Raw genomic sequence first — 66798 nt, forward strand, 5'->3', positions numbered from 1 at the left:
GTAACATCAGTATTCAGAAGACACAAAGGTACTAATCAGAAGAACAGCATGACCTGGCTGCAGACTAGAAGAAGCAAGCCATGTTCACCCTACCTTCAAGGGATTCTCCACCACAAACTAGTAATGAAGTACAAGTGCCAAATTCACTAAGTGCCTGAAAGCACTAGTCTCAGTGTACACTCCCTGCTAATGGAAGATGCAGCCTTGCTTTTAATGACCAATCTCTTTGTTATCTTTCTTTTTGCAGTTTCCCTGTATGTGATGGTGAAGGCCTAAGGTTGTGTCTAGACTTACCTGTACTCCTGAGCCTGAATCTCTGATCATCAAACAGCCTAAAACCTGTCAAGTCCTTGTGCCCTGAAGCAGTTATGAAGGTCTGGGACCCACTGCAGTGTACCATGGTATCCACCTAGCCTGTGCATCCAGGTTTTCCCCCTGTGCAGTAGGGGACAGTGGCAGCGGCAGGGAAGGGCTGGAGGCAGGATGAATACCCAGGGTTCTGTGACATGGAGTTGGAGCTTTGGGAGTTTGCATCCAGACTGAGGAATTCAGGAGAATTCCTGGCTCTGATTATATCACTGTTGCTGAAGCACCTTAGTGATGCAGGTGCTAATATAGCTGGAGGAATCCATTCTGATGCTTTGAGTAAAGGTGATGTCAACATGTATAACCTGCCAGCAGGAAATTTCAGCAGTGAAAACTGGCTTGTCCTGAAGCAGAGGCTTTCCTACTGAATATAATGAAGAGGGACTGTAACATATAACAAAAAAACGAAAAGTGGGCTTATTAAATGCACTGCTATATAAGGAGCAGAAGCTGAGAGGACTTGTAATTTAAAATGCCACACTGTTTTTACCAGCCACTGGCCAGACATCCATGAATGATATGTCTAAATTCTACCTCTTAGTCTCTGTAAATTTGGAGATCTTTTGCTTTGACTCTGTGTCCATCAATTTCCCACTAATTTCTCAAAATTCAGCCCAGGGCCATCAGTACATTTTCTCCCAGACAGTATAGCTATTTATGCCATCTCATTGCCACAGTGTCTAAGTGCCTACCAGAATTTATGAAAACAATATACTTTGTCTCAGAAAAGTTCTCTTCCAAGGTGAGAAAATGCAGAGGCTCTCAGTTGCTCTGTTTTCTCAGAAAGTTTGCTCTGCTTTTAACATTTAACATTATATATTCAAAAGACAATGCACCAAAATCCAGGCAGAAGACTCTTACTTGTTTAATTAGTTAGAGCAACATGAGATGAAAGAAGTAATGGGGCCATAAAAAACAGAAACAGAATCCTAATATGATTAGAGGTGAGGTTTCCAGATTAAAAAAAAAAAAAAAAAAAGTAGTCAAATTTTATGCAATCAAAGAGGCTTTATTAGGATTATGTCTACTATTCTGGTCATAATTGTTGAGGATAGATATGTTTAGACAAATTCAGGTGTATAAAAGATCAGCATCAAATGCGTATCCCAATATGTGAGGATGCTGGTGTGCTTGACAAGCATCAACACTGCAAACAGAAAAGCAGAAAGAGGAATATAGCATATGTTTAAATGCATCATGGTGTAAACATTTTGGAAGCAGAAGCTACTGAGATGAGAAAAATGAACATTTGAAACAGACTTTTTGTGGGAGAGAGGAAGGAAAGACTACCTACCTGACTTTGGGTTTGGCCAGACTTTTGTATGACCTGCTCTAGACAGAGACAGATTGATTCATTAGAGAAATACACAATGTCTCCACGATGACAAAAACAGATTCAATGACACGGATGTTTGCTTTGTTATATATCAACAGCAGCCTTTTGAGGACTTTGTGCTCTCAGACACGTCCATGGACCTTCATGCGGCTCTAGGGCACAAACCATCTACCCTCAGTTGAAAGCAATACAGTTCTGTTCCAAACTCTCTCACTAAAAAAAGAAAAAAAAAAAATTATTCCTTAGCACCACAGGAGGGAGATAGGGACAAGAGGAATCCCAGGAATAAGTGTTACATATTGTGGACATTTGGCGTTAAGTATATAGATGTAACCATAGCTACCCTTGTGAACAGCCCAAATAAAATCATCTACTTCTGCTTTTGAAATAGCCTCCCCTAACTTTCAGTGGTTCATATGGGGTTTGAAATAATCTCTTAACTATTATTTCTGACAGCCATTGGATAATTATGTGTCTCCCACTATGAAGAGTTCTTGGAGTTTGGTTCATCCTTGAATCAGACAGGTTCTTTTAATCAGAGTGAGAATATGTATTTCTGAGTATTTTCTGGCTATTAATTCAGCCTCATCAGTCTCTCTGTAACTTTTTATTCCAGCTGTTTGGAAAGGCCTCTTTCTTCTTCACTAACCACATCTCTCAAAGAATACAGAATTTCTCCTTGCAAATGATCAACCATATACTGTTGCTTCAGGCAGACCAAGTATCACTGAGGAAAACTGTTTTGAGAGGAAGATACTTATGACACTTTTAATGAGGCAGAGGTTCTTGTCTTCACATATCTTCTAAGTAGAAACACAATAATAAAAGTAAAAATGTAGATACTTTCATTAGACTGCTTCCTTTTGTAGAATGTTAATACTTACACGGCCTCTACAAGAAAAAGATCACATCTGAAAGTACAAGAAAGGGTATTAAACAGCTAGGTAAAGATCTAGAGAACAGACCTTAGATGGAACAAGAAAAAAAGAGAAAATTGGGGTAAGGAGCAATACTTCCTTCCTTTTCTTTTTTTTCTTTTCCCTACAAATTTTCATAATTTTTTAAAGCAAAAGATTAGTTTGATCAAAGCAGACTTCACCAGTGCAAAATAGAATTGAATGTCTAAAATAATCTGGAATTGCAGTTCCAGATACAGAACCTAATCGCAGTTACGATCTTTGTAACTACAGGGATGAAATGAGACCCAAATGTCATATACAGTAAAATATCCTAGATATTAAACATATTAGGTATGGCTGACCACCATCAAAAGGAATATGTGTACTAGCTAACTACTTAGGACTAGCACCCTCAGAAACAAATCCAGTTCAAGTTCTGAAGTATATTGGTTGATTTCTCACCTTCAGAAAATAATTAAAAGGAAATGAAAAAAAAAAAAAAAAGCACAGAGACAAATAAATCAGGGCTACTGCCCTCTCTTCTTCCTCTTTCACTCCTTTTCCTTCTCTCCTCCTACCAGAACCATCCTGAACTTCAGAAATATAAATGTAGCATTCTGATAACCATATAAAAAGCCCTAAAGATGACGGCTCAATCCCTGACACTGTGACATCCCTTGCACCTCTGGCATTTCTTCTCCCAGCCATCCCAGAAAATAGTCAACATCATGGGGGAATTTGGTTGCTGGGTATCACTACTGAAGTTATTAATCTGACAGTCACAAAGTAACATAGGTATCAGGTAAATCAAATGAAAATTTCATACTTCAGATACTGAGAACTGTGATAAACTAGTTTCAGTTAGATATTGTTCTTTCTCTATGTTTTGGGTTTTGTTGTTTGTTTGTTTCAATTTTCCCTTTAACCCAGACTTCCCCGTATGCTGGAATCATGGGCTTTATTTTGCTAGTTCTTCAGGTTTTGGGGCTTTCATCCTAAAAGCTGGACTTCATCTGTCAATTGGCACACAGCTTGGAGAAAGATGGGTGTGCAGGGGACCAGCCTAAAGGCTCCAGGTTAATTCGATGACACTGCTGACTCTGGATGAGCCAGTCCTCTTCCCTCCTGATGAGCCTCTCGGGAGTCTCGGCAGACCGCTCAGTGCCGCTATCTCTCTGGAGGAGCACTGACACATGCCACCGGCGCACAGCACAAACCGCGGCTGGCACAAGGTGTTGCGCATTTTGAGGGGCTCTCGAGGAAACCGCTAACTGGTCTTTCCAGAGTCCATACAGCCTCTGCAGCCACAGGTCCCTTCTGGTAGCTCCACGGAGGCTGCAGAAGTACAATCCAATATTTCCATGGCTTTTGGGAAGCCGAGGGCAGCGAGCCCGCGGCTGCTCTGCCTCGAGGCCTGCGCTCCTCAGCCGGGGGCTGTGCTTCTCAAACAAGGGCACGCTCTCTCCCCAAACAGTCCGGGAGGTAGGAGGGAAAATAGCACCACAGGCGGCTCTCGCTGTGGGTGAGTGGAGCTAATGCGAGGAGCGCTCAGCCATCACCTAGAGAGTCGGCGGCCCCTCACTCAGCAGGAGCCCTCGTCAACCCCCCCCCGACGCACAGTCCCCGGTGCGTGTCACCGCCAGCCCTCGGCCGTCGCACGGGCGGCGTGAGGCGGCGCCCACCACCGGGGCGGGGCGGTGTCCGCCGGGGGACGCCAGAGCCGGGCTAGAGCTGCGGGAGGGAGGGAGCGAGCGAGCGGCCGGTACCCAGAGCAGTGACATGGCTCAGAAGTACGACGTGGTCGTGATCGGGGGGGGCATCTCAGGTGGGTCCGGCGGCACAGGGCGGCGGACGCTGTCAGCCCCTGGGGTACCGAGCCAGGGTGGGGTGGCGGCAGCAGCCGGGGCGCAGCCTGCTTGGGCACCGTCGCCCTGCGCCCCTCGCAGCCGTCGGCCCGCCCGGCCATCCAGACGGGGTAAGCGGCGGTACCGGTGTGGTGGGGGAGAAGCTGCGCTGTCTCTCGCCTCATCCACCTCCTCGGCCCTAAGCGGGAGGTGCGACCGCGTCCCGAGTGCCTCGTAAAGCTGGTGGAGTGGAGTCCCCGTAACTGGGGTTGAATGCCACATGGGGCAGGCAGTATTTTATTGGTTTTGATTTTCTTACACTTCATCTGATATCAATTAATATTAATTTTATTAATTTTTATTTAATCAAGTCTTAATGTTGTTAATTTTATCCCTTATTCTTAATTTGTTATTTCTTAGTAAAGTAAATATATTTTTAAATTAATTTCCATTTATCGATTTTTATTTTATTGATTTTAATATAATTTATTTTAATCTTATTATTTCTTGGGGTTTTTATTATTTTATTCTCTTTGTTTCATTATAGTACTATTTCTTAACAGATTTTTTTAAATCTTTTTTTATAATTTGCATATTTTTGCTATATTATTATCACATTATTATTTTATTGTTTTACAATTATTTAGATATTTTATTAGTTTATTAATATGTCTATTTTAAATTTATTATCATTTATTTACTTTATTTTTTCTGGTTTTTATATATAGAATACATGGACAGCAGGCCTGGAAAGCATCTTGCACTGAGTAGCAATCTGCTGTTCTTAACCTAATCCTGGCTAGAGCACCTCTGTGTCTGCCCAGAGTCAATCTGTCTCATGTTTTGTTCTGAGATACATGTGCCCAATAAACTGTCTATGTGCAACAGTTTGGGGTTTTTTTTTTTTTGTGCCTTTGACATGTCAAGCAGTTGTGTTTTGTTTTTTTTTTTTAGTGTTGGGAGGTATGTAGTGTGATAACTCCTGTGCTGTGTGTTAATCTCAGTGCATCTGAAAGGTCTTTTCCAACATAAATGATTCTATGATCCTGTACTGAGTATGCATGTGGCCACACATCCAAGTAGTATCTCTTGCCAAGCTACAAACAAATTACTCAAGATATGTGACAAAACATTATTTCATTAATCTTTTTTCTTTTTACATGGCTTTTAATTTTCACTACTTATTTCTATATAATTCTAGATGTCTGTTTAACCATTATATTAAAGCGTGCAGCGTACAGTTCAAATGAGATACAAAATGCAGTGAACAAAATCATTGGCATTACTTCCTAAGGATGATCCTCTGATAACAAACTGCTGAATAATTATTGAATTCAAGTATGTTTGTGTGATTAGCAGAAACTAACAATCGCTTTTCTATGAAGCAAGGTTGATTCTGTTATGGCGAATTTTAATTTGTGCTGTGTTTTGCAGCGAAAGTCAAGTATGAAAATTAACCAGTGGTAACTATCTAGCCATGCCTTCTTAGCAAAAACACTTCCAGTGGTATGTTTTTATGCAGAGTAGTGCTACCTTCCCTCTGTTGAATGAGTTGGAGTGAAGGAGTTAGTGTAACAGCTTTTAACATACCCTTATCTTTCATGGTTGCCATGGGAATATTTTCATGGCAGGTCTGCACAGCCCACATGTTTTTCTGAAGCAGCAGTGAGAGCAGAGAAGCAGCTCTATACCACATTACATCATGGGCTTCACTGTTTGCTACCTGCAGGCAGCAGCAAGTGGCAGGGGGAGTGTGAGGAACCAGTTTTCTATTTACTTCCTTTTACACTAAATCCTCACCAAATCACTAGTTTCATGCTGTTGCAACTTTTCTCCTACCTGGAGAAAGCCAGAAGAGGCCCCAGAGACTGGAAAATTTTACGCACATAAAAATTACTGTTGACTAAGCAGCTCTCTTCAGTCACTTTCACTACTCTGTACTGCTCCTGATTCACCTCTGCCTTCTGCCCACATTCTTCCCTGTGAATCATTGACCTTGCAGCCAGGTGCTGAAGCTATAGTTATGTATCTCCTTGCTCAGACTGAAAACTCCTCCTGATGTGCCAAACTGCTGCAGAGATCTCGTCTCCTGTCCACTGGAGAATGAAGTACATGATTTTTAAAATGGGTCGCTCCTCAGAGACCAGGTTGTTATTCCCCCAGATTTGATGATTATTCCTTCAGAAAGTCACTGGTTTTGAGCCTTTTGAGGTGCATCCAACCAAGACTCTACGATTACTGCCTTTAGGTGAGGAAGGCATCAGTCGGTGCACAGCTGTAAAACAGCAGAAAGTGCTCATAGCATTCAGGTGTGCTTGAGTTATCCACTACAGCCATAAGCAAAGCAGATAATTGCAGAAGAAATAAAAGAGTTTCTGTGCTGATGCGAGCAAACGTGTTGCACTCTCTCTGCTATTTCTTATTTATTTATTTAGGTTAATGCAAGCTGTCCCTTTGCTGACCCTCTTGGGCAGCAGTTCTGCCCATCTTTTTACCCAGATTTAATTAGTATGGCCTAAAATTTTAGGAGTAAGAAAACCTGATAATGGAATAGCAGTGCAGAGACCTTCACAACCCTGAGAATCACTGTTCTCTGAAGGGGCTGATGTATCTGAAGATACCACTTCCTTTGCTGAATCATTTCCAATGTCCTTTAATGCAGGTTTGTTGAAAAGCAAAGAATAAAACTAAAGAAGTGGCTAATTTAAGTGTTCTGTAATGAAAATCTTCTCTAATTAGTCTTTATTAATTTCTTTCAAGTAAAAAAAATGGTCTGTGGCTTCTCTGAAGATCTCAGATCATCTCAACAGAGCTGATAACCTCTGAGGAATGGAGAATTTACTGAGGAGTAGATTCTGTTGTATGAGTAAAACATCTGCTGAAGTCCTTGATTTTTTTTTGTGAATGATGTAGATTAAAGAGGAATACTTTAAAAGAAAAAATTCCTAACTTAAAAATGCATGTGTGAAAACACTGTGTAGCATGCCTAGTATTAAAGAGTGTTTAGATCACAAGCATAAAATGTCCTCATGGAGCTGGAACTTGCATTGTGACAGGTCCTTCTGTTTGCTCAGAGCTGACCCTTTTTCTTTGAAGGGCTCCTCAATGAAGTGGGTGGAAACGACTGTGAAAAAACTATGAGGTTATGTCATCAAACTTGCTTATCTTCTCAATTGAGACACCGGTAACAGAAATTTTCTTAAAATCAAATTTTGGAATCTGTTCAGAGGTTTCATTTAAATACTTCCTCCACTTGTTTTCAAAAGTGCCTTCCGGTCCCTGCTTTTGCTATGGGGACCTGTTTCCTTTTTTTGTTGTTAAAGAAGTTACCAGATTTTATCCTAATGTTAACACCACTCCTACCTGAGAAAATGCTGCTCTTAAATTCCTGGTGCACAGATTTTACAGTCAAAGTGAGGTTAACTGATTTTTTTTTTTCCTTAATCTGAAAGGTGAAGCCTTTTCTTAATTATGGTGAACCAAAACCTACTTTAACATTTCAATAGAAATATTTTATCTATATCTAGTATTTAGATACCTGTTCATCTTGAAATACCCCTATACTCTCTACTCTTCTTCTTAAGCCTTGCTTTCTATTTATATGCTAATCTAATACTTTGTGTAATTACAGCAGCTCTCACTGCATCTGTGAGCCAGTTTCAAATTACTTTAAAAGAAAACAAAACAAAACAAAAACCCAAAACAGATCAGCTGCTCTGGGGGCTATTATCTGAAGATTTTCTATTTGTTTTAAAATAGACTGAAACTGAGGGCAAAATTGTTTTTCAAAACAAAACTAGGGGATATTGTAAGAAAAGTATACATGAGACATATAACCTCCCTAGTTACTTGTTTCTCTTTGCTTTCTAATAGTAATTTGCTGTGTCATAATACTCCTAATTTGAAAAGATAGTTTGCTAAACAAGCCACTGTTTTTGGAATCCTATATTAGACACCCACTTGGAGAAGAAAAAACCCCAGACCAAAACAAAATGTGACATGAATGTAATAGCTGTACGTAATGAAGTGGAATGGATCCATCTGTGGGAGTACTATGACCCTCACCATCAATTTCAGCCTCTCTGGGATGCATGCTGGCAAAGGGAATCCATGTCCCCATCAGTTGACGTGATGAAGCTCTTAATTCACGTTCTTGGTCATCTGTATCTGCCATCAGAGGGTACTTCCTTTTGTATTCAATTACTCTCATGGCTACTGCAAAGCAGTCTGAGGCAGTTTGGCAAAGCCAGCTGTTTGACTTCTAGATATTTCCTAAAACCACTTGGCAATTCACAGTGAACAGGACAGAAGGCAACTGCATAATGCTGTGAAATATTTTAGTAGCCTAGTCAGCAGGGACAGTACTTGCAGTTCACTGATTGTGATTCACTCCTAATTGGTCTGAAAGTTGATTTGATAAGAAGCTTTTGAGTCTACCTGCAGGAGCCATCCCATCTCCCAAGGCTCAGAGAAATGCATCATTAAGGAAAGCTTTTACATTAGCTTATTTAACCATTATGAAAAGGTAGTATTAGAGAAAGTTCATTCAGTCTGTTCAACAAAATGTGAAAACCACCCTGGAAAGAGCAGAAAAGGTAAGTTAGGGTGCCAAAACTTTGGGCAAGGGATTCCTTAGTGTTACGGAAATAACTGATGGAGAATCCAAGTTTGTGTGTAGAAGCTGATGTCGGGGTTGCAAACTGCACAGACCACAGGGTTCTATCCTGTATTGCTGAATTGCATAATTAAAAAAAAAATTGTTTTTTACAAACAAGATTAAACACAGGAGAGGCTGAAAGTTCTTTGTAGGGAAGTTCAGTGCATTGTTTACTTGGGAAACCACCTGCAGTGGTGCTTTATTTTGTTGGATTTTTCAGTCTAAACTAGCACTTGATTAGAACCTAATCACACTGCATATGGTGGAAGGTAGTCATCTGCATTAATGTATTGGTTTGGATTACGTGTGTACCTTGAGTAAATCTCCTGATTGATGCTACTTCCTGTGGTGTGCACCAAAGAGCAGGATCAGAGCATATGCATTGGACAACTTTTTGAATAAGACTGGAAGTTAAGACATGCTCTAGGAGCTCACCTTTTGAGCCTGTAAGACTATGCAAGAGGTTGTCTGAAATAAAGCCCCTTTCATGGATGTAGTAGGGATAGTGAGTATTCAGGGTAGAACTGTTACACTTGTCAGTTCTGCTCTTCTGCACTATTTGCTAACACAGACACTGCAAATTTTCTGTCTTGCGATACTTTTAGTTTTGAGGGTGAAAAGTAGTTATGTAGAAAGAGTAAGCATTTCAATTCTGTGCTCTTCTCCCATGAAGATACAGTTCAAAATAATTTACTTGGTCATCCTGACCACAGATACACGCCTGTGTCCTCTACATCTTCTTGCCTACTTTTTTCTTTTTTTTTTATTTTGCTTGTAATATCAAGAGATTGCCAAAAATTTACATTGTGTGCACTTGCTAATTTTGTTTTGCTCATATTACTCCTTGGCAGCATCAAGTACAGGGATAACTTTAAACCATGACAGGCACAATGCAGCACGCTTCCATTGCTGTAGCAAGTGACCAGAAGTGTCAGTCTCCAGCAAATAGGAAAATGTCAGTCACCACAGTGACACAAGTCTGGGTCAAAAGCTGGTGCCCACAGTCCAGAGGCTGTGAGGAGCAGCCCACTGATCTGGCTTCATCCTGGGAGCATTCAAGCTATCCAACAGGATCTCAGGAGTACATAAGGACTTGAGGACAAGTGATGAATGGAGGTGGTCTTATCAAAAGGTGGAGGGCTGTGGCAAAAAGCTAAGCAGGCACGTTTGTACTGCCTAAGTAGCCCACACTGCTCAGGCTGCTTTACACAGCCCTGATAGTCCCAGAGGTAAACTTCCAGCGCTGCTTGTGGTATCATAAACTAATAGTGAGTTTGCTTTATGTTTACGAATCTCACACGGCAGCTAATGACAATAAATAAGGTCTTATGCATAATTTAGTCAATTGAGAAGGCTTTTCTTCTTCTGAAGTTACTGTTCTGTATGTAAACAATCTGGGCGGTGTTGGCACATTTCCCTCTGGCACAGCTTCATTCTTTGTAGCACAAGGGACAACTGTGGCTAAGTAATTCTGTTATTTGAAGATAAAAAGCCATATTCTCAATGCCGTTTCCCAGAAGAGAGTGGCTTGCCTTTGTGTTTTTTCTCAGTTCTACAGCAGCTACTTCACAGAGTGCTCTGATACAATGGTGAAGTTTACCATGGTTATAAAAATTTGCTGAGCAATGCCATAGTGGATTGCAGACCTTCTTTTGGTTTTCCTTTACAGAGAATGTGTTATGATGCTATTAGAGCTCTCAGTTATGTTTCTTAAATCAGTCATCAGCCATAGAATCGCAGAATAGTTTAGGTTAGATGGCACCTTTAAAGATCATATAGTCCAATTCCCTTCTAATGAGCAGGGACATCTTCAACTAGATCAGGTTGCTCAGAGCCCCATCTAGCCTGACCTTGAATGCTTCCAGGGATGGGGCATCTACCACTTCCCTGGGCAACCTGTGCTAGTATTTCACCATCCTCATTGAAAAGAATTTCTTCTTTATAGCAAGTCTAAATCTGTCCTCTTTTACTTTAAAACCATTACCCCTTGTCCAATCATAACATGCCCCACTAAACATTTGTCCTCAAGACCTGGCTGCTATAAGGTCTTCCCAGAGCCTTCTCCAGTCTAAACAACCCAAACTCTTTCAGCCTGTTCTTACAGGTGTTCCACCCCTCTGATAATATTTGTGGCCCTCCTTTGTACGCACTCCAACAGGTCCATGTCTTTCCAATGCTGAGGGCTCCAGAGCTTCAGCTGGGCTTCAATCCCTGAGGAAATTCCATTAACCTCCTTACAGTTTAAATAATTTAATTTTTATGCAACCATTTTTGAACTTAACATAATTTTCTTTCTGGGCTGATAGCTATTTCATCTCTGTAAACTGAAGTTGGATGTAAAGCTTCCTGCTGCCTTGTGAGATGGTTTAAAAAGATGTGATTTTTCATCTGGCTGGCTTTATTTTCTTATGGACTGATTTGTGTCCAAGGTTTATAATTTTGTAATGTTGCATGATCCCCGTTTAAAGTATTTTTGCTGATTTCAGTGGTCAATGAGAGTGTACAACACCATGTTGGTATTTGAAACATTAATTTCTAGCATCCTTTTTAATAACCCACCCATGCACTTGTATTTTGTGCAACCTTTTCTGTCCTGAAAGTTTTTTGTTTGAACAGTTTGATTACCAGTAATGTCAGTGTGGAGTCCCATAGAAACTCTGCTCACTCCACGAATTGTTACTATGACCAGAAGACAAAGTAGTTCAGTCTAGAAAATTTGAGACTTCATGAGCTATTTCTGATAACTGGTGTAAATGGCACAACACATCATAGATGTCCTAATTTTTAACACTGACTTAACACTGAAGAGTCTGGCTATGATTCCTTAGAGCTTCTGGCATCTTGCAGTTACAAGGCTTAGGTTATGGTGATGACCGCTGTTCGACACTTCATGTTTCAGGAGGTTGAAGAATTCCATAAAGTTTTAATTCATTTGAAACCTTTTCGTATTACAAATACTACTTTGTACTATTCAACTTCTTCACATTTTTCAGTTGCTACCGTATAACTCAGTTGGGTGTGAGGGAGAGGGGGTAGAGGAAAGGTGCCTTTGTAGCCTCCTGCCTCCCAGCCAACTCATCTTTATTTTGGCGGTATAATTCATACGTGAAGCGTTGAATGCAGTCTATTTGGTTGACTGCACATGGCAACAGCTGATCAAACAGCCGCTGCATACTGTGCATCATGGTTACCTGGAGAGCTTGCATATAAACCTGCAAGCTGTATAGCTCTTTGTTTGAACATATTAAATACTGGAGCAACACACCTCTTTTGTTCCAATATGAGTTATTTTTCATAAGGTTAGTTTAGCCAGAGTCTGAATCAGTGAGTTATGCTAAATAGTGAGCACAAATGAGGAAAGAGTGTAAATTGCTGTATTTTACACCTTAGATACTTCTCTTTTCCTCACCTTTTTTCTTTTCCCTATGCATTTTATCAGAATGGTATAAATCTAACAGTAGCATTTTTTCTTTCCTTACACTAACCTTTTTATGAGCTGTCTGGCTCAGGCTTTTCCTGCCTGCATTTAGAGATGGAGGGAAGATAGGCACTTGAAAATCTTTTCATTTAGTTGTTCCCTTTTGGGCTTCTCTGGATGACACCTGTGTTCTCAGCCTTTGGTACCTCAGCCATGGAATGGTTCATCGAGAGATGAAGTGGGCTTTCAGCAAAGAGCTGGCTGAAATGAAAGGTGATTATACAGGATGCTGGAAAGTAGTAGCATTCATCTTCATTTTTCAGTTGCTCAAATAGATAAAATGTTCACAAATCCTTGTAAGCTTTACACGCTAATAGTGTCTAGCCTGTGTGTGCATGTGTGTGTACACTTACCTTGTTGTATATGTGTGCTATGATGAAGACAGGAATTTCCAGAGAGTCACTGGGACATGGCCTAATGGGTATTTGGAAGTGACACTGAGATAGGCTCAATATAAATCCCTAATTATTAGGTGTAACTGGGTGAAAATAGTTAGCTGAAGATCAAGGAAAACATGAAATAAAATGGATACACGTGGAATGAGGGCATGGTGCCTCTGCTGATGGCTTTGCTAGCTGCCATGAGAAGTGACTTTCTCTGGATGGATGCCTGTGAGTCACCAGATACTGAGAAATCTGGAAAATTACGTGTTATTCTTCAATGTCAAGATATGAGAATGATAATCTATTTATTTTTTTAAGTTCATGCCTGCTACTTGATCATGTATTTTGAGCATTTACTTTTCTCAGGGGTCTAAAAATAATAATAAAAAAAACTTTGCTTGAGAACAGGCAAAATTTAGCAAAGCAGATAAGCATTTCTCTTTTGAGGCAACTGTTGCATAATTTTGCAAGATTTTCCAGATGTAGCTTTTTTTCCCACACTGCTGTGTATGGAAGGCAAAACTCTTCTTCAGGTTGGTTTTTTATTTATTTTTGTATCTCTTCATAATAGCAATTCCTAAAAGGATACTTTTAGTAAACTATCTGTATAGTGCCTCAACCAGTTCATTGTGCTAAGTTTTGTTTATTCCAATAGTATGGTATGCTTGTTGTAGTGCTACCTTGTCTTTCAGTTCTCTTTATCTCCTTTGTTTCTTCCTTCTGTCATATTTAGAGGCAGCCTAGGTTGTAAATAGCAGAAAGGGATGATCTAAAGCAAAGGAGGAGCGGAGATTGAAAGTGTGGGGATAATACTGGAGTAGAGATTATAACTATAATAGTGCAATTAACTTTAACCTGTTAATATATCATAGAGCCATAACAAAGGACATGCAGAATGTGTTGTTGGGGGTTTTGTGGGGTTGGTTTGTTTGTTTTGGTTTGGTATGGTTTGTCAGGTTTTCTTTTTAAACCTGACTGGAGCCTAGAGACAGACTTCTGACTTTTCTTGTCAAAGTGTGAGATGGGCACTGAATGGGTGTACTGCTCTACGTGTAAAACATGACAAGTCCTTAAAAAGAGCAGAATAAAGAGTTAATGATTGATACTAGAAATACTCATCCTTTGAAATGCTGGAGTGCCCAGTTTTATCAATCTAAAGTTTCACTGGATGCTTCAAGTGTAAAAATGCAATGGAAACTAATGGGAAGCCATGGGCAAGGGCAGAACTGCTGTGGATTCAGCACTTGATCCTGGGTGCCAAAACACTGAAGGTGCTGGGTTTCCATGTGAATGCATGAAGCTGTCTTTATGCTGTGCTTGGCAGGGCTTGAGCTTAAGGTACCACTATTTTGGTGGTCTCACTTATAACTGGCTGTGGTTTATATCGTTGAACCAGGTGTGAAGCCTGGGACAAATGTAGACTTTGTTTGTAATGTTGGTTTTAAGAATTCTGCGTAATAAATGCTGCTCCCTGCACTGTGGATGAATCATCTAGGGGCACTGCCGGAGAGAAGAGTTCACACACAGAAAGCTGGGACTAGAGTTTATGCTCGAGTAAAGTCACTTTAACTCATGGAGACACACACAGTGACCTCAGTGACAAGGTTATAGAATCAGCACCACCACTCAGACAAGAAAATGTATTGCCTTGCCTTGGCTAGACAATGAAATACTAACAGAAATAAATCATATGTGCTCATGTAGTACCATATCCTAGGCAGAAATGTTTTGTCCTTTGTAGAAATACTTTAAGTAAATGTACATTTAAGCAGATACGCAGATGGGTATGTCTTCTTTTGATCCTGGGAACTTCTGAAACTAATTTTATTATTTTATGATTTTTTAAGTTCTCTAATGTTGGAGGTGAGTGATAGTTTGTGTTCATTGCTACACGGCGATACAGCTTAAGAAGAGGGAGTCTCTTCCCCCATGGTCAAAATACATCAAGAAAGAGTTGCTTTGGTAACCTTTCCCTGTACTGTTCAGCGCATGAAAGTGAGACATTGAGAATAACCAAGAGTGACAATTTAGAGACCTAGCTTTACCACGTTTTTAGGTTCTGAACTATATTTTTGTCTTTCTTCCATGAGATTGAGTCAGATATCTGAAGTACCTTTGCAACGGTGGCCCAAATTATTGAAGTTAAAAGATTACCTTCACCCTGAAAGCATATGACTGTAGGTGAAGGGCTAAGTTAATAAAAAATATTGTTGGTTTTTCACTATCTTGTTCCTATAGTCCTTTGTGTTTAAAAAGTATCGTCACCTAGACAATTCTTGGAGTAGTCTTGATGCTGTGTGCCTTGTTTTGCAGAGGACTAAGAAAACAATGAACCAGGAATACTAACTATTGTACATGTTCACTATTTTTGGTAGCAGTGTGCCAGCCTGATGTGAATGGAGTTTCAGGGAGTGTGCAATTAGCTATCTCTGTTGTAGTGCTCCCATTGTAACTCTGAGCATGTCCCTTCAATTTATAAATAAAAACATAAGTTTATAAATTTATTTTTCTCCAGAGCAAAATCCCTTAACCTTTCCATAATGTGAAGTTACGAAAAATGCCTGTACCACTTTAACTCACCCAGACCTGAGCAAATATTGATTTTGCTTTTTTGTTGTTGTTTTCTTTTTTATTTTGTTTACAATCCTCATCTATAATGCCTTACAGGCATTATTGTCTTAAGCCATTATTTCAATAAAAACGACTTAGCTGCCTAATGATGAGTGACAAAGGTAAAGGTGACCAGTGCCAGGTTCAGTCTCTCAGTGGCAGAGCAGTAATCAGATTATGTTCATTAGAGCAACACGAACAAAAGCAATGCTATTAAATTGCAGTTTCTAACACAGTAATGTAATAAAGAAACCATGGAAGACTTGAAGAAGAAAACCCACCCGTGCAAAATAGCAGCTTAGCTGCAACATAGTAACATGCCTTTTCTCGGGTTCTGTCCTCCATCCCTTCAGTATTGCAACAGTAAGCAAACAGTATTACGCTAATGGCATTGAACTAACTGGATGGTTTTGTGATATCTCTTAAAATGAGGTCAGAGAACACTGAGTATAAAGAAAAAGGGGTTTTATTTGAATTTGAAAGTAATTTGGCGTAAGCAACATCAATTAGGATTCTTTTATTAACTTAGCTATTTATTAGATGCTAGGAACTGATCCAGAGAATATTCCTGGCCAAAGGAGTGTTTTTTCTGCTTCCCTCACAGTTTACCTCAACAGCTAGGGGTATATTCCTCTTTATTTCTTCTTATTTCTTTGGGTCAAACAATGCTACTGTGTTGACCACTAACAAAGGGGTTTTCCTCAAAAGTTCTGTAGTGTTAAGACAGATGGGTTTTGTTTCACTAGGAACAGTGCAGCAGTTTGGCCAAGCTCATTTATTTGCTCTATGCATTTTGTATGTATTTCTAAGCATCAGTGGTGGTAGGTAACGGTTACTGTGTGAAGGCATCTAATAATGGGGGAAGTTGTTTCACATGTGATTCCCCAGCAACGCCAGCTTCTGTAACTTTTTGTAGTTTCAGGCCAATTTGCTGTTTTGTTGAGTTTGGTGGGGTTTTTTTCAACATTTCTGCTACTTCAGGCTTTGTGATTTTTGTGAGATTCATCACTTTCTTTAAGAAATTAAATTCCTGATTCGTCTGGTCAAAATGAGACTAAGATCAAGGAGAATCTTGCAATTTCTAAAATAACAGCTTCAAGACGTTAAGGCAAAGGTGGTCTGACTAAAGTTCTTGAGTGCTTGCATTAAGAAATACTTGTTTTAATTTACCTTAGTGACCCTGAACTTAACCGTTACTTGCTTGCATATAATGAATTAGGGTATGTTTCCTTTTTTGTGCTATCAGTCTTGTGAAACATTTTTGCATGCCACAATTTCTCCATTAACCCCAGGGCAGAGGACTGTGCTTGTTCTGCAGCCTAAAGCATATGCCATTTCCAAAGTTCATTTTGTGCCGGATCCTCATGTTGAGCCTTGTGCTATGTTTGTTTACTGTCCTGGACCCCACTGCTGTGGTCAGGCTCAGACTTCAGTGCTGCAGGCTGTTCTACTCACTGCTCAGGGTAGAGAAGCATCTGCTACCTGATGTCTCTGTAGACAGGATTTACATGTGGATGAACAGGTTGAGAGCAAGGAAAAAGTCCTGAAGAAGCTTGTCAGTTTTGGCTTTATTTACAAGGTATAGTACAGCAGCCACTTCTCACGCAGGCATTGCTGACTGCATGGAGGATGACTGGCAGTGCAGCTGCTGCTCTTGCAAATACACTGGGAAAACAAGGTGTTAGCTCCTGCTTGAACACATGATATCAAGAGGGATGCTGTCAGCAGTTAACCGAGCCAGTATAGAGCTTGTTCACACCTGAACATTCAAGTTGTGAAGGCACAACAAAAGTAAAAATCAGTTCTGTACCTCTTTTAAGGGTTGGATGTTTCTAATCTACATGTATAGCCAATGTCTGTATGCAGAGCCCCACTGGAGGGCATCTGTTGCAAACACTAGAACTCCCCTGGGAAGTACTTCGTAAACATCTCTTTAGTGTAAAAATAAATAAATAAACAGGAGGGGAAATAAATACCAGCAAATTTCATACATCTAAGGAAGTCCAGGTGTGAGACATGTAAGTTCTGCAGTAAGACCAGCAAGTTAGCGTGGTATGATGGAGGCCTTTCTGCTTGTTCAACATGAAATTTTAGTTGGGGAGAAAAAAATTTAAGGTTATAAAGTAAATAATTTTTTGACAGCCATCTTGGAAGATGTTAAATGAACGCCAGCAGCTTAAAGGCTCTTTCTTTGCTCCCTACATGTATTAGAATTTAGAATTTGTAGATGATTTTTATGATTTCATATATACGAGAATTTTTCTTTTGTTCTTAAAAGGGAGTTAATAATTATGGGGGAACATGATAAAGTAATGAATAATACAGAGAAATTACATCAGGAACTGTGGGAATTCCAGGTAATTGCCATCCAGAGAATGACAGAAATATCCTTGGAAAAAAACAAACAAAAAAAGCAAACCTAGGTGGAAGAAGACGCAAGTATTGTTTAGAGAAGTATCAGAGATATAACTTCCAATTGTGTCCTTCCTAGAGAAATCTTTGTGGAAATGCTAAGGTTAAAAGGGTATCTCAGTAAATTTGTTGATTCCAGGCAGAATCAGACTGATGTTAAAAAAAACCTCTCAATCAGATTTTAAAAAATCTATTTTAAAATGTTTTTTTTAGGTAGTCAGATGTGTTTGGTTGGGAGGCTTCACTGAAGCAGGGAGTCAGATGAGAAACGTGACTCATCACATTTGTCAGTCCAAATGCGAATTTGAATTCTGCCCTAGCACAGAAATTTAAATTTTTTCTCTTTAAAAAATTATTAAAAAAATATGAATTATTTGTTCTCTTACTCCAAGAAAGCTGTTAATGGTAGGAAGTGATGTTGTAATGAAGCTGTTTAGTCAAATGATACAATTAAGGATGTTTAGCAGGTACAGAGTTACCAAACAAGAAAGAAGTTGGAACTGAAGGTGAACTCATTATTACGTATAGGTAAGATCTGTGTGAATGCAGAATGCTGCATGATGAAAAACTGATTTTCATGGCTTGAACTTGCATTATAAAATTCTGGGGGAGGCAATCTCTCACCAGCATCTCTGAGTGGCTGCGGCTGGGTACTGGGTTGCCATGGTAACAGATGAAGTCTTGCCTGGTTGAACATCCTCTAAGCACAATGGTATTTTCAGCCTAGGGCTTTAAATAAGACTTATCATCTTTGCTTCTTTGTTTGCATGAATTATCTGCACATATATATGTATGTGCCTCTCTGTTGCCCCTTGAAGAAGTCTTCCAGTGGAAACTGGACCCAATTACTGCAAAGTGGTGGCAAAAGTGATTGAGCCCCTATATTTCTGTTTAAAAGGTCTTGGGAAGGAAGTGAAAGTGCCACTTGGTGACAAAACATTATACACGAAATAGGCATCAGTCATGTTTTTTGAATGAACTTTATATTTGAATGTGACTGCTCACTTGTGAGGAATGGGACAATGTTGAAGATAAACCTTTTGGTAGGTGATGCGAAAGAGAGTGAGAGGTAAGCCCGTGGCAGTGCTGAAATGTGAAACTTGTGAAGGGTTAAACCTCTGAAGAGGAGATCTTACATCATGTATGAAAGATTTTTTCAGGCTTTGCTTCTCAGGCTTCGTGCATGCTCTGTGTATGACAATTGTAGTATTAAGTAGAGAGGGGACAGTCTGACCTTTGCCAAAAAAAGAGGTTGTGATTTGTAGGAGTTTCTTGCAGCAGTGTTTCATTTCTGAAAAGCAAACCTCAACCTAGAGCCCCAATATTCATGTGCTAGTATTCATTTCCATTTTAATATGTTTTTGTTACTGTTCCTGATGCCTTATATGTCCTTTTACCACTCGGCTTGAACTTTTCCTCCACAGCATCCAGTCATCTGGCTGTGTTTATCCAATAGCCCATCTGGGGTCTTGAGTCCAGCTCCAGGGAACAGGTACAGGGTGATGTGACAGTACTGTGATTCCAAGTGTGCGAGATACCAAAACTAGCAACATTCCCACCTGTCAATATTGCACTGTAATGTGGTATCTGTGACCACAGTCTTGCCTTATCCTGTACTGTGCATGCTTTGAGACATAATCTGGTCCTTCGCTGTGTCATTTGACCCTATTGGGCCTCTGCCTTCCCTTAATCCACCTTTTTCTCCAGTTACATGTTTGTGATGAAGGAGAGGAGGAGCTAGAGATCGTCTGTATTCCCCATCTTTGTCAGCAATTATCTGTGTAAGTTCTCCAGAAAACTGTGTACAAGAACAGAGCTATCATGTAGGTGAAAGAAGGAGGTGGACCACCAGCCCTTGAAAAGAAGTGGTCAGGTGGCGCTTAGGTTGGGAACCCTCTAGACTGCAACTATGGAATCATGCTCCAGGGACACATCCCTCTGCCTACAGGGATCTGACCTGCTAGAGAATTGGCATAAGGCAACACTTGGTTGGATATTTATGTATTTGCATCAGGAAAGAGTAAACTATTATCCATCTCTAATGGGTGCATCTGCAAATCTTTGGGTGGGGATGGAGGGTGGGGGAAGGTGACACATGCCCCAAAATAAACAGCAGGGAGTAAATAGTGGGTTGATGCAGTAACGTGCATGAAAGATACGTCAGGAAACAAGGAGATGGTATCTGGGCTGACCACTGAGCATCAGCTGTTTTTCAGCTGAGTCTAGAGTTATCCTTTCACAAGCTTCTCTGTTTATTCAGATCCTGGGAATAAACTGCCTTTGTTCCCAGATGTAGTGAAATGTTTATTCATTAGGTTTTAATAAAGAAAGTCAAATTTCATATTCCTTAATCAGTGTTGGTAACTGAATAATAGTAATTGATTAGTCAATATCTGTTAGCATGATAAGCCAATGGAAACCTGAGGTGACAACAGCTTTCAGATTATGTACTCCTTCTGTAATTTGTTAATAACTACTATTGATCCTCTCCCAACTGATGAAATATTTGTCTTTTAAAAAAGAGAAGCTTCTTTCTTTTTTTCTTTTAATTTTCCTTTAAGTGGTAAGCTGTTTTGTTGTCTATTTTTCTTTCAGGAGACAATCTCTTTTTGCAGGTTGTTTGCAGGGATGGTCTGTGTTTGTGTAACATGACTGCTGTATCTTTTTCTTCCTTGATACCTTCAAATATTTGTGAGTGTAGTCAAGGCCATTGATCCAGCCAGATGTTTCTGCAATGCAATTTCCTTAATCAGGAAGTATGGAAGGACCTCTATCAGTGTCATTACTGGTTTTCTCACTAACACTTATGAAAACCCAGGATAAATAAACCCATGAAGCTAGAAATAAAATCAGGACAGTTGACCTTTTAATGGAAACATCTACTAGACCTGGTTCTTCTATTCCCAAGTCACTAGTTGCTACAGAACATCCTGGTCATCACCTTTTGTAGCTCTCATTAATACTCTTTCTCTATCTAGGGCTGCTATTTGTTTTTCATTATCATTTCATTCAGTCCTGCCATGCTAGCTTTGGCCATCTGCTTTTCTTGCCAGCACTTTTGCTATTTCTTCCATGGCTGCCTTAGGCTTGGAACAATCTGCTTGGACAGCTCTTCCTCAAAAACTGCATGTACTAGGACACAGAATGGAAGCTGATCGCCTTCTGATGGTGACTAGGCAAAGAGCCAGAAAGGATAGCTAAGTTATGATATGTGAGTGTGGCTTCTAGCCTGGCTTGTCCTGAACTGTATTCAACACACCCCATCATTCCAAGAGGATGATGCAGCTCCCTAGAGTATAACTCTTGACGTCCCACCAGAAAATCACTCACATGGACAAAGTAAGAATCCCCGTTTATACAAACCTCAGTTTGGGTTTTGAAGTAAAAGGCAGAGATGATCATAAGAAATTGAGAGGTTGCATACTGTGTTCCCTCCATGCTGTGCACCTTTTCTAGTTCCCTTCATTCCAGTAGTGTCTTGACACACTTGCTGCAGTACCTGAGCTAATATTTTCCTCTGCAATTGTGGGGGTCTATGACATCAGAACTAAAATGAGATGTTCCCTCCTACATTCCCATTGTTCCTTCTCTTGGTGTCTCAGCTTCAAGAGTTGCAAGATGGAGATAAATCTGTATGAAGAAAATGGCCAAGGAATGAAATTTTTGAGGCAGACTTACCCATACATAAGTGCCTGTTATGTGTCTTCTGAATCAGACCATGTGCTCTTCTGGAGAAGAAACCTGTGAACTGACTGTGTGGGAACTTTGCTAATGTGCATCAAAATATTCAGAGCTGGAAAGCAAACACATACAGCAAGCTTCAGGAAAACATTTGACATTTAGGACAGTCCTAATAAAACTCCACTTCCTTTTCTTGTTTGAGTTATAAAAGATGATGTGCTGATGTTAGAAAACAGAAATTTAGGAAAGAAAAAAAGGAGCCAAATTTTCACCTGGCTGGAGGACTATCACAAGTGCTGGCGTATGCATCAGAAAAGCTGAGTATGTGGTGTAAAAGGTGCTCAGCACATGTAAAACTTGACCACAATTTTTTTAAATATATGACTTCAGTTCCATTTCCTGATTATTGCTTTGGTTTGGTTTTGTTTGGGGTGTTGGTTTTCTTTGTTTGATTGGGTTTTTTTGTTGTTTTGGTTTTTTGGTGGGTTGGTTTTTGTCTGGGGTTTTTGGTTTTTTTTTTTTGGTTATACCATCTTCATCTCACCCCCTGGCAAAGTGCTTGAATGAAATATTCAGGATTTGGATGGGCAGTTGTGTGAGTTTACATGTAAAGTCACAAAAGCCATGGGGTGCATGTACAGAAGTATCATCTAATTGTTTTTCTTTTATCTTTTAGGTCTCTCAGCAGCCAAACTGCTGACTGAGTCAGGCTTGAATGTGGTGTTGCTGGAAGCCAATGACAGGGTTGGTGGAAGAACTTTCACTGTAAGGGTAACTATCTCCAAACCCATTTATATTACATATGCATACATAAAGGATATATCATATGTACATATAGTATACACATGTATGATGTAGGTATATATATGTATACTATAGTATAGTATATGAGTAGTGTACATAAATGTATTTGTCTTTACAGCTAGAGCACCTACTTGAGGGAAAATTTCTAGAGCACTAGGAGGTGGGAAATTTACTGATGTTGTACCAGCAAGAGTAGGGAAAGACTGGCATGATGGTGGGGACAGAATACTTCCATGTGATCTGCAGGCTCTGGCATCATCAGTTCTTTCCTCTGGGAAAGAGAACATTATTAGCTAAGTTTCAAAATAATTTGCCAGAGAGCAGCACTGGAGAAATCTCTATGAGAGAAACACCCCTAAGGCCAACCACGCCGTGAAGAGCCTTCAGCAAAACTGTAACAAGCAATGCAAGGCATCATGTAGGCTAAAGGAATGGCAAGGGTGGCTGGGAACTAGTACCAGCATGACTTCCTTCACTTCTTTACTTTCTGCCCTAACGTTACCTGGGATACCCCCTTCCTCTCTGCTCGTTAGAATATCTTACCTGTGCTACTTCCTAGTACGGTCTGTTTTGAACTAGTTGTTGCTGTGATGCCTGAGTAGGAACTGCGCAGATTTCTCTGATCCTCTTCTTCTCTCTCTGCCTGTCAGACTCTTTCCTATCATTTTTGTTAAGGCTGTAATGTAATACCAGGCTAACTGAGATGGTTATGATCCTTACCCAAGATTCTCAGTTATTGCCAAATCAGAACTCTACCAAAGGATTAAAGTTTTCCATGGGGAGAGGAATCTTGCTAAAATGCTCTGGTAGTGTTTAATTTAAAGAATTATTTTTTACTGCTTTTTTAGCTTGTGTGCTGTTTACAAAGGGCTTATATATTTTTTTTTCTAATCCTTCCCCCACATTTTTTTTCACCTCTTGTGTGTTGTCTGTGATAAACTAGAATAAGCAAGTTAAATATGTGGACCTTGGAGGAGCTTATGTGGGACCAACACAAAATCGTCTCCTGCGGTTATCTAAAGAATTAGGAATAGAGACGTATAAAGTGAACGAAGTGGAGCACCTGATACATCATGTCAAGGTAAGATGCTCTCAAGCATGCTGCTGAAAACAGGCAACTTGTAGCGATCTCCTTTCTCATTGCTTTTCATCCATGCTACAGTGGAGCATACATATTTAAGTATGCATTGAAAAAATTCTGTACAATGAGGGTGGTAAAATACTCATACAGGTTGCCCAGAGAGGTGGTAGATGCACCATCCCTCGAGACATTCAAAGCCAGGCTGGATGTGGTTCTGGGCTGCCTGATCTAGGTGAAGATGTCTCTGCTTATTGCAAGGGGTTGGACTAGATGACCTCTGAAGATCCCTTCCAACCCAAGCTATTCTATGACTCTATGACTCTATGCTGGTAATGAAGAACTCATACAGATTACTATATGCATGCACATCTATGCATGTACCCTGTAGATACATCCTGTTTGCTGAAGCCTTGGTTCGGGTCTGAGCTCTTATATAAAAGCTTTCAAAAATATTAACTGTTTATGAACGGTACAACTGAGACTCTTCTGTACAGGTCAGCTCTCAAATATACTGCCTGAAGTTTCTGAAAGTCTGTTTCAGAAGTCCCAAAAGTGTCTTTAATCAAGCTGAAAGTTTTGCAGGATGGGCTTCCTAAACCAGTGACAAGTACTATTCTTACTGAAAGAAGCATGAGAGTTTAAGTCTGCTTTTGCTGATGGGGAACATCATGCAGAGTAGGAAAAGGTATTGTGATAGTAATTGCAAAAGACTACCGGAAGCAAGCAGTCTTGTGGGGACAGAGCGAAACAATCTGTTTATGATCTGAAACAGGACAGCTATGGTGGAGCTGTTAAAAAGCCCACTAATTCTCAGCATTAGTACTGTACTTTCTCCAAAAGAGCATCCCTTCTCCTTTTCTGATAGAGAGCAGTGTTGCATTCCCTCAGGAGGGAAACTTTCTAAGTTAGTCCTGAGGAAATTAATATTGAGTTTCCTTCTACTCAGCTCTCGTGAGACCTCACTTGGAGTACTGCGTGCAGTTCTGGTGTCCTCAACATAAAAAGGACATGGAACTGTTGGAACAAATCCATAGGAGGGCCTCGAGGACGATCAGGGGACTGGAGCACCTCCTGTATGAAGATAGGCTGAGAAAGTTGGGGTTGTTCAGCCTGGAGAAGAGAAGGCTGCGTGGAGACCTCCTAGCAGCTTTCCAATAACTGAAAGGGGCCTATAGGGATGCTGGGGAGGGACTCTTCATTAGGGACTGTAGTGATAGGACAAGGGGTAACGGGTTAAAACTTAAGCAGGGGAAGTTTAGATTGGAGATAAGGAAGAAGTTCTTTACTGTAAGAGTGGTGAGGCACTGGAATGGGTTTCCCAGGGAAGCTGTGAATGCTCCATCCCTGGCAGTTTTCAAGGCCAGGTTGGACAGAGCCTTGGGTGATATGGTTTAGTGTGAGGTGTCCCTGCCCATGGCAGGGGGGTTGTAAGTAGATGATCTCAAGGTCCTTTCCAACCCTAACTATTCTATGATTATATGCTTGTGAAAAGCCATTGTGCAATGACTGGCAAAATATTTGCCAGATGGTAGTTGTTGTTTGATCAAAGGTTAAAGAAAACGTAGACAGATTTAAAAATAGCAATAGAGAAAAGATTGCTCTGTCATATGTTTTCCAATATTTTTTCCACTCAAGTGTTATGAAAAAGATGTTCTCAAAGTGGTTTGCTGTGCTGACTGTACACAACTACTTCTGCTGTGGTAGAACTGGTGGTACATCCATGCTGTTCTGTTTTGTATACCTTTGATACCACCCTCAAAGCCAGATATTTTGCTTGTTCACACTATTTAGCCTTCAGAGTCTTCTCAGTAGCAATAGGAGGTCATGCCATGAGGGAAAACCTCAATGGTAGAAGACAGTTGACATGGCCAGTCAGTGTGACCAGCTTTCAGTACAACCTTACTATCCTAGCATGGGGGCAATCCAAAATGCTATCAGAAGTCACTGAAGCCAAAGGTGAAGCTGACGTGTGGGCCTGCCTTATTTTCAGCAGCCAGTCAAGCATGCTGCTTGTTTGGTAAGCCAGACCTCACTTTCTTTTAGGATCTCTAAGAGCCAGCTTATGGGGAAATACTGGTATTACTATGCTGGTTGAAATAGTCTTTTGTTTTGCTGTAGGCATTTACAGTGAGGAAAATGGAGAATGCCACAGGAGTTTGGGTTCTTGCCAAGGGCAATCTGTCTCTCCCTTGACCACAGGTGTCTTATTGAATGAGTTGCCAGAGGTGGGGAGTCGAGGCTCTCAGCTTTCCTCTCTACCCAGCACTGATAGGACTTGCTGGCATTCAGGGTCATATCCCAGGCTGGGAGAGGGGCATGTCTGTATGCTGGGTGTATAAACGGCCTTGAACTGGGACACTAAGGCATTAGGGAATAAGTCCAGGGAATGCAGTAATGTGACTTGTATCCAGAAATCCAGAGGTAGGTGAAACCACTCTGCTCCTGGAGGCATTCTGGCCATCCAAGCCTGAAGATACTGGGTGCTTGCTACTTCGGTTAATGTCTGCATCTGTGAAAGAGATCCCGGGGTAGCTGTGAGGAAGGTTGGGGGCTTGGACTTGCTACAACACTCATAGGCCTGTGGTAAGACCTATTGAGAAATGCTCATAGATATGCCAGAGGAATGGAGCATCTGTAGCAATTTGATACAGGCAAATGGATTGGTCTGAGTGCTGGCAGGCATGTGTGAGATTGGCACTACACGTTACATGGAAAAAGTTGCCCTTGGAGGCTCCTACTCCACCCTGGTCTTGGAGAAGTGTCTACCTCATAGTTAGATCATGTTCCCTGGGGCCATTCCCAATCAAGTGTGGAAAGTCTCCAAGGAGAGAGATGCTGGCTGAGGTGCTCCCAAGGCATGCAAAGAGCCTGCAGGTTGGATTCAGGCAGAGCTTGTAGCCTCAGGCTCCCAGTGTGGCAAACTGCCTGTAGGAGAGCTCCTGAAGAGAGGAGGGAGAGGCGTAAGTGACAGCAGGACTCCCTGGTAACCAAGCAGGCAGTAAAGAAGGGTTATATTCCAGTCAGTAGAATCTCCTTTGACTTTCCTAATTGCATTAATTTTAAAACTTTTACTTCCTTTTTTTTTTTTTTTCTTATCTGTTTCTGCAACTGTGGAAAATAATCAATATAGTCGAAGTTAAAATACAGTATTGGACCATGAGCACTGTGTAGCAGACATATGAATAGTTGTGTGGCCAGTTTAGCATAATAATCTTTTGCCTTTTGTATTTCACATATCTGTAATACATTCCTTACAGGTCTCTCAGCCATGGGGCTTGTCTGTGTTTTACCTGCAAATTGACAATGCTCTTTTGTGCTCCCTGAAATCTAAGTGGTACTCTCAAGTCATAGCTTGCAAACCAGACTAAAATAGGCAAAGGTTTGTTGCCACTGTGTGAGTTTGAATTCACATGCTAACCCAAGCTTTGTGACTATGGCCAAATATAATTAAATTCTGGACCACAAAATTCTCTGAACTCAGAGGCAGTGAAATCTGAAGGTTTTAATTCTTCTCTTGCTATATAAGCAGGCATCACAGTGCATCTTGTAAAATTGGCTGCTGTTTTTACATATACCCAAAGGCAAAATCAAGCCTTTCATAGTTAATTAAATTCATTTTAGAGGCTTTTTAATACAAGTAATATATGCAGCTTCTTTATACTACAAAATGAAAAGAATGCATTTTGCTGATCTCTGGGTGGGTCTCTGCTAATTAGGCTTTACCCACTTGATTGGGTTGTGTGTTTTTTTTTCCCCCCTTTAATCTTTTTTAATGTCAGGTTCTATTTTGAGATTATTTTTGGTCTCACTTATATTGTGTGTGATATCTTCACAGAAACTCAAAATTATATTTCTTACCCTACACTTTTTTTTTTCCTCCACTTATTAAGCAGCCTTTTTCATGGTCTTTGAAAGGAGATCAGTATGTTCTTTTCATTTGTATAAATACTGGTTCATCAGCCTCTAGTGAGAGAATTAGTATAGCTCTGCAAGTAGTATTTGGGTAAATTGCTGTCTGAACGCCATTGCTTTTCAGTAACATAACTGAAGTTAGGTTCATCATCCAGATTTAAGAAGCAAAAGCAGAACTATCTGAAAAGTCATCATCTTATACCAGTGTTTCCATTGGACTGGTAGGTAGAAGTAAAACACTGCTTAAAATAAGGTAACTTTTCCTTAGCTGCCCAAGAGAGGATTCAGGACCCTACCTTAGATAGGTAGATTTCAAATTTTGACTGGTGATGTTTGCTTTCCTCACCAAAACAACAGCTTTTGGTTCAGAAAAACAAGCCACAGTATAGTCTAGGTAATTTAGTCTAAATATAGTCTAGGTAATTTTTACCTATGCCACACAATAGGCCCTGGAAAGAAGTTTTGAAATATGAAAGCAGGTAGATTGTTTTGAGGCTTTAATTATCAACTTTTCTTTCTTTTTTTTTTTTTTTTGTTAATTAAAATTGCAATTCACTTTTGTGCATCCCAATAGCCATGGAAAGTTCCTGCCTTTTAAAACACAAACTTGCCGATGTTAGCCAATGTTATAAAATGTAACACAGATTCCTTTGCTAAGTAAGATAACTGTAGAACTGGTTTACTCTGCAACCCTAAATCTATGTAAACAAACATTTCTTTGTGTGACTGGTTTGCCAAATTCACCTTTTTAGAGCTTGATTCCTTCATATGCATGGAGGGTGATCCACTCTTTGTCCTGCTGTGGTGCAGGGCAAAGAGCTAAACATCCTCTTATCCCATTTTCGATGATGGAGAGCTTGCATGAAAACCCAGAACCATAGACTGCAACAAGAGTCCTCCCTGGCTACATTCAACCAACAAAGCTTGTTTCTCAAAATATAGTAATAAATCTATTGTAGATCCCCCCCACTGCCATCAATCCTCCTTGTAATTTTTCTACAGATGTTTTTCCCACTAGAACTTTCTACGGGGTGATGCCATGATCCATCTTGGAATTTCACCAGATTTCTGGAATTTCTAGCATCATTGCTAGAAAGTGGTAACAACACTTACTCCTTTTAATCTGTGTGTTGTCCTAGTGCAGACTGCAGACAGTGCTAACAGCTGGCTTAGGTAGCCAGCTATGCTCATAATGTTGCATCTGAAACATTCCTCATGTGGTTATAACTGAGATAAGTCCTGCTAGTTTCCTTAGCTCCAAAAGGCACACTTGGCACATCCAGGGGGGTCTTCCAAGTTTAAATGCTGGTTGAAACATGAAGCATTCCCTCCCGAGTCACTAGACAAGCTCTTCATAGTAACTTGCCAGTACCTCATTACCTCAATTAAGTTCCCCTTAGGAGGATGAAGTTCCCTCACACTCATTCATCTCCCAGCAGCACTGGCTGGAGATATCTGAATGCCTGTCATGGCCCCTTCAATTTTAGCACCACTTTCATGCAATTGGCATCTCTGGGAAGAATGTTAATGTGAACCCTGCCTGCAACACATCACTGAAGGTGAATGTTTAGTCTTACACGTGCAGTACTTTTAACTAGGTCCACAAATCTGCACTAATTTTGCCAGGTTACCTACTGATCTACAACAGATCTGCAGAAAAAAATTTTACAGCCCTCTTGGGTGTCATTCATTTTCAGCACTACTATGCTTATTAAAATGCAGTTTGCTGTGGTCTTTCTTGTTCATGAATTAAAAATGTGATGGTCGTGTTGTATTGGGATTTAATTAGCAGCTGGACAAGTGACTGCTGTATCTAAAATTATAAAATTTAGTTGTATTTCTTCAGTGATATCAGTGATACATGCACTGAAGCTAAGCAATATGATTTATTTAAGCTTTTGACCTGCTTCTCTGCAAATCTAAGGGCAGTTATGTCCTGGCATAGTCTGTAGTATAGAGTGTAACAGCTTAAATGGATTTTTGAATGAGTAGATAAAAATGCCTTCATTTTTCTTTGCATATCTTAATTAGAGTGCAGTCAGAGAATGAAAAGTCTGTGAGACTCTTGGTTGCCATCAATTTAAGCAAGGCAAAATGGCATGATATATTTTGTTTTTTTCTCCTTTTTGCTGATAATTTGTAAGCTAGAACTTGGGGAGCTGAAAAGAAGACATCTGAATCTTTAAGAAGCTGGGCATTTGGTGTCTTTAAAAGGAGGCTAAGTAAATTAAAAGATGCTTAAATTGCTACTGGGCCTTGGTAGATTCACAAGACATTGTTGGACTGCACACTCATTTTGACTCTTTCTAGATATGAGGATGCAGGCATTCCTGTCACAAGGTGCTGTATCATTTATCACACTCACTGGTAGCCTCAAAAGTGAGTCTGAGGATTGAATAGTCTGAGGTTGGTGAAAGCATCTTCCAGATTCTCACAAGGGGTCTCCTCCATGCTTTAAATGAAGAGCAGTTATTTGTAGGAGTATAGGAAAGGCTTGTTTCAGTGTTATTGGACGTGCCCTGTAAATAAAGGGCCATTTTCCTTTTTCTGTGCCAGCCACCTAGCAGTAATTACAAGAAGGAGACTCATAATTAGGACTTTTAAAGTAAAAGATTGATAGTATTTGTATTACAGCAGCTTAAAAGAATCAAGATTATGTACAGTAAATCTGGGAAGTGATTTCTGTCAAAGGGGGCTGTAAAACAAGGTCTTGTTGATCAAGAAGATTGACTGGTAAACTGGCAGCTGTGACCTAATGGTAGCATGAAAATGAAAGCAGTAAGAAAAATGAACTGGAAAGAAAGTGTGTTTCTTAATTAAATTTGAATAGAAAGAGGCTTCCTTGGTCTTAACTGTTCCAGACCCCAGGGTCTGTTCCCTAGGAGATAAGGAAGAGGACCAGTGCTTCCACCTAGCTTGTTTAATTCAGGCTGCTGGGAGAAAAGCTTCAATTGCATCTGATTGTAAGAACCAATTATTGTTTCCCTTGAGAAGCTAATTGAGGTCTATAGAAAAAGAGAATTAGAGAAATCGGTATTTCATACAGGAGCAGCTGGTTGAGCATACTGGGTTTCATGCATCTCTAACATTTTATGTAAGGTTTGATTTTTTTTTTAGGTAAGAAATTTAATAACCTGGAGTATCTCAGGAACAAAGCAAGTGAGTCCAACATTATCTTCTGCTTTAAATAGAATGTTTTAGTTATGAGAGAGCTTGTGTACCCTGTCTGCTTGGTTATGTTATAGGCAGATGCTCATTTGATGGCTTTCTCCCAAATGAAACTCTTCTCCTGTTTTTATTTATTTCATTTATTTATTCATATTTGGGAGGAGAAGAAGGTTTGTTTCAAGACTAATTCTAGAAATACTGAAAAGTTTTCTTACCGCTTTTATCCACTTCGTTGGCAGGTTTAATTTAGGTGTTGAAAATACATGCAGGCCCGGTTTCAAAGAGTATTTAGAAAAAAAGTGTCTAAATATGTGCTTCATAAATCACCTGAATGCTTTTTAGTGACCAAAAAAAGAAAACATCCTGCTCTTGCAGGGAGGAGATTTAGTTAACTGTTTTCTTAGCGGATTAGAACAAATAGATATATTCCCTTTCAAATTCAGGGCAGATCCTCAATTTCCCTTTCTAAATCACTTCAGTGTTGTTGGTTTTCTCATTCTTCTTCTTTTTTTTGGGGGGGGGGGTAAGACACATGTTCAAGGGATTGCATGACTGATAGATCAGAGTGAAGATGGGCTTTATTTCTACAATATGGCAGGAACAAGTCATTCCCAATGAGTTTCTTTCCTTTTCAGGATGTATGTTTCAAGCCAATGTGTCTGTCTATGCTACACTTAAAATAGAATTACTTTTGCTGACAAAATTTCATAAAACACTCGCATTCACAGCTGATGATCTCACATCAAATATTGAAAGATATCTAGAGGATATTCTATTGTGTCTTAATATTGTGGGTTTGCACCATTAGTTATCCAGATTTTCTTGTGCTGCATTTATGTTTTCTAACCTATGTATCTTTTTACTTATAGGATATCTGTCAGTATAGTAACCAGCTGAGTGTATGAGCTTCTGAACAGTTTCTCAAAGAAGGAAACTTTAATGAAGCTTGACACTCTTACAGTTTTCTAAGCAGGCTTATGTACCTCTCTTGGCTTGGTCCAGTTAATTGCCATCTTTTATTGAGACTTGTGATTACACAGGAGGCTTAGTCCCAAAACCGTATTTTTTTAGATGCTGTGGATTAAAAAACTCATCCCCCACAAACCAAACCAAAAGCATAGTTTTCCACAAAAGAAGAGAAACTGAATATCAAAGACAGGTACAGAGTTACCAGAGTTACAACCTGAAGTGATGCTTTCCTGTTTCTTGTTTTCCTTCTCACAGTTCTGCATCTTACCATTTCTGCGCTTTAAATAATGACAATACTAGGATTTTTAGTTGAGAGAACAAGGTGTTTGTGATGTACCGTAGTTGTGAATCAGCAGAGGGCACTACGTGTCCTGTGTAACTCTGAATTAACATGCAGAGTGACATCTTGGTGAAGTTAGCGTCAGTTACTGCAATGTTCAGATGATTTAGCTGGGAGAATATCTGTGTTCATTCAGTGATGCAGAGAATGCACCACACCATCTTGTTTCTTCCAATGAAAGCTGACTATATTTATAAGATGTTTATACCACACTATAAAAAATGCATGGATCATTGGCACCAGGGGCTTCAGTTCGCCATTATTGCATCCCACTCAGAGGCTACCTGGCTACATAATGTTTAGGGCACCATGAAGTTGTCTTGTACCTGTAAAAGCAGCCTTTATCCTGAGATCCCACTGTGCATTGAGATACTGATGATGTTTCCTGGCAGAGCTAGCCATTCACTTACTGTCAACCTCACAGGAGGAGGCATGTGGCATCCAGTCCCTGCGCTCTCTGAAGTGCTGGGATTGATATTCAAGGGGCTACTAATATTAAGTTGCTGTGCTGTGGGGCTTTTTTCTCCCTGTAAAAACCCACTTATGTCAGCTATTTGACCTGAGACAGAGCTCATATATGCAGATAGTTTATTTCTATACCACGTATATTGCATGGGTCCAGTGTAACTAAGCCAAATGTCACTTGATCTGAAGCAGATGGATGAGAAAAATCTATTGGGAATTGCAATATTTGTGACAAGCACTGGATTTCTCATTTCCCTGTTTGTTTATTCCTGAGACAGCTGGGGTACATGAGTTTCCTCCTTACAGTTTCAGCTTCTTCACTATGCTTTAGCCCATACTGCAGCAGCAGCCTTTGTAAGCATCAAGTGACCCATAAAACAGCAGGTAGACCTCCAACTGCTGACGCTGGTGTTCTGCTTTTAGAGGCATTGCAAGTGGCATCATGAAACCGTTTCTAATAAAAATATATGCCTATATTAAATCCCACTAAGCCCTAGGAAAAAAATAAAAAAAAAATAATCCTGAGCATTATAGTACTGGTCTTGAAATATGCCAAATGATCAGAAGGTGGGGTTATAATAGCTGGTTTTATACTGCTCTGATTTAAGTATTTGAAAAGGAAATGTTTAGTGGATTTCAGGGCATATTTTTTCATCTGCATCTTGTTTTTGTTTAGAGATGATACAGCACCAGGAAGCAAGGAGAATGCTATTCTTCAGTGTGTTCTTCAGTGATAGGAATAGGCAAATTTGCCTAAATATCACAAAGGTTGTTGTGTTTGCAAAGGTGCAAATTCATCAGAAGTAGAGCTGAAATCTTTCAGTTTGTTGGAAACTAAGAGCTATGTGTAGTCTTTGGTGCTGCTATTTTTGTTTCTTTGTAGAGCCTAGTCTTGCCGTTTCTTCTCAAAATTCTGATTGACAGCTGTTGGAGTTTTGTTTGTGTAGGAAATAAGAATCAGGCCTTAGGTAATGTCATAGGAGCTTTTCAAAGTAACTTTCATAGGAGACTCCTTAACGTTGATTTTTTTTCCATTTTTCCAGGTTGAAGTTTTTTCTTGTGCTTTAAGAGGCTTGTCACCCCAGATTTCTGCGCAAGAGACATACCCAAGATTTCCCTTTCAGCAGTTCAAACACAGTGAAATAGGAGAATAATAAAACAAAGATATGTTTTGTGTGTCTCTTAGCAGTGCACTCATGAGGAAGCACCATGGGGAATGTGTGGGATGTGAGTTAACTCAGAGGGGATAACTCAGTTAGGATTGCCTCTGGCAGAAGCAGGAAGCTCGGAACAAAATCAGTAATTGGAATAACCCATTCTGATGCTGCCCCGGTTTTCTTGAGCACAGCAGTATGCTGTTTCATAAACCTAAATCTAGGAAATACCAGGTACTTAAAAGCAAGCTGATATGCTCTGTCTTCGGAACACCTATGCAGTGCTTAAACTAGTGAAGGCTGTCTCCAGTGTTAAGAAGAAAACATGGTAAAACTTACTTCTTTCTGCCATAATAGTTAGTTATGGAATTTTAATGTGCCCCCAAAAAGCTAAAATGTAATTACCAACATGGTTCAGATGTTACTACCTGGGGCGGGAAAGTAATGAGTCTGGGAGGTTTTGCTCTTCTGTTATAGCCCTTTGTCAGCAGAGTATGAAGGTGTGCCCCAGTTCAAATGTATTTCAGTTTAAGAGACTGCGTATAATACCCAGATGTCCATGTTGGAACCAAATGCTTCTGATGAAACAAACTCATTGAGTTTGTATCCATCTACAGGGATGTTTTCTTGATTGCAGTATTTTCATATAATTCGAATTAGAAGTCCTCAAAGTTATTAGCCAGCATTTTTCAAGGTTGTATCTTGTTTTGTTATTTGTGGACCAAGTTTTAAGTCTTTCAAGGTGCTTTTGTTCCCCTTTTGCCGTCTCTTCTGGTGCTTGCGAACATCTGCAGATTTGAATAATGACCATTCTTTCACATTATTAATAAAGAAGCTAAATCAAAGGTAGCCTGTTGCTTCTTTGTGTAAGTGGTGTTTGGATAGTTCTCCTCAACAGGACACTGTGCTGTTGTTACCTGGTTCTAAATATTAAATCTTGATGCAGTATTTCTTTTGAAGCCAGTGTAAATATTTTTTTTAGTGATGAGTTGGTGTGGGACTGCATCAACTATTTATTAAAATTTAGTGCTTCTACCAATTGATGCTCATGCTGATGCAGTCACCGCTTAAATGCATAACTTTTGAAAATCAGCTGTAGCAAACAATATGGCCTTTATTATTCATCTACTTTATGGAGTCAAGAATGGATTGTGAAAAAATGAGTAACCATGTAATGCTAATGAGCATTTCTTTCTGAATTTTTAAAGCTGTTATGCTGCCATCCATATAGTCAGCCAAGAAAATTCCATGTAAATAAAATATCTCTACAAAATACCTGTTGTCTACCACTCTTGGTTAAGCTAGACTTTCTGAATGTCTAATAGTGGAGATATGGGACATTTGTGTCGGCCACATTATCGCTCTCAGGAATTTATAGCCAGGGGTGTTGGACTGGAAAAATGACTTTTTAGTGGTAAATGCTGAATTTTCTGTAAGGCTGGAGATTTTTATGTTAACCAAAACTATTTTCTTCCAGAAGGTCTCTGAGCTATTATTTTAGTGTATAACAAAACTCATCATAGCTGCTTTTGTCTGATTTTGAAAGGGGAAATAATGAAGCAAAACACTAAATACAATTATCAGCAGTTTTTCAGAAACAGAACAAAAAAGAAAAAAGTTTTTCGTTAGCAAACAGCCAATTTTTCATCTCAGTTGAGCTTTGTTGTTTCATCTCTTTATTTGGGTTTTTTGGCTTTTTTTTTTTTTGTCTGATTTAGTGATTCCACTGAAGGGTGTTAGACTTATTTCCCAAAAATGCCCACTATAAAGCTTTAAAGATACAAAGCAGTATCAGTTCTGCACACAAGTGACTGAATTCTATGATAATTCAATTAACTATGATAATTCCATTTTCTCTCACACTTAAGTTGCACATGCAAAATAACAGGATAGCCAAATGTTTGAGATAGGACAGGACCTCTGGAGGTCACCTTGTCTACCCACCCTGCTCAAGCAGGGCCACCTAGAGCTAGCAGGTGGCTCAGGACCATGTTCAGGCTGCTTTAGAATATCTTTGAGGATGAAGACTCCACAGCATCCTGGGCAGCCTGTGCCAGTGCTTGGTCACCGTCACAGTTGAAAAGCAATTCCTGATATTCAGAAGGAACATCCTGTGTTTCAGTTCCTCTTGTACAATCTGGCAGAAGCTGTAACATGTATTGATTAAATTTGTGCTTTTTTTTTCCAGTGGACACTTAACCATTTGGTGCAGCTTCATGCACACAGAAGCCATGATTATGTTTGTACTTAGGTTTTATGATGTTTTTGTTTGGTTTTCATCTTGTAGGGTAAGTCTTATCCCTTTAAAGGTCCATTCCCTCCTATGTGGAATCCATTGGCCTACCTGGACTACAACAACTTGTGGAGGACCATGGATGAAATGGGAAAGGAGGTATAGTATGAAGAATTGCAGCTGACTGTCTCAGCTCAGCTTTGCCTCCAGGAAGGGCAGACTAAAGATGTAACTGTAATGCAGATAGGCAAAGCTGCTCTAGCTTGAACAAACCTGGTGCTGGCAAGAGCAGCATCACACCATGTATTTTGGCACCCACTGATGTTCAGTGCATTTGTACAAGTGGCATCTTGGCAAGCTCTTCTTGAAGGTCACGCTGATGCAGTCTTACCTTCATATTTCTGAATATATGAACATTAATGTTTATGCATGTGATTTTTAGCACTTTGCCTGATGATTACTTAAGTGGTATTTAAAGAAGCTTGTACAACTCAAATGTATGCCCTTCTCCACCTTTAAGTTCAACTTCTGCGTTTTAATTTGTTATCAGTAGTGTATGTTTTCCACCGACTGAGCTACAGGACTTGGGAAGAGATTACTCTTACCTGGTGTATGAGAGAGATACGAGATATTCCCCAGCACTGTACTTCGCCTTTCTAGGCAAAGGTCATAGCTCTTAAAAGTATTCTCTATTCTTCAATCTTAAAAAAAATAATAATAAAAAAAATATATGTCTTAAGCAAACAAACAACAGAAAACCTAAAAGCATCCTCTGTTGTTTGCTGTGTTACCAACAAGAATTTACAAGATAAATTACCATGTAAAGATGAGGGGTTTTTTGTGTTTGTTGTCTTTCTCATGCCACTCATTCATCTGCTGATGAGCACTCTTTTATGTCTCCTTAGATTCCCAGTGAAGCCCCATGGAAGGCTCCACATGCAGAAGAATGGGACAAAATGACTATGCAAGATTTCATAAATAAAATTTGCTGGACAAGGTAAGAAACTATGAAATATAATAGCTTATATTTATATACCTTACAGCTCCAAATAAACATCACTGCTTTGCAAACAGATATAACTACCACTAGAATACAGCTATTCTAAAGAAATCAGGTGAGAAAATCTTGTAATAATGGACCACACCACCTGTCAGCACACACAGTAGATTCTGTTATTTTTCCGTAACTTTTTAGACTAAAATAAAGACAAAGGAAAATGTATTTGGGGCGGGTTACTTCTGAAGACATGGGTAGTACCTTCATCTGTTATGTGCACTTTCCCTCTCCTTACTGCGTGTTTAACCTTTAAAAGAAAAAATGCCCTGGCTACAGTAGGTTTTGAATCAAACTTTTGATGGAGCAACACACTTTTATTTTGTGCTGGACCACCTGATCTTATCAAAGTACTATAAAAAATAACACTTGTCTTGAAATAGCACTAAATTACTCTAATACCCATCATTCTATTTAACTGCAGCACTATATATTACCCACGGAAACTGAAAATGCTTCCTGTTTTTATGTATACATCAAAGCAATTTTCTTTAGTTGCCACTCAACAACAGTTTGATTGGCTTTCTTTGCACCCAAGAAAAAATAAAATCCATTGATTCTGCCTTGCTGTGGGGCAGGTTGATTCTTGTAGCCACCTCTTCAGTATTGCTAAGCACCCAAGACAAGGCTGCCCCGAGCCTTCATGAGTTTGGTGCAGAAGGCTGCTAGCACCCACTCAAGCTGACACTGTCATTGACAGGGGCATTTTTTCATGGCTTCAGCCAGCCTCTAGAAAGCAACAAGATTATTGTTAATGGACAGAAGGCTCTTATCCAAAAACTTTTAAACTTCTGGTTGTTTTGCTTTGCGTGACAATTGCATGAAAGGATATAGAAAGCTTTTCTTGTTTGTATGTTCATGTTCAGTAAAACCAAGTAGAAATGTCTGCTGGCAGTTCTGCTGGCGATCTGACCCTCTGATTTGGTAAGGAACTATAAAAGTTAGCAAACTGCTGAGCATTGGTAGTCATTCAATATCCAATAGCTCATGTGACTACAGTCATGTTTTTCAAACTCTGATGGAATAAGACTTGACATTTTACCTGAATATTGGCATAACTGTCAGCCTCCCTCAATTTCAAGATGCTTTTCAGATTTTATATGTTCATCTCAGCTTGATTTGCCCACTGTGTTCAAAATTTAGGCAACATGCCGTAGAAACTTCCCACCCTGGAAAGTAATGATCCAGAAAAGGAATATTCTGCTTTTTACTCTCTGTCATCTAACAGACCATACAGATTTGCTCTTAGCTACAGTTGCATGCTAGAAATACCTGAGTGCTCTTGGTTGAAATCATACTGCCATTTCTAGGTAGAATACCAGGGGAAAGTGGGGAACTGCAATGCTGAAAAGCAGAGGGAGAAGGTGGCAGAAACTAAGAGAATTTACCATCTAACAGCTTTTGCTTATGAAATTTTAATAAATACGTACATTAATTCTTGACTAATGTCAAGAATGAAACCAGAATGCACCCATATTTCAGAAAATGGATCAGCCTTTTGCTTCAGTGGGACTTTGAATTTTAGAAAGAACAGAATGTGCCTTTCTTCTATGTAGACCTACAGCTGTTTGAATTAGTATGTTTGACCTATGCTTTTCACTTTTTCCCTTTTTTGTCCAAGTTCAAAGACTGAAAAGAGAGAGGAACAACTGAAATTGGGTCCTGTACTGGCTTGGGAAGTTACTGATTGCCTAATCCATTACATATGAAATAACTACAGAATCTCAGTACCTGTCAATCACAATGCAGTTAAGCTGAGCACTTCCTGGTCCTCTCCATGTCCTTTTAAACTCCTCCTGAGAGTGAGGCAGAGGAAGTATTTACTTCTAGCAGGATGAATGTTTCCCTAAGCCTTAATTAACTCCTGTCTTGGTGGACCCCCAAAAACCTTGTGCAGGTTTATACAGTAATTTTCAGAAAAGCTGTTATGAAAGCACCAACTAGAGGACTTCTTTTGAGACACAGGCCAGATTTCCCCTTCAATGTTCATTACCACTGGCTACCAGACCACTGTTTAAAATACTAAGTTGAGGAACCAAAAGCATCCCTTCCCTTTTTGTTGCCAAGACTTTTACATGAATGTGTATATACTGTTTCTTCACTATGGCTTTCTATTCACATTTCTTTCCTCGTTGTGTTCCAGCTGCATCACCCTCCCTGAGCGCAGCAGAGGAGCAGGCAGTAGGGGGATGCTGACTAATCCAGAGTGTTTAGATAATTAGCTTAGACAATATCCCTAACTTTTTTTATGAGAAGTGTTGGATAACCTCCATGCTATGTGTTTGAGGGACAGGAATGGAGCAGGTGCAAACAGAGCTGCAGATTCTGTATGTAACCCAGGAAGAGTAGGAAGACATGGTAGTTTTACAGTCCAGTGAAGGCAGGAGGGCTTGCTTCCCTTAGTCCTGAATCTAGAATGAGAATCTAACTTTGCATTAGTAGCATAAACTGACATAAGATTTCATGGGCTTTTGTATCTCCTGGAGCCCAAATTTGGCTGGATTACAGCAGTGCTTGATTAGTTTTTTTTTCTTGCAGGGTTACTTGAAAAATGTTGCATAAAACGAATAGATATTTTCCTACTTTGACTGAAATTAAGGAGTCCTTTGCTCACAGTGGAAGAAGAGGTTGCCAAAGACAGTCTCTCCTGTACTCGAGAGCAGTCTTGTCACCCTTCTTGGGTTTTTAAATTAACATACTTTATTACCTTTGCTGCAGTGCTGCCAAGAGTTTTGCAACTCTGTTTGTGAACGTGGATGTTACTTCTGAGCCCCATGAGGTCTCTGCCCTCTGGTTTTTGTGGTATGTGAAACAGTGTGGGGGGACAACAAGGATATTCTCAACGACCAATGGAGGCCAGGTACTGTTACCCATCACTTTCTGCAACTCATGACAGGCCCTGTTTTAACTTCATTCTTCTGCTTGAATATTTTAATTCAGAGGGCCAACTGAGAAATCCATGGTTGTGAGCCAGTAGCACACTGATAACTAGTTCTATTAATTAGCACATTAATCTGGATCTTGCAAAAGTAGTGTTGAAGGCTGTTCCTGTGCTAATGTCATTGGTCCAAGGATCAGTTGGTTTATATCTGTTCCTGACACTGGCTTCCTTTTGGGCTCTGGTTACAGCACACACTTTGATTATCCATGTTGGAAAAATGGAAGGTTTACTTATTCTTATTTCTGTCACGAGGCTGAAGCAAGCCTTACCACTTCAGAAGCACTTAATGGAGATGGCAGTGCTAGCTGCATGAATGTGGAGAGCACTCCAAATTAATATTGAAAATGTAGCCCAGAGCTGGGTTCCTAAAGATGCAAGCTTCAAAGGATTCAAACTGTTAAGATTTTAAAATTAGTCTGAGGAGAAACGAACACCCCTTCTTAAATATGATATTGCTCTGAATTTTTTTGAAATCTGGTGTATTAGTGCTGCTTCTGCATTCCAAGAAAGTATAGATGCTATTAATGGTCTTCTTAGAAATGCAGATTTTGCTAATTGTATGACAAATTATATTTTTTGAAATGCAAAGTGTTTAATCATTAATAAATACAATACAAATACATTAAAACATGATAAAATACATAAATATGCATAAACATGCAAGAATTATAGATAATTTAACTGTAAATGCATCAAATAAAATATTATTTGTTTTAAGTTAAAGGTGATTTGAGTTTAAATTGGGTTAGATTATATACTGCAGGAGACATTTTGATGTGAGCTACATCACTTCTTATACCTTGTTATTTACTATGACGATTGGGATTCCTGCTTCTGATACACAGACCTTTACAGGGATAAGACTGAAATCGGAGAAAGGTTTAAAAGTTTAAGCACTTTTCAATAGTCTTGCTGATTCACACAGGTCTGTGAAATCCATTTGGAGACCACATGGTAAGGGGTTTTCTCATGAGGTCGCTACTAGTTTTGGCTGGTGGTCAAACATGGGAAGGGTTTGAGTAGCTCACTAAGATATCCACTGATGTTGATAATTTTTCCAGATGAAATTCTGCCAGATTTCCCAGAAATGTTTTGATAACAACAGAATGGGGTTTGTCTTGAACACCAAGCAAAATGTTTGTATTGATACTCTTCACAAGCACTGCTCTGCTGAGTCCACTTTGCCAAGTTACTTTCTGTGTTTCAGGAGAGGAAGTTTGTTGGAGGCAGTAGCCAGATCAGTGAGAAAATAATGGAGCGCCTGGGAGGCCGGGTGAGGCTGAGGAAGCCAGTAATCTGTATTGACCAATCGGGTGAAAGTGTTGTAGTGGAAACCTTAGATCATGAATTATATGAGGTAATGAAATCTGTAACATTTAAGCAACTGTTTGTGTGGCATGGCTAGAAAACCTTTCTCTTTTCCCTTCTGACTTCTCAAAAATCCTGTACAAAATAGCAGAGATGTGACTGTGACAGAAAGTTGCACTTTCTGACTGCCCCAAAGTAAGAGTAGTGATAAAGCATTAAAATGATGCCTGAAAATCAAAGTGTATATTCAAACTCATCCTTTGCTAGCATCCCTTCTTTGTGTTCAGTTACCTTCCAAAATAAAGGATAATTGTAAAGTGAACACAAAAACGTAGCTTAGTAATAAACTGTCTGTGCTTGCTTATCAACACAATGTCTTCTGTGAAAGACATTGCAAGTGTTGCTTCCAAGTTGTACCAGAGGAGTCCAGATGGAAGGGAGACCAATGGACTCTTACAACACAGTGCTTTTTTTTTAAGTGCTGGGGAAAGAGCAGTGCCCATCATCCAAACAGATGGATGCCTATATAATGCTTGCTATTTTAACAAGCAGGTTTTTGTGAGAGTTCAGTTTTGCGATTCTTATGCTAGATGCTAACATTGCTTCAGAAGATACACCCTGCAGTCTCCCCAGATGTCTGCCAGTCTTGTTAGAGCAATATACTTACAATGAAGTAGTGGAGAAAATATTTGGCTTATATATAATTTCTTTTCCAGGGCAAGTATGTGATCACTGCCATTCCCCCAGCTCTTGGTTTGAAGATTCATTTCAACCCACCTTTGCCCCCAATGAGAAACCAGCTCATCAACCGAATCCCTATGGGCTCAGTCATCAAGTGTATTGTGTACTATAAGGAAACTTTCTGGAGGAAGAAGGGTATTACATTTTAATTGAAGGGAGTAGTGGTGACACAGAGAGGGAAGAGAGTACATGGTAATGGAGTAGATTTTGTGTTTAGAGGATGCTGGAACTTAGAAGGAGACTTCATACACTTCTGTGCCGTTTTTGCCTTCCCCTGTTTGAGAAACTTGAGAGATTGTTTGGGAAAATAGAGGGATGGGAAAATAAAAAGAAGGAAGTAGGCATGGAGGCATAACTCATACCTGTTGCTTATTGCCTTCATTGTTCTTTGTTGTCCTCCTTTTTCTTCAGTGGCACCTGGCTGTGAGCCTCTCCCGCTTGTACAGTAACTAAAGGTACAAGTGATGTGTGATGGAAAGAGGTCTTATCCCATCAGTTGTGAGCCTACAAAAGTTCTGCCTTCTGTACGCACTGAGCAAGATTAATTGAAGGTGTCTTCACACCTGCCATGAGCAGGGACACCTCCCACTAGATCAGGTGGCTCGAAGCCCTGTCCAGTCTGGCCTTGAATGTTTCCAGGGATGGGGCAGCTACAACTTCCCTGGGCAACCTGTGCCAGTGTCTCACCACCCTCACTGTAAAGAAATTCTTCCTAACATCTAATCTAAACCTACCTTTTTGCAGTTTAAAGCCATTCCCCCTTGTCCTATTACTACCTGCTCTTATAAAAAGTCCCTCTCCAGATTTCTTGTAGGCTCACTTTAGGTACTGGAAGGCTGCTCTATGGTCTCCCAGAATCTTCTCTTCTCCAGGCTAAACAAGCCTCTCTCAGCCTGTCTTCATAGCAGAGGTGCCCCAGCCATCTGATCATCTTCATGGCCCTCCTCTGGACTTGCTTGAGCATGTCCATGTCCCTGTTGTGTTAGAGGCCTGAATGAACTGAATGAAGTACTCCAGTTAGGGTCTCACAAGAGCATAGTAGAGGGGGAGAATCACTTCCTAGGACCTGCTTGGCCATGCTGCTCGTAATGCAGCCCAGTGGCTGGCTTACACTTCAAGCGCACACTGCTGACTCATGTAGAGCTTCTCATCAGCTAACACTGCCAAGTTCTTCTCCTCAGAGCTGCTCACAATCCATTCTCCACCTGGCCTGTACTTGGGATTGCCCTGACCCAGGTGCAAGACTTTGCACTTGCCCTCATGAGGGTTTGCACTAGTCCACCTCTCAAGCCTGTCAAGGTCCCTTTGGATGGCATTCCTTCCCTCCAGAGTGTCGACCATACCACACAGTTTCGTGTCGTTGGCAAACTTGCTGAGGTGTACTCAGTCCCACTGTCCATGTGGCTGACAAAGACATGAAACAGCACTAGTCCCAGTACTGAGCCCTGAGGAGCGTCACTCGTCACTGATCTCCACTTGGACATCGAGCCATTGACCACAATTCTGAGTGTGAACATCCAGCTTTATTTTTTATCATGAATTCAACAATAAGAGATTCCTTTATTGACTTTCTGTTTTAAAGATGATTGAAAAGGATTTGTTATTTGTCAGAACATCTCAGATCTAAACTTTCTCTCCTAGAGAGGAAAAACCACCTGTCTCATTCAAGCACTAGAACGGCTCTAGAAGACAAGGTTTAGATCTGGGATGTGTGCTAATCTCTGTCACTTAATGGGAGTCATGGTACTTTTTTAAAAAATTGTCTCTGTTCTCCTTTCTTTTATCTTCATATCTCCCTGTATTACAACCAGAAAATGATAGAGATTAGGAGGAACCTCTGAATGTCATCAAGTCTCATGCCTTACTCAAAGCACAGTGAATTAGAGCAGGTTGTTTAGGGCTTTTTCTAGTCCAGTCTTGAGTATTTCACAATTTCTTGAAAGCTCCTTCCTGTGTCTGGATACATGGATCCTAACTTTTTTTTCACCTTGTTCTTAACAGGCTATTGTGGTACCATGATCATTGAAGATGAGGATGCTGCAATTGGCTTAACACTTGATGATACTAAGCCTGATGGCAGCTTTCCTGCCATAATAGGGTAAATGATAAAGAAAATGTCTAGATTTTTCTGTTTATTTGGTGGGGTCTTTTGATTTGTTATGTTTTGTTTGTTTGTTGTTGTTTGGCTGGTTGTTGGTTTTGGGTTTTTTTGTTTTGTTTTGTCTTAGAGGCAACAATTGAAATGGGAAACTGCTGCTTTTGAAGGGAAATACTTCAAAATAGTTGAAGGGTTTAGTTTCTCAAGGGTGGTGAATATGTTCTATGATCTTTTTTCCTTTCAAATAAAGTTCTCTCTTATTTAATTGCTAATTGAAAAAAAAATCTGCTTATTCTCAGTGTTATCTTTTGCCTTTTCATGTGGCAAAGTAAAAAATGGGAGAAGAGGAAAGGAATGGGGAGAAAAAAAAAGAGTGATTGCAGAAATGTAAAGTTTTCTCCAAATATTTTGCCTTCCCCAAATTTTCCAGTTCTTTAAATGAAAGTTTGTTTTCTGGAATTATATTTTGTTTTGTTTTATGTTTTATAACAGCCAGAGGCTTCACCTGTGGTTGTCATGTGCCTGCCCCCACTGCTGTGTAAAATTAAGGTTATTGGGAAATGGCTCATACAGATATTCTAACCTGAATCTCAGGTGGTTCTTTCCACACACTGAGTCCTACAAGCAGAAAGCAGAAATATAACATTATCCAAAATACCCATTTCCCCTCTCTGCACAGAGTCCCAAAAGCTAATACTGTGAATCACAGCATCCCATCATAAGGTATCAGCATTTTAAATAATTCAGGGAATGTAACATAATGGAAGTAAATTTTTTGTGGTCTTCCTACAGCTTCATTCTTGCTCGGAAGTGTAGAAGACTGACAGGTCTCACAAAAGAAGAAAGGTAAGTACAAATTCTGGAGATCTGTGTTGACTATGTGTCAAAATGTTGTTATAAATGACCAGAGCAGGAATAAAATGCCCCAATTTGAAGGAAGTTGTCTGTAACCTTCTGACAGTAGGCACACATACCACTAAGCAAGAAAGTACCTTAGCTGGTTTTGGATTAAGTTCTGGTTCTCACTTTTCAGCATGGGTTCTCTCTTTATGTGACTCTAGCAGAAGAATGGTTCAAAGCTGCTGAATTTGAAAGCAGTGTAGATACTCTGCTGTCCTCATGGGAAAGCGTCCAGGGCCAGCCCCTTTCTACCCCAGTGCTGCCTCTCTGGCTTTCTGCAAGTGTACTGAGTACTTGAAAGCTTATCAGAAGGGACATGTTTGGCCACTGTGCTTGTTTTCTTTTCTGATCACCCTTGAGGGTCCTTTCAGCATCTGTAATGTAGCGCAACCTTGAGGCTGCTATAGCTGCCATGAATGAGATTTCAGCATTGTGAAGGGGTCAAAAAGCCATCTCCATCTCTCCACCTGTAGTTTGGGGAAAAAAATGCCCTTCAGACACAGATGAAGGTCTTTTTTACTGTCTTCTTGAAACAAATCTCTGCATACACTAGTGCTTTTTGGTTTATTACTGAAATGGAATTTACAAAGTAATGAGATTTTTCCATCACACTGATTCACAGTATCTGATGAAATTAAAGCTACAAATAGAGAGTGTGGATATGAGGAGAGCCTTATTTGGACATGGAGAAAATAAATTCGTTTCTAAAACCACAAGGAATACCATGTCCAAGTAAACATTATTACAGTAATAACTAGTCTAACTAGAGAAGATGTAGTCATCTCAGATTAACTTTGCAGGTAGTCTGGCAGCCTGTGGATAATGAGTCTAAATGGGGCTGTTAATGTCCCAGTCTTTTCAAATGACAGCCTGGTACCACAGAGCACTTTTAATTTTGGCAGGAATGGACAAGGCAGCCTTTTCCTCAGCACTCAGGTTTTGAGACAGACCCCCAGCAGGTGACCAATGACAAAAATAGTGTAGTAATCTGAAATTCAGTGTGCCCATCATAAACATCAAATGGTGTCTTAATGTGTGTGTCAATGCACTAGATGTAACAGAGCATTTGCAGTATTTGAGAATGACTTCTCTTTCTCTGAAATGAAGTGCTGTCCTGATTGTTTGTGAGGCATCATGAAGGAAAGGTTGCTTTTCTCTAGACATTAAAAGTATTAGCACAATTATCTGACTCTGCTGCTGCCTACAGCCAGGTTTTAAACAAAAAGAGTTTAAACTCTTTGTCTTTGGGGGAATAAACTTCAGACTAGGAAAGACTTTGCTTTGGTAAAGAATGGTTATAAATTATGCTTGGGTTGGTACCTGATAGATGGTACCTTGGTGCAGGGGTACCTCTCTGATTCCTGCAGTCTTGGCCACAGCCAATCAAGTCAGGAACCTTGTGGGCTGCACTGCAGCTCCTTTCCTGCACATGAGCACAAGTCTCCTTCAGTGGTAAATCAGGGTCCAGGAGAAGGCATAACCTGAACCTGGACCTTCTGCCAGCATACATGCAGGGTGTAGCCAGCTTGTATTGTTTATACTGGGACTATGGTGTTCACAAAGGAGGGATCTCTTCTGAGGACAGGCTTCTTGTGGCATGCTATAGAGGATGCATCTTGCTGAGATGCTGTGCTCACCTATCAACACAAGTTGGGCTCTCCTTTTATCACATTGAAGACAGGGTAAGCTTTTTGGAAATCCTTGGATATGAAGAATAGGGTGTAGAGTCCACGGCAACTATCCTAAATCATGACTGAGAATGGCTGTTCTGGGAGGGAATGAAAGATGTTTTAGAGCCTAAACCAGACTGAAAGGAGTAAAACTCACTGTTGCCTTCCATCTGGTCTTCCCAGGCCAGGTGCCAATGAGCATTTTCAGTGGTTAGATTGTGCCCTACCTGTGCAACGAAGGTGGTGGCATCACACACTGCCATGGAATAAGAGACCAGGTTGAAGAACAGAGTGTCTGTCCGCATGTGCATTTCTTTCACACCAGGCACAGTGTAACTCTCAACAGGACCTACCTAGGTAGCTCCAGGCATAACATTCTTCTTACTTAGTGCTGGTGGCAATTTCACAGCTGAGCGTGGAGTCAAGAAATAAGGATTTAACTTCTGTGTATTCCATATGTTCCATGCTAGCATTAATCATAAATGCATAAATAAGTATTTATTTAAACTGTTCTAGGACAAATAGCGCAGATGCTGCAGAGACACCAGCTCGTCTACAAGGATTTTTCTTGTTAGGGGGAATGTCCTCAGTGATAGATTATTGTTGGTACGATTCAATCCTTTAGATACTGCTTTTCTGTATTGTTTTTCTTTTTTCCTTTTTCTTTTTTTTCCTTATCTTTTAATTATTTTTTTTCTGTTAAATAATACCTTATTGATGAATATTTTTTTCAAGGTTGAAATTTCTTAAAAGTCTGAAGATGCCCTTGACCTGAAGCTTAACATTTTCTTTTGCACTGCTATCTTTATGTGAGTAACGTGCTCACCAAACAGTGGTGCATTTGCACCTTCTTAGAGTCCTGCAGTTGGCTGTACATGAGAATCCCTACCAGCCTCTGGTATGCCATTTCCAGGCTCCCTGGAAGGTCTGCAAGTCACGTGTGGAAAAAGGGCAGAGCACAGGCAGATCTAGAGGGATCCATCTCACCCCTGTTGTGGTGCTGGGAGGAGAAGAAGTATATGGTCCCAAGGTGATAACCCGCTTTCCTGCGGAGCCCTGTGGTGTTACTGACCTGCCTGAAAGCAGGAGCTGGTGGGCATTTTGGAGAGGTGGTAGGCAGACCTCAGCAGAGGCTTTGCTAACTCGTGCTATTAAAGCTGCTTTAGTCTGTTCAGACACTGCGTGATCAGTGCTGGTAGTTTGCAGGGTGCGGTGGTCAACATCGAAAGATGGAGGAAATGTTCCCTTTTATGATGGCTGTTGCTGGATTCATGTCACCCCTGACTGAAGAGGGATGTTAATATATATGTTCATATATATAGATCAAATATATGTTCATATATATAGATCCTGCAACTCTCAGAGCCTGCCTGGCCAGTCACTATGTCACCATGCATTTCTGCTTCTGGAGCACGCTGACCCTTGTCCTCTGCCTCTGGGCAGAAGGAAGGAGCTGCTTCCTTCCACTCTGCCTCTGCTGGGCTTGACATATGCCAGTAAAATCATCCCAGGGCCATGGCTTTTCCTGAATTGTAGCAGTCTTTGTCTTCTTGCTCAAGCCCCTACCTGCACAGGAGGACCTTCAGGTCTTCCTGGTTTGGTTGTTTGGTTTTATTTTTGACCCTTATCCCTTTTCTATAGCACTCTTTTGAGTTCAGCTGCTCATGGGTGTAACTGGCCTCCTGTAGTGCTGGGTTGTTTCGTACTGCTGTATAGATATGGCTTCCTCATATACTGATATAGCTGCAAATGTAGCTCATACAGTTACAGAGGTGAGACTGCTCTATTTCTCTGCACAGCATGGCTATCTGTGGAGCACAGGATTTGCTTCCAGAAGTAAACTTCTTTACAGCATTGTGTTTGCATGTTTGATTCTCATAATTAACTTTCATTTCATCTTGGTCTTCTCATGTTTGGTATTTGGTGCAGTGCAGTAAAAGAGTAAGACCCAAAAATCTTGTAGGAAAAACTTAATCGCACTTGGGATTTGCTACAGAATAAAGTATATTTGTGGGTTTATAGACTCATAAACAAAAACAGCAGGAAATTTTCTACATACAGAAATAAAGTACTGATACCCTGAAAGCCTCAGTCTGTCAATACCTGCATCTTTGTAGGAGCAGACCGTACGTTAGACTATGTGCCAAGACAGAAAAGTGTAATGCCTTACTACTTCCTTCTCCTTACAGCCTGGAGGACCTTTGGATAATGGTTGGATTTAAGGGAACAGCTTGCATTATAGCTAGTAAGCAGCAGAGGAGTTTGAGTGTGTTATTTCTAGTGATCCAAAGGCTTACCAATTAAGATAGATACCAAAAAGTTCAAGCAGATATTAATATTTGTCCTCTTGCAACTAGAATGTATTAGAAGTGGTTGGTTTTGTCTTTCCTCACACAGAAGTCTTCTGCTGCTTTTCTTTTGCAGGAAGACGAGGCTTTGTGAGCTCTATGCAAAGGTTCTGGGATCAGAGGAAGCTCTACATGTAAGTACAAGATCTAAACCACGGTGTCAGAGTCCTTGAGGTAGGGGAGGGCAGAATAAAACTGAATACAGCAGTGTCCTTGAGCAGTCCTGTGTAGTGTTTTGGAAAAGATGCCTGCTATGGGAGTACTTGCTACACCATATAGAGGAATGGGGAGAAGGTTATGGCAAGCCTTGGGTTGTGTTTGATGAGGAGGATAACAATGAGCTTATGAAACAGTTAAAAGGCAGGTACATTCTTGTCCAGCTTCATCAGTGTCATTCAGTGCTTACCACCATACATCTCAACTGTTTTCAGATGTGGCAGGCTTGCCTTTCCCTCAGTCTATGTTGAGCATAATGTTTCTTCTCTCTTACTAGTTGCTAAGATCCATTCCTGCATGTGGTGTTTGTTTTTTGTGTTGGCTTTTTTTTTTTATTTGGATGGTTGGTTTTGCTTGTTTTGGGTTTTGTTTGGTTTTTGTTTTTTTTCCCCCTTGTCTTCTCTTCCGTGTAACGTTAAATATAAACAACTGATAGGATTCGTGTGAACACATGGTTTATGTGACCAATGTCACTTTTCCTTTAAGAGCAGTTTTACACAAGTTAAATGTTGTAGACACCAATCTCAAGCTTACATTATTTAAAACACAAATATATTGTATGTACAACCATACAAATGCCATTCATGTCATTTTTAACAGTATATATTTATATCCAGTGTACATATTACAAGTATTATACCTTTGTATGCAAGAGCTTAATTTTGCTTTACATGTCTCAAAGCATAAATTTGTTCTCAAAGCATACATTCACACTGACAGATTAAGAGAATTATGTTCTACAGTAGCCAAATTGGCTAGCTTTTTTAAAAAAATAGCTAGCAGTGTCTGAAATTAAGGCTTTTTTGTGTTGAATCTGTTGCATTAAAAGATTTGTTAAATGTGCTCCTCCTCTTCTCAGACATTGACACGCAACAAATCATAAGCTATTTTTCTCTGCTGTCTCCTCAGTTCTTTTATTAGCTTCCTCAGGACTTTGTCCTTTCTTTGAGTGACTTAATCTCTGTTTTACAGCCAGTGCACTATGAAGAGAAGAACTGGTGTGAAGAGCAGTATTCTGGGGGTTGCTACACAGCCTACTTCCCACCAGGCATAATGACTCAGTATGGAAGGTAGTGTCTATTTATAGTGGGCTTTGGAGTAGTAAGATAACACCAAGTTAATAAATATCCTCAGAAAGGGTCATAAATCCTCTGTCACTGTTCACTTTATACCTTTAAGATCACTGGGGAATATTTTAAATAGATACTATAGTCACTTGTGTCAGTAGGGCTTTATGATGGATGAGTACAGTATCATTAGGGGTTTTATTCACTTCTGTTTACTCAGTGAATACAGATGAGTAGGAAGAGAGCTAGAAAGCTTTCACAATCTGCTTACAAAACTAGTTTTGGATATTTGAGATTAGTATTACTATTTTTCGCATACCTTTAGTTGTATTTTATAAATACTGACAGTTAATTCTTGCCAACATTTACAGTAACGAGTGATTTCTTTAGACTGTTCCTTTCCTGTTAGTAGTCAAGGCTTATTATAGTAATCTGTGTGCCATTGTATACAGTCCTCTCTGACATAATTTTTTACATGAAAATAAGATTTACCAAAAAAAAAAAAAAAAAGGCTTACTGGTCAGACTGGTTATAGGGTTCAGATACATAGCTTTTAATGTGATGACATAGCCCTACTTTTGAGGTATAAGTTTGCACAATTTAAAAAGAACTGAAAGTAATAAAGCAGTTGTAATGAAGAACATATGGAGGCCTTAGTATTTAAAGTAATTGCAAATTCTTGCAAAAATAGAGAAAAAAAAAACAAAACAGTAACAAACACCTTGTTTAATTGATTACTTATTTAAATATTATTTCCTTATTGCTTTTAGATATTGTGGGGATGTATTTCAGAGTGCTACACTGTGCCACTAATGCCTAGCATTAGTATTTATGATGCTGGCTAAAATTAAGAGCTAGAATAAGTCTCAAACTAGTTGTCCTTTACACATATGAACAGTGTAAATGTTTAGGAAATACAAACACTGCCGTGTTTATTGTAAGAAATGAAATGCAACACAGACTCCTCCTCCAGCTCAACTCACCCAAAGTTACTCTAAGTGCTTGCTGTTACTTAAAACACTTTTATTCTAATATTAACCCATGGATTTCAGTTATCTTTCCTGATAATGGCTGATATGGCTTACTGCTTGTCCCCCTCCAGGATTATTCGGCAGCCAGTTGGTAGGATCTATTTTGCTGGCACAGAGACCGCCACAGAGTGGAGTGGATACATGGAAGGGGCTGTGCAGGCTGGAGAAAGAGCAGCCAGAGAGGTACAAAAGCAAGCATAAACCAGGGGAAACTGTCAAATATCTAATGGAAAATGAAAGATCTTCTGGTTGGAGGTGAAATGGGAGATGAATATTGACAGACTCAGGTGTTCTGAAATTTTGATGCAAATCCTTGTGAAGGGGACAGACTCAGGTTTTCCTGAGTGCAAATCGGTGATTTGGAATGCTTAAGAAGGGCTTTGGTTGTTTCATCAAACACTTTTCTGCTTCCAGAGATTAAATCTTTCTTTAACAGAACAGTCCCAAATTCTCACTGAGTCATTTTTTTTCTTTTTTTTTTTCCCCAAAATGGGCACTTTGTTAGTCACTGTATTGAGACATCATGGCTCTTAGCCTCATTAGAAGCAGCTCAGTTCTGCAGCTCTGCACACCATGATAGTCCCTTCCTCAATTGTTTCCAACAATACCATTGACAGTGACATACCATTGAGACAGCCTTGCATAAAGTCATCAAACAAGGACTTAAATATTTTGCTTCTGAGAAAATGTCAATTCCTCAAGTATTCTCAGGAATATTACAGTTTATGGTTCAGCAAAAGAAATTTCATCTTTGTTTTATGAAGTGAAGGGAATCTTGTGGCTAAAAAGCTACAATAGTGGAACAGAAATTAGCCTGAAAGGGACCTGGAGAGTATGTCTAGCCTATACCCCTGCCCCAAAAGACAGGGATCAATTGTCCCACATGTGAAGGTACCTAACCTGTCCCTGAAACCTCCAGAGGTAGTGCTTCTTGACCTCTCTAATGTGCAGACATTACAGCAGAACCTCCATAGGCCTCAGAAGAGAAGTTGGCAAGTGAACTTGGTTGCTAAAAATATTTTCCTTTCCTCAGTTACTTGTGAAAGGAAAATATTTTTAAAATCTGGTGCAAGGGTGTTTCTCACTCTCTTGTATTGAAAAGTTGAGGGGGCCCATGAATCTTGTCTAGAATAAAAACATATCATGAAAGATGGCAAATTGTAAATCTACAAGTGCCTGGAGTAGGAAAAACAGTATTTCATAAATCTCCATTTTATTTTACTGCAGAAGAAGTTAATTTTGCTGTCTTCTATAATTCAGATAATCCTTGCTATTCTACTGCTCTCTGGTATCTTTGATACTTTGAATGTTCAATTTTCAATTGTGAAAGTTCTCTTTTTAGTCTTGCTCTTCTCTGAATGAAAGTGGTAGTCTGTTGTCACTCATAGGCTTCTGTTCCTCTTCATACATCATGGTGAAATTTGTAAAACAAGCTAATCCTGTTTATATAGCTTGCCCATGCTGTAGCTGGTTTATGCATGGTCAGGTTGGATGGGGCTTTGTGCAGCCTGGTCTAATGGAAGGTGACCCTGACCATGGCAGGGAGGTTAGAACTGGATGATCTTTAAAGTCCCTTTCAATCCTAGCCATTCTATGATTCTACGTTCTATGTCTCACTTTACCGTGAGTATATACTTAACTCCCAGTCACTAGCTCTCTGTGGGACTAGTCAAGTTCCAATATCTTGCGTAGACTAATAGTGAGATTTTTTGGTTGCTGTTTCTATTTTCCACTAGGAGGAATGTCTTATTAAATATCAGGCCTCACCACAAATGAGTTGTACAAAGGTTGAGTCTTCTTCTAAAATTTGAGTACACAGTGATGTTTGTGCTCAATTGTTCTCTTCATCTTGCCATTTTAAAATAAAAATTGAAGCCAGCTCTTTTTCCCTTTCAGAATATGAATGGTACTTACTAGGGAATGTTATTTATTTGCAGATACTGTTTTCTATGAGGAAAATCCCAGAGAGCGAAATTTGGAAGCCAGAACCTGAATCAATTGTAAGTCTTTCTGTAGATTAAATGGATTATTTTTTCATGCAGTTTTTGCTGATGAGATAAAATTTTGATGGCCATTTTTATTTAATTTCACTGTATCAAAGCCACCATAAACTTCTATTTACTCATCAAAACTGCCCTTCCCTAAACAGGAGCATACTAGAAACTAAGACAAGGGCGCCCATTAGACAACTCTGTAACATGAGATTGGGAAGAACTACACTTTTAACCAGGCTATGAAACCTTTCCGTGTGTCTCCTCTTCTTCCCTTTAACTGAGCAGAAAATTTTGATACAGCATACTTCTTGATAAACATGAACTACCTCAATCCAGTTCTGTTTCTGCCACAAGAATCTCTGCACCTTGCCTCTCACAGTGGACATACTGCTATGTTGATAATGGATGCTCTTCCCACAGGATGTTCCAGCTTTGCCCATCACTACAACCTTCTGGGAGAGGAACTTGCCATCTGTGCCAGGACTGCTAAAGCTGATTGGATTTTCCACTTTCTTTGCCTTTGTGACTGCAGCTGGGTTATTTGCCTGTAAAAAGGGACTTCTAGTTCGAAACTGAAAAAGGTGCCAGTGCAAAGCCTCACACTTGAGCAGTTTTGTTTTTTTTTTCAGAGGGTGGTTTTTTTTTTTTGGCATGTACTTCCCTGTCTACAAAATCAGATCAGGACGGGGGAAAAGAAGGCAGTAGAGGGAAGAAGCTGGGGGGAAGGGATAAAGCAAAGGGATAAAGGAAAGGGATTGAAAAAGAGCCCCTTGAATTCAGGCCTACTTCTAGCAGCTCCTTTTTGCTTGTTGAATTTGTAGGATATCGTGTCAAGTGCTATCACCTTGAGGTTTTTATCCACATCTCAGAACAGAAGGGACAAAAATCTTCTCTAAAGCCTGTTCTGGTGAGACTTACAGTTGTTTTTACACTTATACCTGAATCAGACCCTGAACTCCAAGTCTTCACAGGCCCTTCCATCTCTAGTTGTAAACAAAGGATTTCTGCCTTCCTATGTGGTAGACTGAGAAAAAAAATTCAGAGCTTAAAGAATAATTAACTAGTTCATGCAAATTGCATGGATCTTTTGTAAGGATCTTTTTAATGTTTTTATTTTTCACCCCGATGTCCAGAGCCCAGGCAGCACCTAACAGACAGGTGAGGCTAAATTTATCCATCCAAACTATTCAAGTGTGGCCATAGGTTGTTGGCGTATCCGGTGACATGTTGACTTCAACAACACTTTTACTGCCTTTAGCAACGTGGTTGAGTTTTAGGCTCCGCAGCTTTGTTCATAGTGCTTGGAACATCAGAGTTCATCCACCCTGTGCAGGATTGAATCTCTTCTGCCTAACAAATTGGCAGGCTTCACACAACAGCTGATATGTTCAGCAGTATGACAGACCTGAGAGTGCCAATGAGAGCAGTATGTTGGACCTCAGAGTGCCAATGTACAGATACAACCTTTCAAATCTTTTTTGCCCTGTCTGATATCTCTTTGCTACCAGGGTCCTCTTTTTAGCTCCCTAAGTTGCTGCAAGATAACAAGAGAACAATTTAACCTCTGCCTACCCCAAGAAGTTGTAAAGATCTCCATTAAAAGCCTCTTTTACATATTTGTTTTCTTACCACCTTCCTTTCTTTTGTCTACTGAAATTTACACTTTGAACACCTCGAGCCTGTCTCTTGTCTGGTAGGACACAATGGACTTGAAAATCTAGTGTGAGCATTAAAACAATCCAACAAAAACCTCAACTTCACTGCTACTCAACACTTGCTTCATGCTGGACACTGCTTAGCTGATTCAGAGCTTCAGTCTCTCCTAACAACCATATTGATGGGATTAGCACTTCCACTTCTGCCTGCCGTGCTGTGTTGTGCTGACTCTGCACTTCTGGCAACTAATGAAAGATATAAATGATAGAGAGATCAGAGAACCACGGAAAGGATAGTCACATGCAAATGCACAAGTACATCTGACAACAGGATTGGGTGCACATGAAGTCTGAGATGTCTGGAATTTCTCTGAGCCTGTTTGCTGCACTTCTCCCTTCAATCAGTGCTGATTTTTATGTAAAATATTACATTGTAGTAGAAAGCCATGGAGCAATTAGTGTGAGCAGAAGGTAGAGGAACTGTATCACCAGTCTCAGGCAGACTTTTTGGGCTACCATCAAGTCTTTGCTTGTGCAGAATGGTACTTCATTCTCCAAATAGTCCCATGGAAATCACTGAACCATTAGAAAGCTGTAATATTTCTTAGCAGCACATCGGTTTCTGGCCCCTATGTTTCCTTCTTTTTAACTTGATGTGCCATTTAAAAATGTTCTTGTAGCAGCAGCTTGGATTTTATCACAAATGAATATCCTCATAACAGCCTTTTAAAATGCATAGGGGAACTTTTCAGACATAAAGATCTTTAAGACAGAAGAACAGTGCAGCAGTGTACATATGGCCTTTCTCATTGTCACATAGAGCAGTAATTGGCTGGGACATTTGCCTACCACAAAGCACTTCTATATGGCTTTCTCTCTGTGATTTATTTATTAAATGAATTAGGAACTGAAAGCTGAATGGGTAAGTTCAGAGCTTTTGTAACTCAGATAATTCTCTGGCAAAAAATAAACATAGGAACCTAAATTTGGGAAGATAGTTTTAAAGTGTTGGGCCAATATTTGTAAGTGCTAGACAGTGAATACATACTTAACATATAAAGAACTGCTGCATTTGCAGATGATTTCTCTGCCAAAACTGTTCGGAATTCAAGTCGTGCTTCTGCCCTAGAAATAGTCTCTAAAGGGGAGCAAATCCATGAATGTAATGAGGATAAACTGGTTTTATTCATGTCTGATATATGTAATTCTTTTCTTTGCTCCTGAATCTGGCAGAGGTTTTTCCCAGTCTAACAAGACAATGTTGTGTGTCATAAGGGCAGAAAAGCCAAGGAAAAAAAGAAGTTAATTATAGTTAGAACTGAACTTGATCACAACCAAAGCTTTTAATGAGAAATAAAATGTATATAAACCTTTCTTAATCTTAGTTTCAAAGTGAAACAAAAATAGAAAACAAAACAAAAACCAAAAACCAAAACACAAAACATTTCTTCTGTTATTCTGCTGCAATTAAAAGTATGTGCAGCTTAAAATCTCAAATTAAATTTGGATTCCCTGAGGTTTCTGGCCAAATCAGATGGAGCTGGGAGTTCTGAATTGCAGCACCTGTATTAGCACTCAAAAGTCTCTGTCCTCCTTCATTCCAGACTGCCAAAGCCTTAGGAATACTCTCTTTGTATTTACAGCTGTGTCTTGCTGTGATGATGCTGAGGAGCTTATCGCCACCATGGGATTAAAAAGAAGAATTTGCTGCTGTTTTCTTGACATCTTCCACATAAAAGGAATATGTGGCACTTTGTGTATGTGGATGCCAGCGTGATGAGAACATTGACAAATGTGTGTAGAGAATCAAGATGCTTCCCCATGGGTGGAGGGAAGTGTTAGCACTGGCTTACATTTTTAAAATTCCCTTCAAAGAGAGGAATGAAGTCTGGTTTAATGGGTCATAATATATTATTAATTTCTTAACATGTTTGATAAGAAATCTGCTGTCATGAAAGTTCCAGCAGTTTACCAGCTTCATAAAATGTATTATAGAACAACCATGGAAATAATCGTATTGTCTCTTATGAACCGATTTGTGTTATCATGCATATTTTGTAAGGCTCTTAAGAGTTCCGATAGCAACTGTATATTACAAGGAATGTTGGGTAATGGCATGAAAATCTGTGTTAACCAAAGTGCTTGAAAGCTAACTGTATAAACTACAATAACAAGGAGGTGAGAGATCTGAGGCAGCCCCTTGTCTTTCCTTTAACTACTGTGATTTTTTTCTCAATGCTGATTTTGACTCCAAATAGCACATCTACTGTCAGTACAACAGTAGATGTTTGTAAAAGATGTATTAATCACAATTAGGTATATGCCTGAGCATTGTCCATCACTGAAAACCAAGGCCTGGAGTCGCTTTTGTGGGACTGTTTTTTCACTGAGGTAAACTTTACAAAAGTGCAGAAATTTTAAGTTTTGGGTTTTTTTTTTTTTTGAGACATAAAAGAAAAATATTTTTGAGAAAGAAGAAATTGCATGTCCTTCAAAAGTACTTGGGTGCAAAAGGAAGCCAGGGTGAAATGACAACAGATCTGCCCCTGCTCTCAGGCAAGAAATAAAGCCACTTAAATTGCAGATTGCAAATGCTCACAAATAAACCTGACCCGCATTTAAATGAACTAACATTGCGTCTCCCATCTCCACGACCTTATGGTCACCTTGATCTTACAATCTGTTGTTCAATAGAGGTAAAAATGTGATGGCCAAAGCAGTCTTGCTTTCCAAGTATCTCTGCAGTCAAGTTGTTTAGGCGTTGTCATAGGCTGCCACTTATAGCATGTCTCCTGTGGTCATGTACAGGTTAGTGTTCAGTGATGCTTGCCTCTGTGTTTTGGAAAAAAGAGAGTGACTTCACTGTGCAGGAATATATATACTGTGTGTGTGATGAATTTTGTGCCTTTTATAACTGTAGCATATTCTCAAGTGCCTCTGTGGTGACTGTCTCCCTTGGTTTCCTTCTTAAGCTCCCTTTTCAATAGACTGCAGATATTTTTATCCGACAGCTGTGAACTTTTTTTAACCTTAATTAGAATCAATAAATATTGTCATGTCACACTTACTGTTTGAGGGTTTTCTTTTGTACAAGTCCCTTTTGACTCGGTTGTGATGGTTATTACTTAGTAACCCAACATCCTGAGTTTCATGCTGAAGCCAGTGTGGTACCTTCAGCTTTTCTCATTTAGGACAGCACTTTAAAGAAGGACAGAAGGATTAAACAAACCAAATACCCCTCCCCCCCAATAAAAATAGTAAAAAAACCCAAAACCCAACAACCCCCCAATAATAATTCTTCCTAATGTGTAGATGACCAACTGTCTTACGCTTAAAACTGGGTTTTATTGCTGTAGATGGATTTGAAGTGTCCCTAGCATGAATACCCCTCTCACAGCACCTTGTTTACCAGAACACATATGGGCAGGGACACGTTTTCTGGCTGCTCATAAGAGTCAAGGGCAGGTGGTATTGGCTGTAGCTGAACATGGGAAGAAACAGATCATGTACCAAATACTGTGTGGTGTAAACATAAAATAAAATGAAAAACTAAGCATACAAAAATCACTGGCTTAATTTCATCCAGCAGCTCAGTGTCAGTGATAGATAATGTAACTGAAGGACAAATTCAGCTTTGGGAATGGACCTGTGTTTCACAAAAATATAGTCTATGAATACTGGAAAAAGCATAACCATCCATGTGAAAAATGCATCAAAAGCATGTGATGTTCTTTGTATAGGCTTAACTTTCAGTATTACTTACAAGTTATAAAGGAGCACAAATACCATGAGAGCAAATATCCTCAGCTAATCCTTTGCATGCTCTGTAAAGCATCCGTTTCCTAAGAAACCTATCGGAACCAGCAACACATTTCACAGGCCTTCAAAGCAGCTCACAAATGGTTATGACTCTTAAACATTGCTGCCTTGGGTCAGATTTGAACTACCTCTTTAACCCTTTCTTCAGACGTACCCTCTGGCATCCCAGAGGAGGTACTGAAATAGTAGTAACAGTAGTAGTTATTTATTTATTTACAAAGCTTTCAGTGTGCAGAGACTATGTCAGCCAGGGGGCACTTCATTATTTCCAGCAGTCCAGTGTACAGAAAATTAATTTGGACAGATTAATACAGGAGAAATGCATTCTGTAGAACATCTATAGAAGGTAGTGGTATGATTTCCTGAGAAACTAATTAGAAATGCCACTCATTGTTTAGGGGAGGATTGGTTGTGTTTCCAAATTATTTGGCTAATCCATACAAAACTCATTTCTAGTATGAGAATTGAGGATTACTTATTCCTCTCACCTTGTATAATTACACCAATCTACCGATCTGAAGCAAATGCTGAACATTTGAGGGACTAATGAGTTGTTTTGCTCTCTGGTTTAAGGCAGGATAAATTCCCAATGGGCCTCAGAAAAAAATCATCCACAACTGAAAGGCAAAACTGGCCTCACATTGTACAGAACCAAGATACAGTTTGGCGTCTTTCTCAAAACAAGGAGAGGCTGATTAATTTAGACCAGTGCATTAAGGTCCAAGTTTTTGCTTCCTCATTTGAGATACTTTGGTCAGCAGGGTTACTGAGACACAGTTCTTGTCTGGCTGGTCCTCCTCTGTTGGTGAGCAGGGAAAGAGGAGCTCCAAGCCTCAGGGTTCAGCCCATGCAGGACTGAAGGAGTCCTACAGACACATCCTTCTCTCTTGGTCTCTGTGTGGGAGGATACCTAAAATTGACGGGGTTTCTGACTTCAGCACCTTAGTTATGTGTTTCAGATTCATGGGATTAACTGAACTTTAATGCATGTGTTCCACTTGTTCTACAAAGACACTGATAGCAAGGTTAGATGTTTTCAAAGAGCATGTGATGCCTACCTTGAGACCAATTCAGGGGCCAAAACACAGTTGCTTTGTGCCTCTTGGACATCTGAGGGCCCCCGTCCAGCCTCCAGCTGCTGCTACAAAGGGTGGCAACACGTACAGAGGTGATATGTCCTAAACCAGCCCTGCGGAGATGGCAAAGATGCTCTTTGGATATTGAATTAGGCAGTTTCTACCTCCTACCATCTGCTGATGGCAATTAGGTACTTAAATGTTTCCTTGGGGTATTCAACCATGGAGAAATACAAATACTGATAATGTAGGCCCTGTGAATCTAAAGTGATGCAAGTTAATAAATTGCATGTCAATAAGTAGCTGTTCTTTGTGCAGGCAGGCTATACAATGATTTTGTTAGTCATTGATTTTGTTGGTCATTGAAAAGAAAAAGGTGTGACATTCTAGTCAGAATATTAGTAGTGTTTGTTAGAAAAGCCTTCAAATAACAGCTGAGGGCCAAGTTAAGCTGTAAAAAAATACAGTAAGAGCGTTTATAAGTTGATTTTAGTTTGCACTATTTGTAAAGTCAGTAGAAATAAGCTGTTTTGAAAGTAGGCTAGAATAGACTCAAAAATGAATTGTAAATAGCTGTGATTGATAAGCTGTGGAACACACACTAAGGATCTTGTCCACTGGGTCTTTATCCAGTATCCCAGTTTTCCATTCTTCCTAGCTTTGCTGAAAAGGCAAACAAAGGTGGTTTGAGATTTTACATCCATTGTAGGTCAAAGACAGTCTCATTCTGTGGCACACATTGGCAGAATGTGAGAGATATCTTTTCTAATTTAGAAGTAAAATTGTATTAGCTTTCACCCAGGGTTGTTTTTTGCTATGTGTACAGGGAAATTTCTGTTAGCAATATTTACAATCCCTCCTTAGCAGTATTGCCCTCGCAAAATAATCAATATCCATCCAGCTCCATTTATCCAAGGCATCTACAGGCTCTGTAGGCTCCCTCCCTCCACCTCACAACTCGGGGGGGAGAGAGGAAAGCCTCATAAAGCCTCATACATATTCAAGTGATCTGTTTATCTGATCTATAGCAGAAGTGGTCTGAGCAAACACAGACCAGCCTCACCTGCCCAGGGGTGTAAAGCCATTGAAGGCCATTAGTAACTTTAGGGGAGGATTCTCATTGAGTGCCATTTCCCTGCAGCAGCAGAGACTTGTTGAAGAAGCACTTGAGGAAGCTGCACCCAACAGAAACACCAGCCTTTGGCTGATTGGATTTGTCAAATGACTCCTGAACCACTATCTAATGGGAATCAGCATTGCACTTGAGTATGCTCTGATGCTTGGAGGGGAAGGAGGGGAGAAAAGGAAGCATATTAATAACGCACTGAGGCATCCTTGTCAGCTCTCAGGCTGTTCACTCCCAATTTGCATATGCTCCAAGTTGTAAGAAAACACTTTGCACAGCAGTGTTGCATTTAGCAGAAATTACATTAGAATTTCAGATGTGGAAACTTCTATTTCAGGTCTGAGGCTGTGAGATGTCCCATCAGGCTCTGCAGTCATTATCTTCAACAATTGAAATGCATGCTCACACTTGGTCAAAATCAAGAGAAGTTACTCCAGCCTTCACTTGCCAATTCAGCTCGAAGTAGAACAAGAGGATAAATTAGAAACTTTGTTATTTCCCAGTAATTTCTCTAGGAATTGGAGTTTGTCCAAAGTGCTTTTTCAGAGGTTGTGTAGTTGAGCCAATACCTCTATCTAGCTTTGTAAAGCAAAATACCCCCAAAGAAGCCCCTTTCTCAGAGAAGGGGAGTTTTCAGGTGCATTTAGGATCTGCGCTTACACTTTTGTTCCAGCTCCTGCATGCTGCTAAGCAGCAGAAAAGCCTTCAGCTGCCCTTCAGAGGAAGTCTTGCAGTACAGACAGAGGGGTACTGCAGCAGCCAGTTCATTGTCCTGATTTCTGCCAGGGACTGGCTGGTGTCGTGAATCAGGGGCTGCAGGGGTGGACCCTGCCTTTCTCTGCTTCCTCCAGTGTGGCATACTGGAGCTTAGAGATGGGTGAAAACTGGGGATTGAAGCTGGGAAATTGCATCCCTTTCCTTTAGTGTGTTTCTATTCCAGAGTCTGATATTTTGGGTACCCATAGGGAATGATAAACACCGGTGCAACAATACCCACCCAGACCTTTCTGCAAATCACTGTTAAGCTTCTGTCACATTTTTGTTTGCTGAATGACGAAGTACTACTATTACATAACCAGAAGATGGCAGCCTTTATTTTAGCCTGCTCCTTCTTTGCAACAGATCTACAGCAGCCATACTTCAGTACAGCTGTTTGCAGCTGGCATCTACTAACAGTAGCCTCCCCTTAATGCTAGGCTCTGACTTTCATAATTCAGCAGGACATCCTGGATTTATCCAAAGTTTTGACGAAAATAATGGTGCTCAGGCTATAATCCAAAGAGTTTTAGAGTGAATGGTCTGGCCATGTGTTGTGATTTAACCCCAGCTGGCAACTAAGTACCACACAGCCACTTGCTTACTCCCCCCGGTGGGATGGGGAGGATAATACTAATATTAATACTAATTTTAATATAATAGGAGAAAGAGAGGGAGGGAAAAAAACAAAGAAAGACAAGTGATGCACAATGCAACTGCTCACCACCCACTGACCAATATCCAGCCCAGCCAAGCACTGACTGGTCCCTTCCAGGTAACTCCCCCCAGTTTATATACTGGGCATGACATGCTGTGTTATGGAATACCCCTTTTGCTAGTTTGGGTCAGGTGTCCTGTCTCTGTTTCCTCATAGCTGCTTATGCCCCTCGTCACTGGCAGAGCGTGAGACTGAAAAGTCTTTGATCAGGGTAAGCATTACTTAGCAACAACTAAAACATGGGTCTGTTATTAGCGTTGTTCTCAGGCTAAAGACAAAACACAGCACTGCACCAGCTACTAGGAAGAAAATTAACTCTATCCCAGCTGAAACCAGAACACCAATGTCCAATGGAAATCCAAGGCCAAAACAAGCAGTAATTATGTCCTTTGCTTCATTTTCAACCCCATGTCAAGTGGAAGCTGTCTTCTTGTACCATGAGTAGCAGTGGAGCACACAGTTACATTTCATAGAGTAACAGCAGGAAGATAGAGGTAGCAAAGGGCATCTGCCTTGTCTTGTGCTTAGTAAGGTCATAGGCAGTGCATTCATGACCCATTCATGGTTATAGGCTGGGGCATATCACATCTCCTGGGACACTTGGAAGAGGAGTGAAAAGCAGTATGCCTTGTTTACTGATGGATTCTGCCATGTTGTGGGAAAGCATCGGAGATGGAAGGCAGCTGTATGGAGTCCTGGATGACAAGTTGCAGAAACTGCTGACGGAGAGAGTGAATCGAGTCAGTTTGCCGAGGTGAAAGCCATCCAGCTGGCCCTGGACATTGCTGAACGAGAAAAGTGGCCAGTACTTTATCTCTATACTGACTCATGGATGGTGGCAAATGCCCTGTGGGGGTGGTTGAAGCAATGGAAGCAGAGCAACTGGCAACGCAGAGGTAAACCCATCTGGGCTGCTGCACTGTGGAAAGATATTGCTGCCAGGGTGCAGAACCTGGTGGTGAAGGTATGCCATGTAGATGCCCATGTACCCAGGAGTTGGGCCACTGAGGAACACCAGAACAACCAACAAGTGGATAAAGCTGCTAGGATTGAAGTGGCTCAGATGGACTTAGATTGGCAACATAAAGGTGAATTATTTTTGGCACGGTGGGCCCATGACACTTCAGGCCATCAGGGCAGAGATGCAACATATAGATGGGCCCGTGATCGAGAGGTGGACTTAACAATGGACACTATTGCCCAGGTTATTCATGAGTGTGAAACATGTGCTGCAATTAAGCAAGCTAACGGTTAAAGCCTCTTTGGTATGGAGGAATGATGGCTGAAGTACAAACATGGGGAGGCCTGGCTCGTATTTTATCTCTCTTTTCCCAACTGAAAGCTGCCAGCATTTCTCTGCTAAAGCTTTCTTTCCTCTCATAAGTAAAGCACTCTTGCTGAGGAAACTTTTCTCCCTGCTCCTTCTATGTGCCCTGGGTTATTCTGTCTGTACTGTGCAAGATGAGGCTAAAAAAGCTCAAGGAGAGCAAGAAGCAAGGAACAGAAACTGGGAAGCCAAGCGCTACAAAGAAAAAAAAGCAGAACAGGAACTGCAACTGGAGCCTGAAGCATTGATTGCCAAGTGCAGAAGCTAAGTGGGAAAAGAAAAAGTTACAGTTCAATAACAAAGACCACACTTAATTTCCCCTTCTGGATCTTCACCAAGATGAAATCTGCTTTCTCTGTGTGTGTGGAAAGCAACTGTTGCAGGGAACATTAACAAAGCAAAATAGTTTCCAACTGATCCTGGAAGAGAAAGAGTCCAAACGGGAAAGAAGGAAACTGATGAAAATAATGTTTCCACAGAAGAGGACTTTCAGAATTTGACCACTTTCATACTTCTTGACACTGCTATCAGGACCTGGGAGTTGAACTCTGTGCAGAGAACCTAAGGACAGTCACCACCTTGTTCCCAGCTTGGTTTCTGGCTGGGGAAAACCCTTGCTGCCAGGCAGCAGAACCTGGTCAATAGAACGCGGGAACCCACTGATGGGAAGCCTGCACATTATGGCCTGTCCGACTGCAGTGTTGGCACATCAACAGTGGGTGGCATATTTGTCAAATATATAATGCTAATTTGTGCTAATGTCTGGGGGTATATTTGATCCTGGAAATGAGATCAAACGTAAAACCAGGAGCTGGACCAAATATGGACTGGAAAGTATTGCTGGTGAACAGCTATCAGAGAGACCAAGTACAGCTGCACTTGCTTGCTCAGAGTGTATCTTGAGCCTAGATGTGCCTTTAGCACAACCCAGGTGAATGTGATCAGACCTAGTCCTTGCCTCCATGCTAGAGCATGGCTGGAGGGATGTTGCCTTACCTGGGGGATGCTGATGTCCACTGCACCAACGCATGCAGACCCTGCAACCTGGCACTTTGTCCTCATGACCTCTCACACGGTGGGTTTCCAACCAGAGGAGTTGGGGTTGTCAGTTCCCATGCTGGGCATTTTGGAGGTTGCGTGATGGGCAGGTTGTGAGGGAAGAAAAGCCTTCCTGGGCCAATGACACCGAACAGCCAGCCAGCAGCTCTGATCCCGCACCTCCTGCCCATCCAGCTCCTGGTAGCCCAGCAGCCTGTCTTGTTCCAAGGTCCCCATCCCCACGGGGCTGGCTGATGGCAGCCACGTCATCCTGCAGGCGCAGGAACTGCAGCCAAGGGTAAAGGGGCAGAAAGGCGATGGGAAGCGTGAGAGTCTCACAGAAGTGTTTGTTTTTCCATCCCTGATGCTGATTTCTGTGGCTCTCAAAGGTGTTGACAGGCTAATTATGTGACCTGCTGTGAGGAGCTTGGGCACAGCTGCTGTCATATCTGAAAGAAAACCCAGCAATTTAATTAAAAAAGAGGCAGGTTCTCTCATGTGCATCATCTCCACCTGATCTATCTTCTCTGTGGTGCTTATTTCACTGCTAGCATGGAGCATTAGTCTTTTATTTTTCCTTTTTTTGTTATTTTTCCCCTCTTTCCCCTCCATTGCTCCTTCTGGCAGTGCTTGCTCTGATCTTTGCTTTATTTCCAAGCATCAAAAAGCAGCCTTTTTACCTGAGGCTTTTCCATTTCTCAGACATGTCAATGCAATTCTCTTCCCGCTGCTGAGGGATTTGGGGTGGACTTTGGCTTCTGCCATCTCACCCCATACTCTGAGAGGACAGAGCATCTCCCACCTTTGCCAAGGGAGTGCAGGGCTCTTCCTTCAAAAACTAGGGCACTAAGCACCTCTACTCAGGGAAGGTCACCAAAGGTTGTCTCACTCCAGGGTGAGGACCCTGCTTGGTCTCCAGCAGAAACAGGTGTTTCCACAGTGCTTCAGACGCATGGTTTTAATAGCAGCAGCAGCTTGCTTTGAGACTTGTCAGCAGTGATAAACTTAGTCCCATTCTGTTTCAAAATTGGTTTAAGAAAGATGCCAGGTTGTTAATATTTAAGCTAAATGTTCAATGTTTAAACACGGAAATTGTTCTGATTGTCAGAAAGAGCATTAAAACAGGATGGAAACTGGTCTATAATCGCTGACAAACGCTGCTCGTTCTCTGCAGCAGAGTGGTGCCTGGGAGCTGCAGGAGTTTCAGAAATGACAATTTTAATCAACTTCTTTTATTTCATTTGCCACTTACCACTCCCACAGCAGTGAGACGTGCTTTTTCCCTGCTAAGTGGGGAACATTGTACCTGGCCCTGTTTAACAGTTTGAGGCTAGTTCAGCTGAATTGAACTTGCAATATTGCAATAGAAATGTGCATGGAAAAAATGAGACTGGATTGTGTCAGCTGATGCATGTATTCCAGATGATTTGGGGTCCCTTTAGCATGTGCACACAAAAGCTATGAAATTCAAATGTCAAGTTTGAAGTCAGCACAAAAATGAATGGCTCTGATTGCCACAAATACAAGTATAGATGAATTTTTTTAACAGATATGGACAGTTTTTTTTTCAGGTGATGGAAATACCCACTTGGGGGACGTATGTAAGGGTGCAGAACCATTTCGTGCCACAAAAGGCTTGTCAAGAGCAGGCGCAAGCTCCCTCCCCAGCCCCTCAGGCAGGCTTTGTGGTTGTGCCAGGTTACATGACTGGATAGTCCCAGCACACAGGAACTTCTGCTCAGGAATAGCTGAAGCTGGGGAGAACATATTCAGCAGGGAGTGCTCGAGTCAAACAGCAATGCACATTAGTCACTTTCCCCCCCTTAAAATGTTCCTAAGGTGGATGCTAAACTGACCTGTCGAACAATCTGTCAAAAACCCTTTAAATGAGCATTTAATACTACAGTTTAGGGTGTTCAAAATTCAACATTGCTGCTTCCGACCAAGACTATTCGCTCCTTTCCAGTGAGGGTAATTTGAAGTTCATGCAAAATTAAAGGTAGATGGGAAATGTGAAGCTGAAAATGTAGACAGTTTTCTTATCAATAATCTGTTCAGGCTTTTTTTTTTTCCCCTAGAAAAACCAGTAGTGGCTCGCTGATTCTCACACAGAATAGCTGTGA

General features: G+C 40.4%; 1 protein-coding gene across 1 annotated transcript; it reads left to right on the forward strand.

Moving 5' to 3' along the window:
* The first annotated feature begins 4292 nt into the window (after positions 1-4292).
* Positions 4293-56679, forward strand: MAOB (monoamine oxidase B). The gene is made up of 16 exons (XM_057405072.1): positions 4293-4426; positions 22343-22437; positions 23414-23551; positions 35847-35951; positions 36698-36789; positions 39565-39706; positions 40995-41144; positions 41812-41971; positions 43838-43934; positions 44727-44780; positions 48929-48986; positions 50041-50138; positions 51238-51349; positions 53104-53166; positions 53581-53741; positions 56459-56679. Exons 1-15 carry the CDS (start codon positions 4381-4383, stop codon positions 53734-53736), a joined length of 1566 nt encoding a protein of 521 aa, XP_057261055.1. The 5' UTR covers positions 4293-4380; the 3' UTR covers positions 53737-53741; positions 56459-56679.
* Positions 56680-66798: the final 10119 nt, after the last annotated feature.

Source organism: Pezoporus wallicus, unplaced genomic scaffold (genome assembly GCF_028554395.1).
Source record: "Pezoporus wallicus isolate ANWC-B61680 ecotype Strahan unplaced genomic scaffold, APGP_CSIRO_Pwel_v1 contig_1739, whole genome shotgun sequence".
Lineage (NCBI taxonomy): Eukaryota > Metazoa > Chordata > Aves > Psittaciformes > Psittacidae > Pezoporus > Pezoporus wallicus.

Bases quoted from the DNA above. Each gene is read 5' to 3' on its own strand.
- MAOB (XM_057405072.1), top strand. From the start codon at position 4,381: ATGGCTCAGAAGTACGACGTGGTCGTGATCGGGGGGGGCATCTCAG. The intron at 44,781-48,928 runs GTAAGTACAAAT...TTTCTTTTGCAG, and splicing joins GGTCTCACAAAAGAAGAAAG to GAAGACGAGGCTTTGTGAGC. The intron at 53,167-53,580 runs GTAAGTCTTTCT...CTCTTCCCACAG, and splicing joins AGCCAGAACCTGAATCAATT to GATGTTCCAGCTTTGCCCAT.